Source organism: Apodemus sylvaticus, chromosome 2 (genome assembly GCF_947179515.1).
Source record: "Apodemus sylvaticus chromosome 2, mApoSyl1.1, whole genome shotgun sequence".
NCBI lineage: Eukaryota > Metazoa > Chordata > Mammalia > Rodentia > Muridae > Apodemus > Apodemus sylvaticus.
In genome coordinates, this window is record NC_067473.1 from 174,573,582 (window position 1) to 174,644,369 (window position 70,788).

A 70,788-nucleotide genomic window follows, 5' to 3' on the forward strand; every position below is an offset into this window, starting at 1 on the left:
GCTTGAAATTAATCTCCAGAGACAGAAACTGCTTTTCCCAAAGTCCAGGAAGGAATCAAAGCCAAGCCTTTTCTAGTTTTCCTAGCATGCTCTGTTCTGCCCCCCTCTATCACAGTCTTCCAAATCTTCCAGCGTCTTCCTAGTCATAGGTGATAACTGCTGATTTGACACCATAGAAAGAGGGTGCAGCTTTACCAGTAAGAGCGATTGAATGCATTCATGCACGGAACACCTGAGTCATCCCTGGTTATCCCAACAGGAATAGCTTCAGGAATAAATATGGAGTCTTGGGGAATGATTAAACAGTGATAAGGGAGCATCTAGAAATGGTTAGACGTTTTAGTAGGCACCAGCTTTAGTCAACAGAGACCTCTTCTTTTGCCTGCTTTGGTTTCACACACTTAAAATCCCAGCCCTTGGGCAGCTGAAGCAGGATGGTCTTGAGTTTGAGGCCAGCTGGCTCCATAGGAAGGAGCCCACAAAGGCCTCAAATAGACACACAAACAACCCCAAAGCTCAAACATAAACATACAAGATAATATGGGACATTATCATCAACTAGAAAATAAGCTGCCATCTTGTCAACAGTTACAGAGTCTGTGTTGACTATCAGCATGTGCAGAAGAGTGTGAGGATAAAATGGTAAAAATTAACCCTTTATTAAACATGCTATAATTGGGGGCTTTACTAAAACTTGGGGTACTATCATTTTAAACAAGAAATAAAGACAGTTGAGGAAAAGGTAAGAGAGAAAAATGACTGAGTGATGAACATATTGGAAATGAAAATGATAAAAGTTTGGGTAAGACTTGTAAATGGGCTTAAAAGAAACCAGGAGATGGGCTAAGAGTGAAGCTAACTGGTAGAGCACTCACTTAGCCTGCATTAGCTCCCCAAGTTCAATTCCTAATAGCACCAAAAAGAAATAAAGCCATGGAGTTGAAGGTATCCTTAGGGCAGTGAGTCTCAACCTGTGGGTTGTGACCCCTTTGGCAGTGTCGAACTACTCTTTCACAGGACGTATCAGCTGTCCTGCATATCAAATATTTGCATCATGATTCATAACAGTAGTAAAATTACGTTTCTGACGTAGCAATGAAATAATTTTATGGTTGGGTTCCTCACCACAACATGAGGAACTATATTCAAGGGGGGGGGGGACGGCATCAAGAATCCAAGAGGGCTCATGCCTTTGACCCTAGCACTCAGAGGGCAGAGGCAGGTGGATCCCTGTGAGTTCAAGGCCACCCTGATCAACCGAGTGAATTCCAGGAGACCCACGGCGACTTGGGGAGACCCTGTCTGGAAAAGTAAAATTAAAAGGTTTAGGGAAAAAAAAGTTGAGAAGCAGGCACAGCCTCCTGGGAGGTCGAGAAACCTCAGGAAGGCGTCAGAAAGAATTCTTGAATGTAAATGTCAAAATGTCCAGAAAGCATTCTGGGACGAGCCAGTTTTGTACTCCTGGCCTCGTGAAGCCCTGGGGCGACCCGGTGACCCCCTCAGCTCCTGGTTCCTTTGTCACTCGAAGAGTTACTTTTGCAGTCTCCTTTCCAGCTACTGACCACGCCCAGAGGCCACGGGGTTATCCCACAGCAAGGAACAAGCAAGCCTCTCACTCCTTTCCTCACTTGGAACCTTCCTGCTGTACAGCTGTGGTTTTTCAGCTCTTCAGCACTTAGGCGCTTTTCTTTAGAGCCAAGGGCCTGGAGTGGGAGGGAGGGCTAAGACAATGCAGCATCTGTGTGTTGACAGTAAACGCCTGTGGGCCAGCGACCCACAGTCAAACTCACCTGCATCCTCTGTGTGCTGGACCGCACACCCTACTGGCAGTAACCGTGGTTAGCCCCAGCGTGTCCTGGCGCCAAGTGCCCCTCTTCTGCCGCTCCACAACCTCTTACCTAACTGACTCCCTGGCTCCTTTGCCACATTTGTACCAACACTCACGCAGGATGATCTGGTCCCACCACCCATCCCACCCACACAGGGAACAACACATCAGTGGGTCACGACCTAACAGGACACAGAGCCCTGGAGGGCGGGGCATGTACCACTGAGCTGGGCAGCTGTGCTCCCTCCAAAGGGTTTGGCTTACAGAGATGCCCGCTCTGCTCTGCTCTGGGTTTTATTTACTCCATGGGTTGCTGATTTACACAGGGCACTGCACTCACTCTAAATGAGTGTAGCTTTTAACATGCTCTGTTTCTGATGCGTTCAGAAACTTGGAGACATCCTTTAACTTTTGGGAGAAAAAAGCCCCAACCCAAAAAGATGTTTTTGTTCTTGGCTCTGAGTCGGAGAAGGATATTTGCTTATGAAAGACAGGGCAGGTCTATCCTCTGATGACCCCAAAGGAACAGGAACTGTTGTGTAAGCCATGTGCAGGGTATCGATTCACTGTCTGTGACACACCAGAACATCCTCTCTCTAGGAATACTTGTCCTTCACAGAGATGCCCATGTTTTTGAAGCCCCTGTATCCCGGGCTTGGGGAGAGGGGATAGGAAGTTGGAAACAAGAGGCAAGTGAGATGTTCAGACACCAGTGGTTGTGATCTCCTGCCCCTTGTTAGAACACCAGATGATCCTGTGCGTGTTGCAGAGATTTGAGCTGCTCCTTTTTATTCAGTACAGAATAGACACAGGGCAGCGAGCACAAGTTACAGGGGGCGGTCAGAGCTCCTCCTTCCCAGGGTCTTCTTCCGCTCTGTGATCTCTCTGGGGGAAAATTTTATATATATGGTTAGTGACTCTTGAGAAACCTTAAATCCACCCTAACTTTGAACTACTGATCTCTTTTGTTGCTGTTTTTTGTTTTTTTTTGTTTGTTTGTTTTTTTAAGAAGTCACACTATGCACCTCTGGCTGTACTAAACTTATTATGTACCCCAAGCTGGCTTCACACCGTGGCAGTCAACCTGCCTCAGCCACCATGGTACACGGCATGAGCCACCATACCTCATACATGAACTCTTTATTTGGGATTTAAGTTATTTCCATCGGCCCTTTCATAAAAAGCAGAAAAATCCCAAATTCACTTTGTGCACACAAACCCTTTGTAAATCAGAACCTCTAGCTAATAGTGTCCCATTAACCATGTGTTCAGTGTCACCCTACTCTGACCTCTCCATCCACACCACCCTATGTTCCCACACCCAGCAGAGCTAAAGACCTCTGATTCTGTGAGAAACGGAACACGCGGAGAGGGAGAGAACAACACGGGAGTGTTTACTTGAAGCTCCACACTCACCAGCAGCGCCCCGCTTAGGAATCCTTCGCAGAAGCCCTGGACTTTCTCCACCGTAACTTCTGTGATGGGCAGTGTGTCCCACTTGTCATCCACAGAGTCATAAATGGCCAGGGCTGGCAGCTGAGACTCTTTTAGTTTGAAATAGGCCACTACCTTTCCATTTTCCCTTTTGCTGGTGTCCACCAGAACAAAGAGAATCTGGAAGGGGAGAGAAGTGAAAGAAAAGGGTCCAGTTGAGACCCAGAGGGGGGCAAAGAGACGCTCGTCATTGCTGTCACTTGGCAGATTGAATTTATGGTTAATGTAGCATAATTTTAATTTAAGTTAAAGACTGACATGATGGAGTATTTGGGACATCCTCACAATTCTAGCACTTGGGAGACAGAGGTAGGAGGACCAGAAGTTCAGAGTTATCCTTAATTACAGCAAGTTAGCAAGTTTGAGGCTAGCCTGAGCTATATAAAAATCTATCTATCTATCTATCTATCTATCTATCTATCTATCTATCTATCTATCATCTATCCATCCATCCATCCACACACCCTCCCATCTACCTACCTATCTCTCCAAAAACACACACCCCATTTAATTGAATTTAAATGAATTTGAAGTTTATTTTTCTTGCTTTGGTATTTTATTCCTTTAGTAAAATGTAATTACATGAATTTGGAATTTGGGGTTAGATCAATGATTCTCAACTCAGTGCTGCTACTCCTTAATACAGTTCCTCATACTGTGGTGATGCTATCATGGTGATCCTCCTCCAACCATCAAGTTATTTTTGTTGCTACCTCATAACTGTAATTTGGTTAGTGTTATAAATCACAATGTAAATATCTGTGTTCTCTGATGGCCTTAGGTAGCCCAGAGGCTGAGAAGCAGGGGTTTAGAGAGATAGCTCAGAGGTCAAGAGTTTATACTGCTGTGCAGAGGACCTGAACTTGGCTCTTAGTACACAATACCAGGTAGTTCACAGAACCCTGTGACTCTAGCTTCAGGGGATACAATGCTCTCTGATAGTCTCTGGGCATCCTCACCCACTCCCACAACCTGATTAAAAATAAAAATAACATTGTAAGAAAGAGTTTGGGCTTTGAAGACACTTTGAAGTTTCCCTAAGCAAGGAAGTATAGACAGCCCTGTGATTGAAGCCAGAGAATGAGGTAAAGTGCGATTCTGTCTTCCTGGCTGCTGTGTTCTGGGGCAACTTAGTTTCTTTGAGACTCAGTTTTCTTGTTTGTTAAACATACTTGTGGGGATAGGGATAAAATGAGACAGAGCATTTAGTGGCTGTCTTGTGTAGCGTGTGTTTGGTAAGTGTTATTTTCTAGACCTATTCTAAGAACCCCCACCTCAGTGGCCCACTAGAATCACGGATGTGCTCTTTCTTGCTATATGTACACATGTTGGCTATAACAGCTAGTAACAAAACAAGACCATTGTAGCAATATGTGGCCGTGGAGACCTTTAAAGCATACGGGTTGTGTATGTCTGGAATTCTCCATTTACTACTTTGAGCCTGTACTTGACTGTGGGCAACTGAAATGTAGAAAATAAAACTAGGGATGATCTGGGGAGCAGGGAGAGGACTGTCTGTCTGGGGAGCAGAGAGAGGACTGTCTGTCTGGGGAGCAGGGAGAGAAAGGACTCTTTAAGCCAAATCTACCCCAGATAGAAATCTTTGTAGTCTTCTGAAGAGAGGATTGTCTGTATTCAGGAACACACAGTGTTCCCCATATTAGGGGACCAGTCCTCCCCAAGATAGCTTATGTGATAATCAAATGGATCTCATTAGAAAGGCTTCTGATTGATTCTACAGTGCAGGATGGGATGTTTCAGAGATCTCAAACAGAAGTGCACTCAGGAGGGAGGGAGGGAGGAAGGAAGGGGGATAACTATGGATGCATGGTGCACATGAGATAGGCACCGGGTTCTTGGTAGATGCTCATCATATTTACACTTTTTGTCTCCCTACAGATCAGTGTGAAACAACCACATAGCCATAGCTGGAAAATGGGTTACATGGGTTTACAACACAAAGTATCTTTAATTTCATTTTTTTTCACTTCTTACATCCCACTGCATACCTGGAAACCACACTACTTCCATCTTCCCAGCCCTCATCTTCCTCGTGGTGGCCACCAATCCCAGCTCACCTGTCCCTGGAAGAGCTTGGCTGTCGTCTGATACCTGCGCATGGTCTCTTCAAATTCTGGGGAAGCCTTGTTTATCATCAGGAGAAGATGGGTCTGAACCATGGTGTTAAATAAGCCAGCTGCAATCTGGAAGAGTAAAATTTGGTCTAGAAGAGGAATACGAAGAGGGAGAAGGAGAAGGAGGAAGGGAAAGAGGGAAGGAGGGAAGGAAAGAGAAGCAGAGATATGGAGGATTGCCCGCACAATGCACGGAATAGCACAAAAGCAAATAGTCTCTACGATGCCTCTTAAAAGCTTCACCGCCTTGAATGTGTCCAAAACATACTGCACACATGTATGGAGTTATCAAATAATAAATAAAAATATTTGTAACAAGTAAAATCATTGGAGATTGGAGAGATGGTTCATGGGTTAAGAATACATTTAATTTTTTAATCCTTCTTATAGAAGATGTTGGTTTGGTTCCTAGCATCCATTAGGTGACTGATAATTGCCTGTAACTCCAGTTCTAGATAATCTAATACCCTCTTCTGGAAGCCTCTGATTCATGCAAACATGTGGTACACATACATTTACTCAAGCACATATGCATATGCAATAAATTATATATATATATATATATATATATAAAGTACAATGATGAGCAGGGAGGTGGTGGCACTCGGAAGGCAGAGGCAGGGAGATCTCTGTGACTTTGAGCTGGCCTGGTCTACAGAGTTAGTTCTAGGACAGCTAAGGGCTACACAAAGAAACCCTGTCTTAAAAAATAAAATTATAAAATAAATAAAGAGCACAATCATCTGGGGGCTGGAAAGAAGCTTGGGCATTAAGATTCTGCACAGGACCAAAGTTTAGCTTTCCCCAGCATGCCAGGTGGCTCACAGCTGCCTTTAACACCAGCTTCGGGGCATTTGACACCTTCTTCTGTCTTCTGAAGGCACCTGTATACACGTGGTGCACATACCCCCAAACACATAACTTGCACATAACCACAAAATAATGAAAATGAATCTTAAAACTAAGTACAGCCAGTTGGTTTTCAGGCAATTGTGTAGACCACCCCTCACTCCATACACATAAAAATAAACATAACTAAATAAGTAGCTAAGAGGACGTTGTGGAGATGCTGGAAGTCCAAGGTTAAGCCATAATGTGTATCATTCTTTGTTACACCCTTTTCTCTGGGGTAGTCAGTCCAGTATGAGACTGTCACCCGGCCCTAAGGACAGATTTACATGGCTACAACGGAAACATGTTTGCTGACCATATGAGCAACTAGATCCTTGCAATCGGGCCATTCAGCATTGGTGGAGCCTGCAGGTGACTTCAGCCTGGTCAATGTCTGCATACCGTCCAGAGACCCTGAGGCAAAAACACCCAGCCTCCCCATGCCCAACAGCTGACCCCTAGAATAGGTGTGAGAATTTTCTAGTGCAGCTGGTCAGAGAAGGACCATGGGCAGGCAAGCGTGGTCAGAGGAAGTGTTTCCTAAGGACTTTTTCTTGGGCTTTAACAGCAGGTTAGGTTTTCACTGGGGTCACTGTGTGGAAAATAATTGATTCTTGTTGTGATAATACTTGTAATTATAGTAACTGATTCATGGTACTTGAATTTGGAGTAGGATCCACTCTTCCATAGCAGAAAGAATTCTTGGAAAAAGTGAAGAGATGAGAGCTAAGGAGTCAAAAGGCATGGGATGGGAGTGCAGAAGTAACTGGTTTAATCTCAACAGACACTGCAAAGCCACACCCCGAGTGAGTACATTAACTGTGCATGCAGGAGAGGGGCACGGCTGTGACTTTCTGCACAGTTTTTCTAGCACAAATCTTTGCACCAGCACAGACAAGAAACAGCAGTTGCTGAGTGGGCAGCTCACCAAATGAGAAAGGAGCAGTACTTCCGGCTATGTGAGAGCCCCAATACAAATTAACCACGCGGCTCTAGAGAGAATCTTTCCTGACTTTCTCTTAAGGTGATTTTCTTTCTCTACTAATGTGAAATTTAAGAAGGACACATCACTGTTGTGTCAGATGACTGCTGGGCCAGTCCTAAGAGTTCAGGAAGATGTGTCCTCACACTCTTTGGCTGGCATCCAGGATGCTATGACACCAGGGTCATGTGCCCAGGGAACATCAGAGCATCTTTTCCGAGACCACATACAGTCCAGTGGACACAACGAAGACAATAGTGATACTCTAGAGAAAGAAGTCTATGTGGTTACTCTTGTGCTCAACTTGATCGGCTTGAGAACCACCTAGGAGATAGCTTCCGGTCATGTCTGTGAGGGTGTTTCTAGAAGAGCTTCGAGAGAGTCGATCAGCTATGAAGGTGGGTAGAGCACACCGATGTGTTTCAGGCTTAGACAAAAGACAAAGAAAAGCAACAGCAAAGTGATCTGAGGACATAATCCACACATTAAATGATGTCCAAAAAGAATGGAGGAGTGGGCCCTGGTTCTGGAAAGACTCAGTGCAAGAGTATGGGGGAATTCCAGAACAGGGAAGTGGGAAGGGGTAGATGGAAGAATAGGGGGACGGAAGAGGGCTTATGGGACTTGCGGGGAGTGGGGACCCAGAAAAGGGGAAATCATTTGCAATGTAAATAAAAAAATATAAATAAATAAAAATAAAAATGAAAAAAAAAAGTGATCTGAGGACCGTATCGTCTCTTTGCTTCTTGGTCATGGATGCACTGTGACCGGCTTCACATTCTTGACTCCACACTACGATGGACTGTATTTCTCAAGCCGTGAGCCAAAAGAAACTACTCCTTCCTTAAGCTGTCTCTATCACAGCAATAAGGAAAACAAAGAAGAAAGAAGCCTTCTTGATCCCAGCCTGAGAAAGGTGGTTTTGGGACTATCTCAGAGCCAACGACCTTCAGCGAGCACACCTCTGCAGCAAGACTCCTGATTCTGAAGGGTTTCATCCAGATACATTGTATTTCGTATTTTGGTTTTGTTTTTTCTTGTGAGTTGTGTTACAGGCCATTTAGCCTTTCTGTGTCTGTTTCTCTCTTTGTCCAATAGGGAGAGAGGAACTCACCCATCTTAAATGGTTAGTAAAGATATTAGCATAAGCAAGGTGTTCAGTGAGAGGCAGTTACTAGGAGTGGAGAGAACTTCTCTGTTCTGGGGACAAGGACCCTTCATGACACCAGAGCATAAACGACTGACTGCAGGGATCCGTGCTTACCATAGGGCTGTACTCTGTCACCCAGTGGAGGTTGTTCGTGTGAATGAAACGGCTCAATTTGGCAGCATCTAGATTTTCAATTTCTTCAGCATCCAAATGTAGTTGTTCATTATCAACCTGGATTAAAAGAAAAATCAAAAACAAAACACATCAAGGGACAGAGTGGCCCCTCACATGCATCCTTTATAAAGATGAGACAGACACTGAACACAGCCCCAGAGACAGGGAGTAAGTTTCCCACCCTCAGGGACTCTTTTCTCTATTTGTGTTTTAAGGGCTATTTTTATGTAATATAATCACTGATATATTAAATTTTCCATCGGTGCAGCTGTTCTGAATTCCATTTTCTTAACTTCTGGCCTACTCTGCATTTAGTTACTTCCCACAATTCCTCCTTCAGTTGGGAAGTTGCTCAACCTTGATTTATCCCTTTAAGGACTGCCAGCATGCATTATGTAACACGCAGCTTTTAGCACACCAGAATCTAGTGTTATTGGGCAGTTGTATCTCCCTGTTGAGCACTAGAACATACACACGAAGATAAAAACTAAAACAAAACAAATACATAAAACCTTAAAAGACTATCTTAAGCAAATTAAATTTACAAAATAATAAATACTAAGCTATAGAAAATATATGTCTAAACTAGAATTTTTGTGGGAGGACTCCACCCAGATCCCTAGATACTGTTAAAATGTGAAGCACAAGCTAGCAACATAGGTGAGTGGCAGAGCACTGCTTGTCTGGTGTATGAGCGTTCCTAGGTTCAGCGCCTAGCAGCAGACACACAGAAATGGCACTAGAGACGTGTGGATAGGTTGGGAGCATGCTTATCTGGTGTGCAGGAAGCTGTAGGTTTGATCTCTGGCATTATGTGAAATAGACATGCTGGCTACTGTAATCCCAGTGCTCTGGAAGCAGAGGCAGGAGGGTCAGAAACAGAAGTGGAGATGCCTCTGCTACACAGTGAGTCTGAGGCGAGTGGCGGCATTTGGTCCGTCTGCAGGCGTGCTGAAATCCCACACGCTCTCGGTAGGAGCATTGAAGAGAACAGAAGACTGATAGGAAAAGGCCGCTGTAGTGATTCATGCCTTTAATCCCAGAATTTAGACAGACCAGGCAGGAGGATTTCCAGAAGTTCAAGGCCAGTCTGGGCTACATGGGAAGTTCTAGGTCTTTCTGGATGACTGAATAAGATCTTGTTTCAAACAAAACAAAACAAAAAAAGGGGGGTTTAGAGAGTGGTTAGAGATCTTCTTTCAGAAGATCTGAATTCAGGAGACTCCCAACAGTTTCTAACTCCAGCTCCAAGGGTATCTCAGGCCTCTGAGTTCTACCAGCACCTGTTCCCAGGGAGAGGGGGATATATATCTACACACAGACACAGACACACAGACGTTCATAGAGGCAGGCAGCCAGCCAGCCAAAGACAGGCAGATTCAATGAATCACAGAGAGAGAGAGAGACAGAGAGAGAGACAGAGAGAGACAGAGAGACGTACAGAGAGAGATCTTCTCTGTTGCTTAAGGCCTGGCTGGCCAGCTGGCAGACTACATCACCCCTAGGACTTTGCTATTACAGCCCACTCAAGACATTATTATCATAATCAAGGCCCTCTTAATATTGACTATGTCCAAATGCTTGAGGATTATTTTTCTAGGACGGAGAAACCTGGCATGCGTGCGCAGCCGGCCTGGCAGCACGTGGACCACGACGCCCCGCCCTCCTGCCGCCTTTCCAGGCAGTTCTTCTGGTTTCCCAGAATTGGAGAACTGGAGGCGCCAGGAACTCCAGGTGTTTCTGCACAAGGGAATGCGGAGCAGGGACAGAGTGCTTGCAGCAGGGATAAAGTTCTTCCCTGGGCCGTGACAGCCCTTCAATAAGCCGCACCCCTCCCCTGCAGACTCTCCAATTGCTGGGGTCTTCCAACCAAGCGTGCCTGATTATTTCTCTATTTCCTAAACTAATAAATTCCAGAGTGTTCCTGTGTAGGGTTCCTGGAGGCAGCACAGTGTAAGGAGCCACGGGAATCGTTTGCACAACACACGGCACAGAAAACTATCCTAGAATAAGGTTTGGGGGACCTTTTAAACATCTATTCTGCGGGGTTTGGAAAGAGTTTTACTTAAGATAGAGACACCAAAAGCAAAGAAGGAGCAGCTGGAAGGGCGTTGAGCTCAGGACTGTTGTCAGACACAGCTAGGGCCCAGCGCTTTGCTAGACAGGAAGATTCCTTTGCATTCCTGAGAGCTCTCTGACAATCTACCTTTTCAGAAAATGCATTAAAACTCATCTTAGTTTATTTATATTCTTTCTTTTTAATTTTTATTTCTTTATTTCAGACAGGATTTCATGAAGTGAGGTTGGGTATTGGCTTCCAATGTAGCCAAGATGAATCTGAACTCCTGCCCCCCTTCCTCCTCCTAGGTACTAGAATCACAGGCATGTGCCACCATGCCCTGTGCGTCTTCTTTCATACTGCAGCTATAATATTTTATGACATTTGAATCATAAAGTAACTTGGGTAGGGCTTTGCTTCATGTCTGATCACACACACACACACAGAGGCATGCGCACACATGCACACATACATACACACATGCTGCTTTGCTGCAATGTACTTTTAGATATATACTTTTGTTGGTTTGTGTCTCCTGTAGGAGTAAATCCAGGATGGATTTAAACTTGCTGTGTAGCCAGGATGGCCTTCAACTCCTGGGTCCTCCTGTCAATCTCCAAGGTGTGAGCTTACAGGTATGCACCACCATGTCCAGCTAAACACATACTTCATAAAAGTGTAATCACTTGATGCATATTACTTCTCGCTTACATTGTCATGTCTTCTAACTCGTCTGGTACAGTACGTCTCTTATGCCAGGCACTCAAAAGTCACTGTATGGGGGTCAAGATGACACTATACCTCTCATATCCCACTGGGACAGAGTTGGGCTAACTTTATTTCTTAAAATAGAATTGAATAAGAAAACCCAAATTAGTGCAGACATTCAAATAATAGGGAGGCTCACGGTCCATCGACTCCAGGAATTGGATCCCTGTGAGGATTACATCTCTGTGGGACCTTTTGGAAAAGCAGATGTCTCCATGATGTCACACTCACAGACTGGGCCCCCGACAGACACACTGTCACCTGGGTCACCTGTAACTGCTCACTGTTTCCTGAATTTGCTTATACACTTCCTGGACACCTTTATAGGAGTCGGCCTGCACTAGTTTTGGAGAGTAAGTTCCTTTCCTAGTTTGTTTTCTATTGCTGGGCTTGAGAATGTGGACAAAGCAATCTGAGAAGGAAAGGGTTTATCTGGCTCATAGGTCACAGTCTTTATCATTGAGGTAAGCCTGCAACCTGGAGGCAGGAAGTGAATCGGAGACTATTGAGGATTACTGCTTACTGGCTGGTTCTATCTGGTCTCTGTTTCAAGTTCCTGCCTTGAGTTCCTTCCTCAGCTTCTCTCAGTAATGAACAGTTATATTAAGCCCAAACAATACTCTTTCCCATATGGGTGTTGGTAATGGTCTCTATCATAGCCACAGAAACTCATAAGACAGGAATTGGTACCAGCATAGACTACTGCTGTGACAGATACGATGTTGTTACCAGAAGATTGTGAAGGATTTGGGGAACTTTGGGCTACAAAAGCCATTAATTGTTCAGAGCCCTCTATTCTGTGGGAAGTTTGGAAGCGAAATCAGAGAGCAATGTGGATGTCAGAGGCCTGACTTGTGACGTTTTGAGGCAAGTCTGAGAGTTCTTCATGTGATATTTTAAATCAAGACTACGGACTTCTGGTCAACTGGGGCTGAGGAATCAGCTGTGGTCAAGAAGAGATGCGTATCACTGAGGTGAAATCTTCTGGGAATGCTTTCTCGGGGTTATCACACAGAAGCTGTGGTTAAGAGGGGCCAAGGCTGCATCTCATGCTGGCGGCCAAACCCCATAATGTTTGCGTCTGCCCCGTGTTACTGATTCTGGCAGCATGAAAGGGTCATGGAGATCTGTTGAACCTTGGCAAAGAGTGACAAGATTGAAGTCCCTGAACAGAGTCCAGGAAAGGACTGGTGAGGATCATTCTGCTGCAATGGAGACCCCAGTGATGACCACCAAATACAATGAGCCAATAGGAGTCTCCTGGGCAGCTAGGTGTGCTCTGACAGGGACGTATGTGTCAATGACAGAGCCAGAGCGAATGCTTGCCGAGCCCTCTGGAGCCCAGAGGTCGGAAATCAGCTACCAGCACTGTCAAAGGGCTTTGCTTTGGTTTGATTATGGCTGTGCCCTGGTTCTCACCTCTTGGAATAAGAAAATATTTAACTTTTAAATATTATTTTTTCCCCACCGAAGCCCATAGCTTTGGAGTATTAGAAGGACTTTGGTTATTTTAGAGAGACTTTGAACTTTTAAAGAGGCTTTGGACGTTTTAAAGAGACCATACAGTCTTCAAGTGTTTGGAATTTTAAAGGCTGTGGGACTTTAAAAGTTATTAGTGATTTATGTTGTAATATTAACATTAATGTGAGATTCGGAAGATGAACAACAATCCCAAGAGTAGCACATTTATGTGTCTAGTTGACGAGAAGTCAGTTTTATGGGCTCGTTTTTTTGTCAACTTGACACAAGATAGAGTCGTTTGGACAGATGGCTCCTTAAGGCTGGGGTATAGGCAAGACTGTCAGGCCTTTTCTTGATTAATAATTGACGTGGGAAGGGCTAGACCACCATGGGAATTGCCTTTTTCAGGTGGTGGTCCTGAGTTATATAAGAAAGCAGGCTGAGCAAGCCATGGAGAGCAAGCCAAGAAGCAGCACCCTCCATGGCCTCTGCATCAGGCCCTGCCTCCAGGTTCCTGCCTGAGCCTACCCGACCGGTGCACTGTAACACGAAAGTCGAAGAAGATACAACCCCTTTTCCAAGTTACTTTTGGTCATAGTGCTTCACCACAGCAATAGAAAGCCTTACAAACACGGTTCCACAAACACAGCATCTGCAGGCTCAATAATAACGAATCAGCTTTCATTTACTTAACCCTGATTTCCTCTTATCTTTAAATATGTTCTTACTGTCGTGAACCCAGTGACTCTAAATTCTGAAACTTTGCTACCAAACTCTATAGGGTCTAAATTAAATTCTGATATCTAACCCCTGGGCTCGATTAATTAATACCTGGGGTTTAGGGAAATGGTTTGGGATAAAGGTTTGAAAATGAAAACTACAGAATAAGGAACATTAAATTAATACAGCCTAGTGGAAAAATAGAGATTTTCTTCTGGGGCTAGAGAAATGGTTAGGTGGTTAAGAATGCTTGGGACCCTTGCAGAAGATCCAGATTCAGGGCTCAGGACCCACTTCAGATGGTTCACAGCTGCCTGTAACTCCAGCTCCAGTGGATATCAGCCTTTGCAGCACTCAAAAGGTCATACAGATAGACACACACTTAACTGTAAGTGAATCATTGCAGGAGTTTTAAAGAGATTTTCCTTAAGGGCTTTAGAGAGCCGCTGTAGTGCAGTAGACAGGGGCCGTGGAGTACGGAGTCAGGTGCTACCAGGCAGCTGTGAAGCAAGTCGCACCAATCTACCTGAAGTTTTATATCTCCATCGAAAATTCACAGGCCATGTTCTTTCTTCATATTTTGTGAGAATTATAGTAGTGGCTATCACAGATTAGATACACACAGACACAGTCATACACACAGATAGGGAGATGGACACACACACACACACACACTCCAAACTGCGGAAAAGATAAGCAAACCGAGGAAAAGCCGAAAATGATAAAAAGTGGATCTAAGTTGAAAGAAGTTCCCAGAAAGTTTGCAATGGGCTTGTGTTCACCAGTGCAAAATAAAATGGTCCCTGTTTTCCTTTATTAAAGTTATCCTGAACTCCCGAAGGATAATCCTATTGTCATGGGTAGCCAACCTTTGGAAATATAAACTGAGAAAAGTGTTTATGTAACGACTGGCCCGAAAACTCGGTTCTTTCTCAGTACTGCCAAGGAGGTGGCACAAAACCAGTCTGTTTATTTTCTGGGATGGCACATGAATTTTGTCCACCAAAGTTCCAAGACTTCACTCAAAGTAGGGCTGTCACTAGTGGTTGACATAAAACAGAGATGCTAAGGAAGGGGGCAGAGCTCAAAAGAACCATCCACACGGCTTTATAAAGAATACATTGTAAGCAACGTTCACACTACCAGCAGGACTGCTCAGCTCTTTGGCAGCGGGGTGGGATGTGGTCTTGAACCTGTGGTCTTCTTGCCTTAGACTCCTGACTGCAGGGCTCTCAGGGCTGCATCTCCTAGCTTGGCAAAGCACCTTCCTTTTCCTTCTATTGCTACTTCTCCACTATAGACTCTTTATGTCTCATTTTAAAAAATATGTATGGGTGGATATTTGGCCTGCGGGTCAGTCTGTGACCCACATGTGTCCTTGGTGTCTGAGAAGGCCAGGAGATGGAGTCAGATCGGGAACTGAAGTTCAGAGATGCAATGTGGCTACTGAGAATGAAACCCAGGTCCTCTGCAGGACCATCCAGCAATCTTAGCCTCTGGGCTGCCTCTCCAGCCATGACAGATGCTTAACAATCTTCACATAGTCTATTTTGCTTAGCTAGCAAGGTCTCTTGCTTCATATATCTTTTCCTAATAATCCATTTTATACTTTGTTTCCAAAATAACCTTGCTGTAACTTGATCCTGTTCATGTTAGTCTCCCTAGTCAAAGGCTTTGGGGGCTTCTGGATACTAATTAAGTACAAATCTAAGATACTAGTACTGTGGTTTTAGCACAAATATGGTTCTAACAAATCCTCCTTGTCTTCTACGCCTTTCCCTGTACCCTGTGCCTTGGGATTCAGTTGCCATCAATGATCTTAAGTACATTTAGTTTTTCTCCTTTGGCCATGATCCTCCTTGAGAGAACCCAAGTTTATCCAACAAGTATTTCTCAGTTTAATTGTTCCCTTTGTATTATTTTTCTAAATTCCCACATTATTTTTCTTCCTGCAACACCTTACTATTGTGATATCCAGTATTAGTATATTGATTATAATCTTCACTCCATTTTAAGATCTACAAAAGCAGACAGTATATTCAGTATGTTATCACTAGCTCCTTAGACATAAGAGCTGTCTAAAATCATGTTTGATAAGCTTAAGTCAACTGATAAGCATATGAATATATAAAATTATTGGGCTGGGCGTGTAGGTCAATTGGTAGTTTGCTTGCCTAGAACACATGAAGCCCCAGGTTTGATTCCCCTGCACTGCGTAGGTGGAGTATGTGCCTGTAATGTCAGTATTTGGAAAGTGGAGGATCAGAAGTTTACGGTAATCTTCATCTATGAATCAAGTGGCCATCCTGAGCTACATGAAAACTCACATCATATATGCATAAGTATGTATATGCATATGCATATATATGATCTATATCATAAGACTCCTGATCTCTGTCTCTGTCTGTCTATCTGTCTGTCATACTATCCCTGGTGTGTGTGTGTGTGTGTGTGTGTATGCAACTTCACTGTTTAGCATGACCTTAGAGATAATACAGTTGGACCTTTTATTCTATAGATATAAGAAGCTAATAAACACTAAGCAACTGACCCACCCCATTTTTCTGGCAAGGGACCAAGCAGCACCTTGAGTGCCACATCTTGGCTCTCAGTCCCTGTTCTCGGCGAGTGGCAAGCGGCATCCCCACCTGTTTTGCCAGCCTGAACTGAGTCACTGTCCTGTCGACAAGGTCGCTGAACCTAGCACCAGCATTACTGTCAAAGACAGAGAGTTCGTTCATGTCTCACAAGGGAAAGCTCGCAGAAGGCGGAGCTGCCTGCCCAGCTTACCAATCGAAAGAGGCAGATGCTGCTGCTGGTGACATTGTAATGGGCCAGGACCTCAGAATGGTTGCTGATCCCAAAGGAAACATCTTGGAACTGTTGCACCAAGCTCCGGAACACAGACACGATCGGTATTTCCAAATCCTGAAAACAAAACAAACCCACAGGTCATTTCTGAGAGAAGAGACACAGAGGGAAGAAAAACATGCCCGTGCCAGAAGTTAAAGGTTTGATTAGTCTCGTAAAACAAACGTTATCCTGGCACATGCACGCTACCTACCGTGACATTTTTTGAGTGTCCCAGGCTCTGTGAGAAGATAGGATATTATAAAAATTGTGTGGCCATATCATACAGCCTGAATTTCTACCTGTAGCTGAGGGAAGCCTTGGTGTCCAGAGGTCTGTGAAGTTGGACAAGACAGCCATTCATGCACCCAGAGAGGCAAATGTTTCCGGAACAATTTGTGAAGCAACGGAAATGTAACATTAAGGAGTGGGTACTTAGCGTGGTCCTTGGGGGATATGCAGGAGCTAAGGGACGTGTCCTCTCCTTCATGCTTGTGTGTGAAGGAACTTAACGGCCTGTGTACCTGTTGTATCCCAGACCTGCAGTTAGGAAGCTGGGAGGCCGGTCATTAGTGATGGCTTCTGTCCCCTCCACAGACATTAGCACTGCAGTCTTTGCTGTTAGGCTGGCTGTCCACAGAAGCTCCGGGCTGTACACAAGAGTCCACCTATTTTCCCTGCATCTCAATAAGCTAAAGGCCGTGTGAAAGGAGAAGGGAAGGTTGCTGCTCTTGCATCTGGGATCACAAGACAGAACTGGCGGCTTGCTCTTTTGAAAAAATGAGAGCTTCTATTCACCTAGAAGCTTTGGACATTTGTTGGAGGGCTTTTGAATCGAATTGCTCAAGGACCCGATCGCGCCATCTGGTGGTTCCTTTTGTTACTGCACCCTTCCAGTTCCTTGCTCTTCCCTTTGTGAAGCTCGGACCCCTTGATCAAGGACCTCCACATAAAGCCAGACACTCTGAAGCTAATAGAAAAGAAACTGGGGAAGACCCTTGAGGACATAGGTACAGGGAGAAAGTTTCTGAACAGAACACCAATAGCATATGCTCTAAGATCAAGAAATGACAAATGGGACCTCATAAAATTACAAAGTTTCTGTAAGGCAAAGGACACCATCAAAAGGACAGATTGGCAACCAACAAATTGGGAAAAGATCTTCACCAACCCTACATCAGATAGAGGGCTAATATCCAATATATATAAAGAACTCAAGAAGTTAGACTCCAGAAAACCAAACAACCCTATTAAAAAATGGGGTACAGAGTTAAACAAAGAATTCTCACCTGAAGAATTTCGGGTGGCGGAGAAACATCTTAAAAAATGCTCAACTTCATTGGTCATTAGGGAAATGCAAATCAAAACAACCCTGAGACAACCTTACACCAGTCAGAATGGCTAATTAAAAATTCAGGAGACAGCAGGTGTTGGCGAGGATGTAGAGAAAGAGGAACACTCCTCCACTGCTGGTGGGGTTGCAAAATGGTACAACCACTCTGAAAATCAGTCTGGCGGTTCCTCCGAAAACTGGGCACCTCACTTCCAGAAGATCCTGCTATACCACTCCTGGGCATATACCCAAAAGATTCCCCAGCATGTAATAAGGATACATGTTCTACTATGTTCATAGCAGCCCTATTTATAATTGCCAGAAGTTGGAAAGAACCCAGGTATCCCTCAACAGAAGAGTGGATGCAAAAAATGTGGTATATATACACAATGGAGTACTATTCAGCCATTAGAAACAATGAATTCATGAAATTCTTAGGCAAATGGATGGAGCTGGAGAACATCATACTAAGTGAGGTAACCCAGACTCAAAAGATGAATCATGGTATGCACTCACTAATAAGTGGATATTAACCTAGAAAACTGGAATACCCAAAACATAATCCACACATCAAATGAAGTACAAGAAGAACGGAGGAGTGGCCCCTTGTTCTGGAAAGACTCAGTGAAGCAGTATAGAACAAAATCAGAAACAGGGAAGTGGGAAGGGTTGGGTGGGAAAACAGGGGGAGGGAAGGGGACTGATGGGACTTTCGGGGAGGAGGGGGTCTAGAAAAGGGGAAATCATTTGAAATGTAAGTAAATATATCAATAAATTAAAAAAAAAAAACAAAAAACAAAAAAACCTGACTCCGGCTGGCACCCCTTGGCCGCCATTTCCAGCTGTGGACACAGATGGACAGGTCGACTGTGGGCTGGAATCAAGGAATGCAAGTAGACAAGAAGCCCCGAATAGGGGCTGGCTTAGCTGTGAGGATTGCCAGCTGCTATTACCAGAGAGAGAAGGAAAGGCCAGAATGAGACCCTCTCATGTGAGACTGTCTGCATTAGCCAACAGCCAACGTGGAAGCTGTCAGTACTCCTGTCACCTTCCTCAGTATTCAGAGAGGCAAGAAAGATGAGTGACGGCCTCCTATTTGTCTTAGCACAACCTGTGACAAGTGTTTCCTAGTCATAAAAGATTGGTTTAGCCTGAGTGTATGGCATGGTCCCATTAGCCCACTACTCGGGAGACCGAGGCAGGAGGATTGTCAGTTTGTGAAAAGAAAGTTCTAGGCCGGCCTTAGTTTTGAGACCCTATCTCAAATAATAAATAAATGAATAAATTTTAAAAGTGCCTTTGCTTTCACATCTGCCTATGGACAGGACACTATGGGTACAGACTGAGGGTGTTTGGGACAATGGTCAGATTTGACTGACTTCCTGCTGACAGCTGCTTTCTTTCAAAGTGTCCACAGGTGAGAAGATTAGAGATCCTAAAGCAAGCAAGAGGAAGACCTCATGCAGAGCACAGACTGCTCTAAAACAATCGGATGATAGCCCTGATAACCCGAAAGCAGGGTCTGAACCTCACCAGCCCGGCAGGCCCCTGCTTGACTACCATAAGGCCGTGCGTGCCCGACAATGGGGTTTACGGGTGGGGTGTGTCACCAACCTGGAAGAAGCCTATGACGGCCACTTCAGCAGCAGCGATGAATTCCTTGGTGGCGGGGATGTCTGTGAGCCATCTGGGTTCCCGGTCAGTGCTGAGACCATCTGCAGTAAAGGGGGATGGGGGTGTGTGCGCAACACCACCTTAACTCAGAAACTTCCGGAAACCTCTATGTTTGGAATGAAAATACAGCTCGTGGTATTTTCACATTTTCCTGTCTTCTCCTCAGGACAAGGATCATTATGGCCACACCACTGCCCACCCCCCACCAACTCCCCCCCCCTTCTTCCTTTCTTTTACCCGAGGCTTCTTCAACATCTGCTGGAACCTCTGGAAACAGCCCACACACGAGGACAAATGAGAGGATTAGGCATCTAGACCTGCTGATTTTCATTGTTCTTCTCCTGTGCGGACCATAGACGACGTCGGGTGTTGGGTGTGGGGGTGCCGATCCAGGATAGGTGGACGAACTGAAGTGGTTGTACCTTACTAGAGCTCTGGGAACCCTGCAGCTGGCTCCAGGGGAACCTTTACCTTCTGTGATAAATGGCTCAAAGTGGCAGGGCTCTGGAACATATCCAGAAAAAGTTGGGTCCATTCATTTAAATAATAAAAAAATATGTAGGCACGCCATGCCGCTTATTGATTTAAGCAGGCTGTCACTGTGGCTGTGGGCTGACCCAGTGTCTCTCAGCTTACACTCTTGATGGGAGAGGAGGACACAAAAATCCGTGATTTAAACATTTAACAGAGCGGGGTAAAACATGGAAAAATTCATAGGCGGCTGTGAGAGAGAAGGAGAACTCTTAGGGCCAGGTAGGGTTTGATGGAGGATTGGCTGCCTCTAAGTGATTCCAGACAGAGGGCTGGATGAATAGGCTCCAGGCATCGAAATGTTGAAAGGACATGTATTACTTTTCTCTGATTAGAGAAAAATATTATAAGTGACAAGAGAAAGCTAAAAAGGCAAGGTTTATTTTGGTTCCCACTTTGAGGGTGGAGAAGGCACCAGGCAGGAGAGCAAGACAGCCGGTCACACTACATCCACAGCCAGGAACCCGGGAAGGGTGACAGACGTGTCCAGCTTGCTCTCTCCATTGTAATCAGTCGGGGTCCCAGCATGGAATGATGCTGTGCATAGGTAAGGTGAGTCTTCTCACCGTCGTGAACCTAGGCTAGAAACCCCCTCACAAGCACGCCTAGGGACTTTTCTCCCAGGTGGTTCTAGAGTTTGTCAAGTTGCCAATCACTGTTAACCATTCACAAGGGATTTCGTGGGAAGAGCCAAAATCTAGATGTGAAAATAGAATGTGAAAAAACTTGAGTCGCTGGGAATTGTGGGAAGGAAGAGAACGATAGATGGGGAGGCCATCTTGTGATAAGCCTTTATGTGACGTAATAAAAAAGTGAAGCTTCAACTTCTCTCAGTAGATGTTGGGAGTGCAGGCAGCAGGAGACAGTTTGATTTGACCCACAAATCAAGTTTAGGAAGAGATTTCTACAGGTAGTGGGGCATACATCTCAATCTTAGATGGAGCCATTTTAAGAAAATATTCTACAATAAACGAAACTTAGAATGTTCATTCTCTGTATTATTAACATGCGCTGACCATTATATTGTGACAACCTGTTGACAAGGACATAAATATCTCCTGTACCATGGTTCTTACCCATACTCCCAAACATAAGACAACACAAAATGTGGGACTTCCGGTACCATATTTGTGTGAAGGAAAAAGGAAGGCAAATGAGGTTCTCAGTCACACACACGATTTTATTCTTTTCCTTTGGTGTTGTTTACAGTGTCTCCCACAAAAGAAGAGCTCCCATTGGCAGAGAAGACAACGGGATTCATCAAACCAGAAAAAAACCAGTGGCAAGAATAAACTGAACAGAAGGCCAAGGAACCATCAGCGGTAGCTTGCCCATTTCTTGGCCTTCAGGACTAAAACAAGGAGAAGAGAGAAGGCCAGGGTTTTAAGTCTTATTTGCAGGGAACACTCTGAGAGATGGGGTAAGATAAAACATATCAGTGATGAGGGGTGTGTGTGTGTGTGTGTGTGTGTGTATGTGTGTGTGTGTGTGTGTAGAGAGAGAGAGAGAAAGGACCCAGCTAGGAACAGGGAGGGAGGAGGGAGGTGGTGATGATCAGCATGGTCGGGAGAATTCTTCTGGTGCGGAAGGTGGCGGGAGGGATGGACAGACACACTCATTCTGTCCAATCCTTCTTAATGGCCAGGTTCCATTCCCAGGTGAGGTGGTCCTGCTTGTCGTCGTCGGTGAAGAAGGACTTGTTGTGGTAAGTGCCTCGGGCCAGCATGCCCTTGGGAGCCTCCTCTACCGGGGTGAGGAACTCATACTCCTCCGGTCGAGGCCCGTAGCTGCCAACCATGAACGTAGCTTTATCCACTGGGAAGAAAGAAAGGTCCGTTAGTGTGAGAGTCTGGAGTCAGAAACGCACACTAAAAACAGGAGAGCCGGGAGTGCACGCAGCTCACAGGGGTGGAGGCTGAAGGAACAGTGCCCAGGCCTGGCTGAACGCCGGTTCTACCTGGGACATTTTTGTCCTTCCCTTTCCTATTTTTCTTTTTAACTAATCCAGGTGTGCACAATCCCATTTGTAGCATCAGGGAAGCTAAGGTACGAATGAGCTTAAGACCAGGTTGGGCTGCACACCCAGGAGACCTTGTCTCAGCGACCAAACAATCCCTCCAGACAGATCTATATTCAAGCATTCTTAAAACCCCACTAATTCCTTTGAAAAATGTGATTTACCTCACCACTCCCCATACTGGGGGGCAGAGGTTCAGTACAAGTATCAGGGTTGATTCTGATTATTAAGTCAGAGTATTAGGCAACTTAAGTCCATGGACTGGAAGTCTCTTTACAGAGATGTAGCAGATTGCACCATTAAAAACTGACAGGCGACAGTCAGGTAGGCAAACAAGTAGAGACCTGCATTCTGGCCCCAGTCTGGAAATTGTTCACGCCTGGCAGCATGGAGGGCGTTCTTTCTTTCTCTATATAACAGATTTCAGAGACCTCTTACCTATAGTCATTCTACAAGCATCTTAGTTGGAGAGGGTTCCTATAACATGTGGGGATGAGGATATGTAGAATTTAGGAATTCTAACATTAGAGGGGAGGGGAGATCAGCAAATTGATTAAAAGCTTAAAAATGGAGAATTGGTACAAGTGGTCAACCAACTGTACTTATGAGGGAGGGGACCGCCGGGGTGTGAATTCAGAACAGCTGGGGTTTAAATGGCGGCGGGTAGCGGGGCGGTCGGGTACAGCTGCCCTTCTAACTGTTGCACACTTTAGAGGGACAGCTGCATGCATGCCAGGGGCTGCTCGCGACATGAGTCAGCACCACCGCGGGGCTTGCAGGAAGTAGGAAATTGAGCTGGGTTTTCACCAGAGCAGGCCAACCAGTGTTTCTCAGGCCCACAACCTTCTCTGGAATTGAATAAACTGGTTCCTACGTCCTGCAGTCACATCAAATAATAATTACCCTCGGCCCTTTGGTCGCTTTGGGGACTGGGCTCTGTTAAATTGTTCCCACATCTGGCACAGAGAGGAAGAAGGGCCAGGAAGGAATGTGGAACTGTTTGGGTTACTTTTCTACCCAAGCTATGTCCAGAATGACAGCGGAAAGAATATGTGGTTGGTTTTATACTTCAATTACACTGCTTTTTATCAGCTCTAGAGAGAAATGTTCCTCACTTGTTTGTTAAGAGACAGGAACACTGACTCTCTGCCTCTCCTCCATATTGCACCCCTGATGCTAACCCCAACACTGTCTCTCTACCCCTCCTTCCTATGATACCCTAAAACTCACCCCAACACATTACCTCTCTGCTCTTCCAGTCCTCATAGAAGTCCTGATACAAGGACACCCCTAGGACACAAGCCCAGGGCACTGTCTTTCTTGTTTTCCTTTTGTGATTTCACACTGTGAACTGCTTTCAGTTTTGAATAATTGGTTGTATGTGTGTGTATGCACGCACATGTGTAGGTGGTGTATGTGTGTGTATGCATGTGTGTAGGCCAGAAACTGACCTCAGGTGTTCTTCCCAGCTAATATCCATTTCAGTGTTTGTTCGTCTGTTTGTTTTACTTTCTGAGACAGGATCTTTTTACTGGTCTGGAACTTACCACTTAGTCTATGTTGGCCATCTAGGGATGCTCTGGGATCCTCCTGTCTCTGCATTTCCAGGCTGGAATGCATACCACCATGCTGGCTTGCTTCTGTCTGTTCTAGGGCCTTGAACTTGGGCATTCATTCATTCACGCAAGCACTTTACCAACAGGGCTATTTCCTCCTCCACTTCTTCACTTTTGATGAATATTTTTGTGACTTTGGCTTCAATTCATCTTGATTCATCTCTCCATATTTGTAACAAATTTAAATCCAGACTCCGAATGTTGAAGGCCAGTAGTTTGCCTTATCTGAACTTGGCATTCTGAATAATGGTCTCTATGTCTTGGTCTGATGTGCCTGTCTCCCTTTCTCTAGAGTGGACATGCCATCTACGTATACCTATACATGCCTATGCCTGTAGCCACACTTATAAGTTTACAAGGAAAGAGAAGTAGTTGCAGACAATCCCTTACCTTTCATGCCAGTCCGGTATGTGTGCTGAACATACTTCAGGCCGGACACAATATCCTTATTCACCTGTAGAGGAGAAGCCCACAGCAATTCAGATTAGAGACTCTGTCCGGTTTTTCTGTTCTTTTTGCTTGTTTGTTTTTATATTTCCTGCCTGTCCCATCTAGCTAAACTGAAATTGGAGAGACCCAGTCACGAGACGTGATGCTGCCAATGCAGGTCTCATCCTTGACTGCTGTAATATTTCTCCATCTAATTGCTTTTGAGGAGGGTGTTAATATAAACAGTATCTCAGTATTCTTCCCCATGTTTCTCCTTCCTTGGTGGCTTGGGCAATAGTCTCTAGCCCTGTTGCTTGATGTTGCTAGCGAAAACATGGCCTCTGTCTCAGAGAAGGTTATAAAAATACCAATGGAAAATTTTATGTCAGTCTGTGAACACCATATCCTCAGAAACGATCCACCTAGCCTATGAAAAACAAACAAGAGAGAGCAAAGTGGCAATGGAAAGTCAGGCCTGGGAGAGGCTGCGTCACTGAGGCTGCAGCCTAGTGGGAAGGTTATGGGTCACCCAAACACCCTTTCCCATTCATAATGGATGGCGCCCACTGGTACCCAGCACACACTTCCAGACTCTCTCACCACGGACATTTTCTGAGCTATTTCGACTTTCCATAGATGCTCAATGAAAATCCACCAGGACAGAATGGAATTGCAGACAGCCTGGCGTTTTGTTTTCCATGACTCATTATACCTGGGCCTGAAGTGAGCTGTCTGTTAGGTTCCCACTGCGGTCACGTCTATGCAAACAAGTCAAGGAGGACACTGCCTCATTCGCTGCAGGCCTCGGGAGACGTTCAACACCAGAAGAACAAACGCATCTCCATAATTTCCTCCATGAATCATTACAGCTCTCTGTACCCAGAGCGGGCACAATAGTTAAGACCAAACTGCCAGGGCTGTCTTCATTCTCCTGATGGTGAAACCGCCCAAGACTGAAGGCTGTCACCTTAGAGTCTAAACCAGCTAGGTTCACACGGGTGATAAAGCAACAGCCCAAAGCAGCTGGAACGAAAACAACTTTGCGCGGAGAGACGGTAATGACATGAAGCCCCCCACTTCCTTAATCACCCCCACTCGTACATCTAGCCCAAGGGAACGGGAGAAATGAATGCATCTTTATCCAAGCCTTCAGCCTGACCCTTGGGCCCAGTGGGACTACATAGCAGGAAAGACAATCCGGCAGTAGCAAGAATTTTAAAAAGAGGCATCTGCTGTGTGACTGCTGCTCCACTTAATAGAAACATATTTAGGGCAGGAAAAAAAAGATGAATATCTATCTATCTATATCTATATATCTAATAATCTATATATCTATATATCTATACCTGTATTCATATCTATATCTATATCTATATCTATATCTATATCTATATCTATATCTATATCCATATCTATCTATCTATCTATCTATCTATCTATCTATCTATCTATCTATATCCATATCCATATCCATATCCATATCTATATCTATATCTATCTATCTATATATATATATCGCTACTGGATCTCCCTACCCCCAACCCCCAAAGCAAGAAGTTTGGATGACAGGAATGAACCTGAGGGCTATGGAGGTCAGAGATGCTTCGTGCACTTAAGAGGCAGAGTACAGGGGCGGGGACCCACAGAATCACCCTCGTCCGGGGTTCTAGGCTCTTGTCAATTTTAGAGTAAGAAGAAGAACACTGAGAGAAACAGTGCTGGGGGATCGTAGGTAACTGCTATTATAAACGCAGTGTCCTTGAACATTTGTCAAGAAATGTCAGTAAAGCTTTAAATAGCTCTTTCATTACTCTTCACTGTGATCGGGTGCCTTCTGACTGTAACTCCAAGCGGGGACAAGCTAGAGACTGGTTCAGCTTTGCTTGGGTACAGGGAGGTGGTCTTAACCTTGGTGGAGCCCGAGGCGAACTAGAGAGGATTTCACTCAGGGGCTCCTTTGCACCTTGATGAGTGTTGTGATCATAAAAAGAGAAAGCGGAGTAAGAATATGTTCTGTGGGTGTGTGGGGGAAGGGGTCCCTCAGCGGGCCCAGGCCAAGGCATTCTTTCCCCTTGAGGGACCAGACACATGGTACATTATAGAATAGAGTTTATTCAGGGCATGGGAAGGGGAGTTGAGAGGGTAGTAGAGGCAGAAAGGCAGAGAGAAGGAGAGAGTAGAGAAGTAGAGGCCAGCCATGGCCACTTGGAGAGACGGGGGAAGGGAATGGGGAGAGAGGAGAGCCCAAGAGGGCAAGAGAGAGAGACAAGAGAGTAAGAGAGAGAGAGGAGGGGCAGGCAGCCCCTTTTATAGTGGGCCAGCCCTACTTGGCTGTTGCCAGGTAATTGTGGGGAGGAGCATATCTGGCTGTTGCCAGGTAACTGTGGGGTGGAGCTTAGACTGAATCCTAACAATGTGTAGCCCAGGCCTCTCCAGAGTCACTTATATTCATAGACCTCTGGGCTCATCTTCATATTCAGTCAAAAGGTAGGATTTCATTTGTAAACACGCATTTTCTGAACTGGCAGCACCGCAGTGTAAATGATTAAACTCTAGATGGCTGTCAACTTGTTCTGCACATTTTAGATGTGAGACCTTCCCAGGTGCTCTAGTAATAAACAGCATGGCAGGAAGCAAATCCATCCACAGCTCAAGTGATGGCTGTATAGGTGTCAACGAACATTTCCAGGATGAAGAGGCTTTAGGTATTTTAGTATGTGGCAGGGGGTGGCTCACGAGACACCTTGAATCATATCCCACACCCAGGAGAAAGATGGGCCCAGTGTGGGCCAGAAAGAGCACATGGGGTCTTCCCTGGTGGAGCCCTGGGGAACATGACTGAGTAGAAATGACAGACAGCCAAGCCAAACAAACCCTGAGATGCAAAACAGTGCGTGTCTCACTTATTTGCTTTCAAAAAAAGTCAAGGTTGTTTTTTTCCAGAATCCGTAATTACTCACAGATGTCTATTCATGAGCAGTGAGCTTATATCTTGTTTAGTTTTGCTATTATCTGGCCCATAGCTGCCATTCCTAGCTACTTTGTTAGGACCACGGTTCCTGCCTCTGAATGATCACTGAGCAGTTGGGATACCCTGTTTTCTTTTTAGTTTGTCCATTTCTTGCCATAGACCCATGAAGACCTGCCATTTACAAAGTCTTGTGGAACAGTAGAAGGAAGGGGCACACGATTTTAGCCTGCCTCTGGGTGCTTAGGCTGTGGAAGGAGGAATCAGCACAAGACCCAGCAGTGTGTGCCTCACGGACATTAGCAGAGGGAGTCCTGAGAAAGGGTGATGGTGTCCCCCCTAAGGACTAGTGGCAAGGAAGGGTGGATCTCCACAGGAAGAGGTCAGAAACAGCTTACTCAAGATTCAAGGTGGAGAAGGACACCACCAACCACCACCAAAACAAAAGTGATGTCAACAGAACACCAGCACAATACTGCAAGAAATGGGTTGTAGGAAAGTTAAGAGCACATGTGGGAGGTACTTACTTTGAAGTTAATCTTGACCCTGTATTCAATACCTTCCTTTAGCACAAATACATCCTTTTTGAGGGCCTCGAGATCACCTGTAGAAAAGGAGTTACAAAGTTACTCTCCCCAGCAACCACCACATAAGGAATGAAAGTGAAGGCTCCACACCTTCCACTGGGCACATCTGGATTACATGATTCATCAGGGTTCTATTCAGAAAGCATGTGAGATTAGTGTACACACACACACATACACACACACACACACACTAGCTGAAATCTTACAGCTTAGTTAGTTTTAAAAACCACAGTAACATAGTAAAGGGTTTTCCTATAAGTTTGATGTCAATGCCCAAAATATACTTTCCTTCCCATAATTAGTTGTGAAGATAAATCTCCATTTCCCCCCACAACTTCCAATCAATACTCAGGAAGATAAGTATATTTTATTGTTGTCAATAACAAAAAAGTCTCAATCAGCCAACCAGCCTAGAGGAAAGTGAGCTAATATACTGTCTATTGGAAACTTCACAAATATACATAGCTAGATAGAGACATGAGGGTTTCTTTCAAAGAAATATAAAAATATAGGTATGTAAGAGCATCAGCCTTTGGCTTTCAAAGAATTTATAGGCTTCAAGAAAATGTCCCTTCATTTGATATTAACAATTGATATTAACAATTAATAATATATAGTATTTTCTAGCTTTAAAATTTTATATAATTTTTATAATTTTAAATGTTTGTAATTATTTAAATAAGCACTCACTTTGGACTTACTGGACTTGCCTTTACAACATTTTTAAAAGGAAGATGATTCCAATTGTAACAGCTTTAGGGTTCATAACCCTGAGATCTGCCACTAAGTCTCAGGCCTGATTAAGGAATCTGTGATGCCTTCTTCAGTCTTTCCTTCATAGACTCCTGTATAGCTAGCTCAGTTGTGTATGTGTGCATATACATATATGTGCCTGTGCACATATGTACATATGTGTGTATGTGCATGTATATATGTACACTTTGGGTAAGTGTTTGGCTTCATAAACTATTATGACTTTAGCTCAGCACTTTCTCTAGGACGGGAAACCAAATCCACTATTGTTTTCTGTTCTGAGAAAGGAGGACAGAGGCCAAGCTCTCCTGCCTGGTCCTCCTTCCCGTCTGGACTTGTCCTCAGCAGCGCCAGGCCTACTCTGGCAAACTGTCAGTCACCTGGCCACGTGACACAGCAGCGCAGGAGGAGGCCTGAGTCTGGTGAGAGAGGGAGCGCCTGCCCGCCCGCCCGCCAGGGGTAATGCTTCAGCGTGGGGCCATGAGCGTGTGCCTGCCGGGTGTCTGCTCTACTGATTTCAGTTGAACAGGAAGCCTGTCTTCTCAGGCCCCGCTCTCCTCCCCGGACAGAAATATCCATATAAGGTAAAGCGCACACGCCCTGAGAGAGGAAGCTCTGCGGCTAAACACACCGCTGCAGACCGTGCTTTCCTCTCCGGCTTCTGCAAAGCTTTGACTGGCGACAGAGGTCCCTTCCAGATCTGCCTTGGATGCCCCTGACTTGGATTCATGACCCTTTCCCAACCCCCAATGGGCGATTATTTTCCCATGAAGCCCACCTTCCCAATTTCTGCTCATCTCCCCAAGACCTGCTAATGAAAACAGTTGGCTGTTGGTCACGAAAGGTGAAATAAACACCGATGATTATTTTTGGGTTTTGTCGGAGAAATTGCTTAGGAACGGAGTTTTAAGGTTTGGGTGGGCCGAGCAGGGGATGTCTGTTCAGGAGGTGTTGGGCTTTCCTCCCCTTCCACTGAGGCCATGGCTGGCATAAGATCAGCGCTTTCACTGGTGTTTAAACCGTACAAATATTGTAAGTCTAGCAATACACGGCATCTGTCTCAGCATTTCCGCCCACACTGTCTCCTACAAGAATAGCTGTTTCTTCTGTGACCACGTGGAAACACAGATCTGAGGTAAATGCCTCACAGTATCAAGTGAGTAACCTGAATGAAGAGACCGCTCGCTCGGTCAGTAAAACGCTTACCACGCGAGCAGGAGGATTTCCTGAACCCACATTTAAAATATTCTGAAATAAATAAATTACTCCCCCCCCCCCCCGGGAATAAATAAAGCTGTGCACGCTGGCTCTGGAGCTCACCAGCCAGGCAGACTCGCCCTAGTGAGAGACCTGAGGTGCACTTTCATGGCTGATGCTTGCTGTGGGAGGACCACGAACGGTTCCCCTGGGCTAGTGGTCTTGGTGCTTTAAGAAAACATGCTGAACACACTTTGGGGAGCAAGCCAAGCCAGTCAGCAGATACCCGAGGTTAACTTGCGTCCACATATGTACTCTTCACATGAACATGAATACAGAATCAGAACAGTGCACGAATACACACATACCCACCAAAGGTATATAACTCTCAATCGTTCCACTACACTGAGTCAGGAGCTGGGTTTTTCATTAAATACGAGCAAGCAGTGGACACTGGGAATGCAATGGTTTGTGGACTGGTCCCAGCGCATGCATCTCCAAGGGCCACCTGACTAGTTTTCTCCAGTGGGAATTGGGGGATCAAATTTTCCCTGTGACATCTTAGACCCCTCTGAACAGTAGAGATGAGTTCACTCACCAGTAAGGTCCATGGTGATGGGTCCTGGTGCACTGTCACAAACAAGGCTAAGCCGGGTAACAGTCACATTGGGAACTGTTGGGTCTGCAGAGTTCAAAGAAACCGTAAGCACACAGAAGGGCATTGTATGGTGTGTGTGTGTGTGTGTGTGTGTGTGTGTGTGTGTGCAAGTGCATTGCATGGGAGTGTGCATGTGTCTTTGCATGCGTGCATCTGTGTGTATGAGAGAGAATGTGTGTAGTGCATGTGTTTGAGAGAGAGAGAGAGAGAGACAGAGACAGAGACAGAGAGACAGAGACAGAGAGTCTGAGACAGAGGAATAGTTAAGAAACATCCAAGAGAGAGAGAATGAGAGAGGGAGAGGGGGAGGGGGAGGGGAGGGGGGGTGGGAGGGAGGGGAAGGGGAGGGGAAGGGAAAGGGGAGAGGGAGGGGGAGGGGAGGGGGAAAGGAGAGGGAGGGGGAGGGGGAGGGGAGGGGAGAGGGAGGAGGAGGGGGAGAGGAGGGGGAGAAACAGTTGGGACTGGTGGAGACTGGAATCGAGTGTAGCTGTGGTCTGAAATTCTACCTGCTCCACGTGGGTGATTTTTGTCTGCCTCACCTCTGACTCTCACACAGTCTCCAAAGAAAACTTAATTATACAGTCCATGACCTTAGGCAGCATGTACAGAGGGTGCCTCACCCACCTATCCTGGAAGCCCTCTGCTCCTGACTATGGGTGACAGCAGTGCATGTCCCCATGGAGGCCTCGCCCTGTCCCCCCACCGCCCCACCCCACCCCACCCCCACCCCCACTCCCGTACACACCTGCTACCACGGGGACATCTCCCAGCAGTGTTTTCTTGTACTTGGTTAGACTCTCGTCATCCTTGTCCATCTCCTGCAGCTCCTTCAGGGACTTCTGAGGGGGCGGCTTGTAATTGAGCTTGCTGTCCAGATCATCCTCTCCGTCCTCCAGCTGTGGCCGTGCCTCCTCCTCTGTCATCTTGACTCTTCTGTATTTCAGAGAGAGAAGGATGGTCCATTAGCCATTAGGGTTGCGATTGATGCCACCTTGTTGGAGACCTGTATTCATCGGTGATTTTCAAATTATTCCTCAACACGTCATGAAATATATAGTATTTGCAGTCATTTCTCTGACTTGTCTTAGTTTTTGTTTATAGAATATATGACTGCACTGTCTCTGTCTTCAGACACACCAGTAGAGGGCAACGGATTCCATTATAGATGTTTGTGAGCCACCATGTGGCTTCTGGGAATTGAACTCAGGACCTCTGGAAGTACGGTTGGTGCTCTTAACCTCTAAGCCATCTCTCCATCCCTTTGTTTATAGAATAAAACTATAAGACTAAGCAACTTTCTTGTGAGTGACATACTACAGTGAAGAAACGTAACACAATCTCAGCGACCGACCATTCTAGCTTTGCTCCGGTGCTATTCCCAGTGTGCGCAGTCTGAGTTTTGCTGACTTATGGATATAGGTTGATTATCTGTATCCAAATTGCTGGTTTCTTCTCATTGACATATTCTTTCCCTGAATATTTACCAGACCTTAAAGGGGAACCCAAGGGAAAGCAGCCTTCTAAAGCCTGCCTGGTGTCCTAAGTGTCTCCATGCTGTTAATCATAGCTTTAGAGCAGATACTGTTTGGGTTCTCTGGTTTCTCCCACCCGTGACACCCCTGCAGTGCTGCAATTTATGATTTTTATTGGTGACCGAGTGGAATCCTTCACTCTGTATCTCTTGTTCTTTTGACATGCCACCAAATAGCAAAGGGCTCAAATTCCTCTAGGTGAGACAGAAAGTACAAATTTGTCATCAGGGGCCTTCAGCCAGCTTCCCGTTTTCTTTTGTATTTCCCTGTATTTCTAGTGATCTCATGCTCTCTCCACACTGCAGGTTAATTATGAGTGTGGCCTAATACAAAATTGTCAGCTTACGAGATCATGAGATTTTTCTTTGAATTTTTTTTTAACTCAATGGCACAACATTTATATGTGACAACATAGTGGAACTTTGTCAAAAGGTTGGACGCACCAACAAAATCTCACCTGGGCAGATCATGATACATTCCTTCTCTAATCAGTGTCTGCATTTACTTGACTTGCGTAAACAAAACTGAGAAGGAAATGGAGTAATATCTTTTTTGTGTGTATGAGTGTTGGTGAGCATCTGTCAATACTGCTTTTCAGAGTCCAAACAAGGTTGAGAGGTAAAATAGTCCACCTTCTCACTGGGAAAATTGAGACCCGAGGGCTAAGAGGCTGGTTCCTCATGGCACAGCTGTGAATGTCTTAGTGTGTGGCTGAAGGCGGTGGGGCATGTTGCCTGGGTGATGCCCAAGCAAGGATGTCACAGCCTCCATTTCTCATAAGTCACACACCTAAGGCATTCTCCATCACGTCATCTTATCCATAGAGACATTGGGAAAGTCTGTGAGTTCTCTGGGGATGAGGAAATTGATGGACCAGTCTGATTGCAGTTCTGTGGCTCAATGTTAGTAATGCAACAAGAAGGAAAATAGCTTAGAAATGAAGGCAAACAAAAGCAAATTTGCAGAACGAGAGAAAGGGAAATGGTAGAGCGTGGAGAGGGGGTGAAGGAAAGGTTGAAACGGAGGAAGGGAGAGAGAGAAACAAGGGTCCTCCTCATTTGTCTTCCAGCAAAACGTCAGGCCGAACACCAAAGCCCCAAGTAGCTCTGAAAACCACATTGCAATGCCCAGGTCCACTTCCTACACAGAAAGGAAGTAGATAGGCCAGTTACCATGGCAACCCTTGTCTCACTTAAACCACTGGCATCGCTCAAAGATGAGACTCCAGAGATGAGCAGCCAAGACTCCAGAGATCACCAGGGAAAGCATCGTGACTAACTCAGCTCATATCCCAAACAGCATGCAGAGAAAGAATAGAATGAACCGGAAGTAGAAATTAGGAAGGCTGCAGCTGCTGGATGTTGCAATTTGAGGACAACCTCTAAGGGACCAATGTAAGTTATCAGTTAGATAAGACGAATCAGATGACACCCATTCTCATCTGGTGGCCACGACAGCCTAACGGACAACCAGAGTGGAGAGTCCGTGGCCAACCGGACAGAGCACGAGGGGATTTGTATGGACAAGCGCAGCTTGGTTCACAGGAAAGAACCTTCTGGAATACAGTTCTAACAGGTCCCCGTTGAACGCTGCACTCATGGATGATGTCACTACACCCAGTCATTAGTTCACGATCTCACTGCCTTGCAAAAGTTGTAGATTCCAATTCTTGAAAAGAGCAGAAGAAAGAGGGAGGAAAAGAGGAACGGGGTGGGGGGGAGAGAGAAAGAGGGAGGAGAGGCTGACACAGGACTTGCAAACTTGTTACTGTGTGGACATTGCCAAATCGATTCTTCCATCTGGGTTTTAATCTTATTCTGAAATCCAATTATTTATGATTTGAATTTATTATTTGAATTTTCATAATTAATTGCAAACATATAAATATTTCATAAAACTGAGACAATTTTCTTAAAGACATTGAAGAATAGAAGGCAATGTATGGTGTCTGGAATTGGGGCCGGAGAAGCAGGAATTTCCGAGCCACATTACAATAATTTGACAACAATTGTAGCATAAGAAAAAGATAGGAGACCGAATGATCCAAAGTCGCTCACTGTGGAAAGGTGGCTATTACGATAAATAAACACAAAATAACTGAACGGGTGATTCTCTATCAAAGCTGCACAAGTCACAGCTTGTTGGTGAGTTCTTACCGTTTACAAACCCTTTCTGTCAGAGCACACTGACATTTAAGTTGCTGGTCAGAGCCAGGGAGGAAATAGAAGCTGGTAATTTCTATAAGGTCCAGCTGGTCCTATTGGTGACTCTTCATGTTTTGGAGATGATAGGACTCTTTTAAAAATCTGCTAAGCAGAGGCTGGAAAGATGATTCAGTGGCTAAGAGCACCAGCTGCTCTCCCAAGAGACTCAGTTTTGATTCCCACACCCATGCAGTAGCTCATAACCACCTGTAACTCTAGGTCAGGAGATCCAGCCCCTTCTTCTTGCTTCTGTGGTACACACACGAGCTTACATGCAAAACAGTCATACGCATACATGTAAAAATTAAAAAAACCAACTCTTTGAAAATATAGCAATCATCCTGGTTTTCAGACCAAAGAGGAAAATAATAAGGTTGATTCATTATTCCTTTAGTCCATAGGTCCCCAGATCCTTCATAATCTTATCATTGTCTAAGGCTACGGCTAAGGTTAAGCATGACCTTGAACCTGTAACTTCCTGGTGAATGCCGGCCAGTTGATTGCTGTTGAGGAAGCCCCCTTCCTCCTGAGGCCTTGCTGGTTGGTTGAGATTGAACCCAAAAACCAAGACTGTAATTATCCACCCAAAATGTTGGATACACAGAACCAGAGGTTATCAGATGACATCTGGGCCTTATGAGTGCAGCCACTAGGCTAGTGGTTAGATCTATTGATTTGCAGGTGATCATCTCCTTACTAAACAGCCCCCCTCACATGTGGAGGTTGGGTCTGGCTCTCTGGCAGTGAACTCTGGGGCACATGTTTCAGGGACGAGGATCCTCCTTTTCTTTACCTTGAGAGATGGTCTTTAGATGAGTCCCTGTCCCCAGCATCTCTCTGTACCTCACAGCCTGCAGTTGTGTGACAGCTGAGTCACACTGTTCCGTTACACCTCAGAGAAGAGGATAAGTGTTTAATTATTTAGATTTCATATCATTTTCTGAAAGGTGCCACATTTTACATGGCTGGCCATTCCTCTAGACTCTGCCCAACAGTTACCTAGCAACAGCTGTGGTCTTCATTTGACAGGTGCGAGCCAGGAGCCAAATGTATGAATACTGTTCTTCCTCTCTCTCTCTCTCTCTCTCTCTCTCTCTCTCTCTCTCTCTCTCTCTCTCTCTCTCCCCTCCATTTCCTATCTCCTATTCTTTCTCTTCCTCACTTGTTCCCAGCTGGTGTCTTCCTCCCTCTCTTTTCTCTCATTCTGTCCTCTACCCCACCCCTACCCCATCTCTACCCCTTTTCTAGGTCTTCTCTTCCCTGATAAACTTCTTTTGGTACTAGACCTGTCTTATGGTGGTGATTCGTTTGGAAGCACCTCGGCAGGGCCTACGGAGGTGCTCCCTCCCGCCTTATTATATGGCCATTTTATAAAACACAGCATACATAACCTACCTTTTTCTCCCTAAAACGTAAATCACCTTTCTTTTACCTAAACCTTTTTGTATCACAAAGACTATCATAAAACAGTTACTGAACTGTTCTGAGTCCAAACTTAGCAGTTACACAGTTGGTGCATCCCATGAGTTACTGCGAGGAGTCACCAGAGACTATGCGGGAGACAATGTAAGCTTCATGTTACAGGAACAGAAGAAGGCAGGAGAAGTAGGAAATGACTTAACTTCTGGTCAGCGTACACGTCTGGCTGTTAATATAGCTTCTACAAGTTGATGACCATAAAAATATGAGATCCTACGTTTGTAGGAAATAAATCCCATCCCAGGTGAATTTAGCAAAGTGACCTTCGTGTTTGATAAAGCCTGAACTTCGAGGAAGGTGAACCAGGGGCCCAAAGCCTGGCTCCAAAACCAACTTCTCATAGGACCTGAGCAAGCCCTTAACATCTGCCCGAGATGCAGGGAAAATGAGCCTTCCCCACAGCATCAAAAGGCTGAGCTGGAGGCTGTACTGGCCAGTAGGTGATTAATATTAATTCATTTCCTTGTCTTCCTCCCTGGCCCTGCCATTATGTGTTTTGTGGGAGATAAAGTCCTGAGGAGGAAGTGCTTCCCCTGGGTATAAACTGACCTTCCAGTACAGACCCTCCTCTTCAGTATGCCTTTCTCTGACATGTAAGGGCAGGACCTGATGTTTAGGAACTTGTGAGGATTATTTATAAATGAAATCCAATGTAAAAATGGGACAGTAACTACTGCCCTTCTTTTGACAGCAAATACCTCACATTAAAAATTCCATTTTCGATTTTATTTCTCTCTCTCTCTCTCTCTCTCTCTCTCTCTCTCTCTCTCTCTCTCTTTTTTTTTTTTTTTTTTTTTGGTTTTTCGAGACAGAGTTTCTCTGTATAGCTCTGGCTGTCCTGGAACTCACTCTGGAGACCAGGCTGGCCTCGAACTCAGAAATCTGCCTGCCTCTGCCTCCCAGAGTGCTGGGATTACAGGCGTGCACCACCACCGCCCGGCTCGATTTTATTTCTTGACCTTTTGCCTGACAGGAGGTTCGCTCCGAATGAGAAGATGAGTCAGTGGCCCAGAGTGCCGTTAGTGGACAACCTTGCCTCTGGCTCTGGGGGAAAATGCAGGAAGATCTGACTACACTGGAAGGCTGGGTGGGCTGGGGTCTCACCTTGCACCTCTGAGTCACTAAGGGAAAGAAATGGAGAGGTGTGTGTGTGTGTGTGCAGTGGGGGTGGGAAGAGCAGAGGCAGGGGATTTCCCACAGTAGGACCCAGAGCCCAGAGAGGAGTTCTTGCTGAGAACTGCGAATATCACATGTCGCAGCCCGATGTGCTGGCTTTGCTGCTGCCTGGTTTCAGGAGACCCCAGATTATCAACCAGGACATCCACAGGGCCCCTTCTCTTGCTTCTGAAGGAACCGCTTCAGTATTTCTAGTCACGTGGCGGATTTGGTCCTTTCTGGGGTATCCCAAGGCCATTTCCTACCAAGGCAGCTCCATGGGCATCCAAAACTGGAGGAGATGCTCCAAGCTAGTGACTGAGAGGAACTCGTCTTGTATGATGCAATGAAGGGGACATAGTTCTAGAAAGATCTCTCTCTCTCTCTCTCTCTCTCTCTCTCTCTCACACACACACACACACACACACACACACACACACACTTTTTTTAAAAGACAAGCTCTCACTCTGTATCCCTGGCTGACCTGGAACTCACAGAGATGCCCTGCCTCTCAAATGCTGGGATTAATGTCAGGCCCCACCACTCCCTCCCTCTGAGAACCAGAGCTTCACCTTTCTCTCCCTGAGAGAAACAGCCCATTACTTCCGGCCTGTGCATTCCACACGCTCTTCCAGCCTGTTCTTTGGTGCAGAAAGAGATAAGAATAAGATTCACTAAGCTCCCCCCACCCCCGTGTGACACTCTTCTTTCCCAAACACTACTTTAAATAATCTTCAAAGACAGCTGCTCTCTGGGAGCCATGACTAGGCACAAAAAAAAATAAATAAATAAATAAAAAAATAAAATAAAATAAAATAAAAAAAAAAACCAACCAGTCACAGTCACTGAAGGTCCTCTAAATTAATTTGATACGTCAGAGATTTCATGGACACTTGAACTTATATTATCAGACCCCTGAGGAAGGCCCTGTGTAGTTTTAGCCAGCTTCGGTTGAGGAAACCAGAGTATTATCAATAAAGGCCAGCCTGGTAAGATCTTATTGTTTGATCTTTCAGGAGCAGGCAAGATCTGGGGCCTGCAAGACTCCACCTAGGACTCGGGCCACCATCCACCAGTGTAGTCCACCCCAGAGCGGCGAAGCTGCTGTCCAAACAAAGGCACCCCACATGTGTGATTAGAGAAATCTTCTTCCGTGGACAATGTCTAAGGCGATCAGCTCTTTTACTGTAACAGTATATGAACTGCTGAAGGCTTCCTTAATATTCTTTTCCATTCTCTCAATATGAAAATCTTGAGTTTCTCAATACCAGGCTTGGCACACAGAGGGCTCTGGGCCAACACTGGCTGTCTTTCCTCTCTGCTTAATTTTCAGCCCACAGGGCTTCTTCTCCCTTTCCTGTTAGCTCAAGTTTGTCACGTATCATATTCCCGTAAATCCCCCTCAGAATAACTCTGCCGTGTTCTGAGCTTCCAGTGGAAACCAAAGTGTGCGGCTGCTCAATGCACGTCTCCCTGGGACAGACCCACAGTCTCCAAAATGGTGAAGGGCCAAATTCCACAGGCAAGAAGATGCCCACGAGATTGTTCCTCACTGGCGCAGTGTGGGCAGTGTGGAAAGAAAGTTGATCATGTTCTATCAGAAACCTGAAGAACTCACAATAGAATCAGCTTGTTTTGTCACTGGATTTGAAAAGGGCAGGGATACACTCTTAGAAATATCACTGAGAGACATGGCACCTGCTGGTGACAAATTCTCAGCCAGCAGGTCACCGCTGATACCTTCTCATGTGGGGAATCCAGGGTGCCAAGCCTGACTTGAGAAGGCTCTTAGTGTCTTTGTGAAGGTGTGGCCTGGGGGCCTTCCTGTAAGGGTCATCTGACTCCCCCACTCAGTGAAAAACTGCTCAGGGGTTCTCAGACCTATGCTGCAAGTTACCCCGATGGGGCTTTTAGCACTTGCTCCCTGGAAAGTTCGACCGAGGGAGGACAGCATGCCAAGTCATGTCTAAAGCCTGCTGGCAAGGCCAAAGTTCAGACCACGACAGCTGAAAGGCCCACCGAGCACTGAGTTTATAGCTGGGCCCAAGCAGGCTCTCCTAGTGACTCTCCCACAGTCTTCTCCACATCTTCCCGGTCTGCGCCAGTTCCCCTTGATGGGGAGGGCTGCTTAGTTTTTTGGGCAGTCACAGTGAATATCTTCCTGCCCATCCCACTGCAGGAATTTAATTCCCCCATTTTTGCTAATGGCTTAGCATTTGACAGCTCTGCGCCATATTCTCACTCTTTTCAAACAGTCTCTTTAAAGTGTGCTTCAAAACAGGAAACCGCACATCTCCACCCCAGCACAGCAGCCATCCACCACACAGTCCATATCAGCTCAGAGGTAGGGTTTTCCTTTTCCTGAGTTTAGCCAAATTCCAGCTCCTGCCTAGCAAGGAAACCACCCGCAGCCCCACCCCGCCCCGCCCCCATTCCAGGTATCCCCAGATCCCTTCTCTAGAACCTTCTGGTGGCGGGGTCCTCTCTCCTACCTCCTTCAGCTTGTCTCCCCTTCTCAGGGCTGGCTTCCTCTTTTCTGCTCCAGCAATCTCGTTAGCACTTTCTTATCATGAAGTTTAAAGAACCGCCCTTCTTAAAAACAGCAACAGCTCCCCCGGCAAGGGCAGTAGGGTGGCTCTGAGATTTCCTGCTTGACTCTGCGCCCACCTGCAGCCTCCCCCACCTCAGGCATTTCAACTTACCTTCCAGGCGGCCCTGAGTGTCTGTAGGTTACCTCGGTCGGTCTCTCAACTCTGACTTCTGAGTACTGGCAGTTAGAACAGGAAGGAAGTTAGTGAGAGAGAGAGAAACGCGAGAGAGGAAAAAAATGTTTTAAACCTACTTGACGAGGAAACCCTGGGCTGTCTCGATTCCTGCTCTGCCTATCTCCCGATCAGCCGTCTGAGCAGCATTCTTGACAAATAATGACACATGTGGAGCGAATCAGCCCATGTGACATAGATGCATGAGTGTGCATGCTGGGGGAGGGTCCCTGTAGCCAAGTGTACTTTGAATGGTCGTGTGTGTGTGTGTGTGTGTGTGTGTGTGTGTAAAAGTCATAATCTTGGGGAGAGACATAGGACCCCTAAACATAAGTAATACATTTGTATAGGATTTATTGTGTGCTACAAAGTTCTGCTCCTATAAGGTCCCTGTTAGCTTTCTTGCTGACAGGAAGTGAGGAGTAGAAATTATGAATGTTAAATGGACATACTAGGCGCTAAATTTAAATAATTGGTCTTCAGACAGGGTTTTTTTCTTTTAGAGCTTCATCTATTGGTTCTAATGTGAAGATGTTGCTGTGTCCTGTACCACAAGCCTTCACACGAAATAAACAAAAGTAAAACAAAAACAAGAACAAACACCGTTGGTTATATCTAGGAATGCAGATTGTAAAAGAAAATTCAGCTTCATTAATTCACCGCTTCTAACGCAGAAATCTGTGGCAATCACATGGATGCTAAAATTGACTTTGCAGCTATTTTGGGGACTGGCTTGTGAATAAATTTAAATGAGAACAAGTTGCCAACCCCTTGTGCAATCCCGCTGAAGACACAGTTGGCTGTGGTGTATACATTTCACTTACTCTAACGTGAGACCGCTCCTATGGCTGCGGTCAGCAAGGCATGCTCATTTATACTAACGTTTCAATAATCAGTATTTGCACCAATACGCTCACTTAGTGACTGCCACCTCCACAGAGGCACTGGGGGAACATCACGCTTCTTCTCTCTCCATCCAAATATGCTGCATGCTCTTCCTTTATTTTGAAAGTCACAGTCAGCGACACTACTGTTGGGTCTGGTGCTGTGATGTATTCACACACTAAATACTGGCCACCAAGATCTGGTGGCCCCTCACAAGCAGATTCTCAGCGGACCAAGTGTACATCTCCTTCCCCAATTTAAAACTATTGGTGAGATGAAAGTGGTTAGAGCCAATTACTGGGGGAGAATGGAGGTAAGTGGGTTTTCAGTCACTAGGCTGAGGGTCACAGGCGGGGACCACGAGGAAAGGAGAGAGAAGGAAGGAGGAGGGAGAGAGGAGGAGGGAGGGGAAGGAGAGGAAGAAAACAGGAGGTTTCCATTAGATGTCCTAGACTGGGAGCATGTGGCCAAGTGAAATGTCCCCTGAGGATAGACTAATGGAGCAGAACTAACCCAGGGGAGACTCACACATCAACTACTTGAGGGTCACAGCTGGGAAAGTACACAGTTCAGTGTGTAGAAAAATAGAGTAGGGCTGCCCTCCCCCCCAATAATTGTGCTAAGCCGATTAAATAAATCCATAGGACTTTGCCTTGATTACTTGGGGGACTGATTGGGTCATATTAATAACTAATAGAGTTTAATAATATCAATGGACAGACTACACTATGTCCTTAGGGTAGGTAGAACTGGAGCAACCAAGAGGTGGGCGGTCACAGGGTCAGACACAGGCTTCTGACCTAGGGAAAGCGTAAGACGGAAATGAGGGGGCACTGTGGGCCGTGCGCTGGATGATTTTATGTCATTTTGACACAAGCTATAGTCAGCTGAGCGGAAGGAACCTCACTTGAGAAAAATACCTCCATTTGATAAGGAGGGCCCTGCCCATTGTGGGTGGGGCCACCCCTGGACTGGTGGTTCAGGGTTCTATAAGAAAGCAGGCTGAGCAAGCCATGAGGATCCACCAGTAAGCACCACCCTCCATAGCATCTGTACCAGCTCCTGCCTGCAGGTTCCCCCCAAACCCCATGTTTGAATTTCTGCTGTGGCTTCTTCCTTTAATGGAGTATGATATGTCAGCCAAATAGCCCTTTCTTTCTTGTGTAGGTGTTCCTACCTGGTTGTCAACTTAACTACATCTGGAATGAACTAGTCCAGAAATGGAGGGCACACCTCTGATCCAGATCTTGAGGCTGGAAGACACCGGCTTCTGACCTGGATCATGACATGGAGATCTTGAGGCATAGTGGCCATGAAAGGCCCAGGCAAGGTAGTACATGCCTTTAATCCCAGGAGACTGAGGCAAGTGGATCATGGAGTTCAGGACCAGCCTGGGACAGAGCAAGTTCCGAATCCAGGCATGGCATACACACCTTTAATATGGGCCACAGCTTCTGTTGGAGGCCTAGGTAAGGACATTGGAAGAAGAAAGACTCGTTCTTCTTCCCCTGCTTGCACTCACTTACCAGCACATCTGCTGGAAACTACTTCATGAGGATTCCAGCTTAGACAGAAGGCCAGCTGAGACAACAACCTCGTGGGACTGAGCAATTACTAGATTTTTGGACTTCTCATTCACAGCTGCCCATTGTTGGGTTAATTGGACTACAGACTGTAAGTTATTATAATAAATTCCCTTACTATATAGAGACATCCCATAAGTTTTGTGACTCTAGAGAATCCTGACCATTATGCTTCCCATTTTTTTTTTTTTTTTTGGTCACGGTGTTTCATCACAGCAATCGCAATCCTAACTAAGACAGGGTCCAAGTTTCAAAACCAGCATGCAGGAGGCTGAGGCAGGAGGATCTCAGATCCGAGGTCATCCAGGGCTACATAGCTATACAGTAAAGCCCTCTCATCAGTGCCAAACAGACAAATAAGTAAACAGAAAACAGTACATAATTACACCTAACAAAAATAAAACCCCAAAACAGAGCTATTGTATAAATTGCAAGATAATATGTAGGTAGAAGATAACCCTTTAAGTATAGTGGATAGTTGTGCTATAAATAAAAAGACCCTCTAATTGGAGTTAAGGTCCTCAACACGAGGAGACCACACTGCTGCTGGAAACATAGCTGCCGACCCAGTGCTGAGAAGTCGTGTTTATTGGTGGAGAATCTACAACCACCACTTACTAAAAAAGCGTAATCCCTGACAACCATCCATAAATGTCTGTCCATAGTGTGCCCACAGATAAATGTAGTCCTCATCCCTCATCAGGAAAACTTCTCTTTGCAACAGACACAGATCACTACAGAAAACCACAACCCATCAAAATGCAGAGCTGTGGAGCCCAGTCCCCGATGAACACATCTACGAAACACTCCCACATCTAAGGCTCGGAGAACATTGCAGAAGAGGGTGTGGAAGGGTGATGAAAGCCAGGAGGGCTGGGATCTGATGTGAGATTGTGTCTCCTAGCAACCCCAGAACCTGCACCCAGAGAGCCTCACAAACATGACTGCCTGAGCATGAGCCTAACAAGAACACGGTCAAGGGCACGCCGAAGAGGACTGGGGAAAGCCCACAAGGCCTCAACCCCACACGAAGAACCACAAGCAACCAAGGAGAGCTGGGAATGGGAGAGATGGTCTTCCCTGGAGAGGTGCACACCAATGGTTTGTGCAGTGTCAAAACAGTTCTGACAGAACAATGCAGGTAACATGCAGACCGAGCTGTCCATATTTAAGAATATATGTATGCATAACTCCAGCTTTCTGCCCAGATCACATGAGTGAGCCATTCTGGAAATGAATCTCTTGAACAGATGAATATAGTCCTGGCTGACACCTTGTTACAATCTAAGACCCTGAACAGAAACCACCCAGCTGTGAAACAAACTGACCCTGAGACATCCTCAGAAGAGACAACATCATTACTTCTGTTTTGCCCATTCAAGTTGGGGCTTGTTCATCACATGGCAACAGCTAACCAATACACTCGCCTCTCGTTCCTAGAATATACTCATCCCTACCCTTGTCTGCTGGTCAATCCTCCTCCACGAGCTCCTGCTTCTCTCTTCTCTTTACCAAAAGTTGTTTCTAGTGTAGGAAGCGCTTCTCTCTGCAGGATGTAGGACTCTTTTCCTAGATTCTTGTACATAATTTGTTTCCTGTCTTTATTAGATTTCTATTCAAATATTAAGCCATCAAAGAGGCCCTCTCAAACTACACGACTAAAGACTAGAGGGATGACCCAGCATGAAAGGTACTTGTTGTCAAACCTGACAATCCGAGTTCCATCCAGAGGGCAGAGGAAGAGAACTGACACACACCAATCACACACACACACACACACACACACACACACACCATAGCACACATGCTTCCCCCCCCCAATAAGTAAAAATTGTGCCGTGAGATTATTCAGATTTATTTTTATATATAACATGAAATAGCTAAACGTTTTTTGTACGTATTCCCCTCGGTTTACTATTATTTCTCCTCAAGAGTGAGAGCTCTCCTGCAACAATGATTTCATTTCATGGGCTAGAACACGGTTCACACTATCAATAAACAGGGCAGAATGAGCGTAGGAGAATAACACACTGTGGGCAGGGTCCCTGAAAGCAGAAGTTGAAGGGAACGAGCCAGGGGCAGAGGAAGAGGGCCTGGAGAGGGCAGGGTGGGTCAGAGAAGTGAAGGAGAAGCAAGGCCAGCAGGCATGCCAATGGACCCAGACCACCCACGTTCAGGCTTTGCACAAACATTGACTCGGTTGCTTCTCTGTTGATGTTTCTTCGTCTCCTTGTTAAGTCCTTTAGGACTCTTTCAGAGCATCTGCGTGCTGTGCTTGTAAGATAATGATATGTTCACAGCAAGTTGTAAAGAAACACACAACCTCTTTGGCTGTGTCTGCAGTCATGGGGAGTTGAGAGAAAGGCAGAGATGGGGAGAGGGACGGAGGGAGGGGAGGGGAGGGGAGAGGGAGGGGAGGGGAGGGGAGGTCAGCCATGAGCACTAGAGAGAGGAATGGGGAGGAGGGGGAGGAGGATAAGGGAGCAGGAGGAGAAGAGGAGAGAGTGAGGAGAGGACAAGCAGCCGCTTTTATAGTGAGTCAGGCACACCTGGCTGTTGCTAGGTAACTGTGGGGCGGAGCCTAGACAAAATGTCAACAGTGTGTATGAAGGTGTGTGTGTGTGTGTGTGTGTATGTGTGTGTGTTTCTGAGCCTCTTTCAGGGCTGTTCATTCAGCGTTGCATGGTGCAAACATCACAGTTTGTTTACCTGTCTGAACACTGCATAGGTTCTAGTTTGGGGCAAGTAAGAATAATGCCACCACCTGCCTGGTGGCGGTGGCCACGCCTGTAATCCCAGCACTTGGGAGGCAGAGGCAGGCGGATTTCTGAGTTCGAGGTCAGCCTGGTCTCCAGAGTGAGTTCTAGGACAGCCAGGGCTATACAGAGAAACCCTGTCTCGAAAAACCCAAATTCAACGCCCCCTCCAAAAAAAATGCCTCCAGAACATTTGGGTACAAGTTACTAGGTCACTTCCCTAGACTAATTCCTAGGAACGTAATTGCTAGATTTTATAGTACATTCATGCTTAACATTAGAAAACTTATAAAACGTCTGCCAATACCAAAACCAGTGATTGGAATCTTTCCTGTTCTACTTGCAATCGGCAGGCAGCCCAGTTTCTTTACATCCTGGCCAGCATTTACCATCTCCATATTTTTTAGGGATGCTCATTGCTCCTATCTTACAGTTCTTCCACACATCTGTAGTGTGAAACTCCAGTGACCATCCTGCGTGTTTGTCATTTAAGAATCGCCTGCTGTGAAGTGTCAGTGCTTCTTTGTTCATTTTCTAATTCAATTGTTTGCAGTTTTAATGGGACGTTTGGCTGACATGTATTCTTTGTACGTGATGCTGGGTTTCCTAAGGACATTTTCATGAAATACGTAGTAATGTGCCGTGAGCCTTGAGTGTGCTCCGCCCCCACCAGCCAGTCTTCCTCTCTTTCTTCCTCTTCCCCTTCTGGTTAGTTGTCTTTGTTCTTCTACTTTTCCTCCCTTTCTGTGTCGCACTTAATTAGGATCTAAAATGAGAGACAATACACAATGCCTGGTTTTTTGAGACCAGCTTTAATTTGCTTAATGTAGTAATTCCCATTCCTGTCCACTTTGCTGCAAATGACAAAGCTGACTCTTCTTTGTGGCCCCAACAGTCCTCCTGTAAATTTTCCTCATCTTCCTCATCCACTCCTCCATGGAGGACACTTAGATTTTTCCCATGGCACAGTGAACTAACCCTCTGTGAACACTGATGTGCAAGTTTCTCTGTGTTGTATGAACCCGTAAGACTTCAGCTCATATCCAGGAGAGTTCCCACCCGTCATGGTTTTAGTGCATTGAGGAGCTTCTATGCTGACTTCCATAATGGCTGCTCTATTTTACATTTTTACTATCAATGTATAAGGGCTTTTTCCTCTTCTCTAGATCCTTACTAGCATTTGGTATTGTTTGCTTGGAAGAGATTAAAAATAACAGAGTAGTTTTAATTTGCATTCCTATGGTAGCTACTGACATGGAATGTTTAAAAATGTTTTTATAGTATTTGCCTATTTAAAAGGACATGTCATGCAATGTAGTCAGATTGGGCTTGAATTTCTCTTTTTTCAGCCTGCTATGTACCATGAAGGCAGGCTTTACTTGTTATTGTTTTATTTATTTACATCCCAAATGTTGCCCCCCAGATCCCCCCTCACAGAGTTCTTACCCCCATGGCCCTCTCTTTGCCTCTGAGAGGGGGTCCCCTCCATCCCACCCCTAGGTCTCGCCCCTCTTTGGGACATGAAGTCTCTTCAAGATTGGGCACATCCTCTCCCACTGAAGCCAGACAAGGCAGTCCTTTGCGACATATGTGCTGTGACCCTTGGACCAGCCCATGTATATTCTTTGGTTGGTGGCTTAGTCTCTGGGAGCTCCCATGAGGCCAGGTTAGTTGACAGTGATGGTTTTACTATGGGGTTGCCATCCCCTTCAGCTCCTTCAATCCTTCCCCTAACTCTTCCATAAGGGTCCCCAACCTCAGTCTAATGGTTGGTTGTAAGTATCTGCATCTGTCTCCGTCAGCTGCTGGTAGAGCCTCCAGAGGACAGCCATGCTAGGCTCCCGTCTGCAAGTACAACATAGCGTCTGTAATACAGTGTTGGGGTTTGGTGCCCACCCATGGGGTGGATCCCAAGTCGGGCCAGCCATTGGTGAGCCACTCATTCAGTCTCTGCTCCATTTTTGTCCCTGTGTTTCTTTTAGACAGAAGCACTTTGGGGTAGAAAAATTTGAAGGTGACTTGGTGTCGCCATCCCTCCACTGGGGGCATTGCCCAACTACTGGAGGTGATCTCTTCAGATTCCATATCCCCACTGTTGGACATTTCGGCTAAGGTCACCCACATTGAATCCTGGGAACCTCCCCCATCCTAGGTCTCTGGGACTTTCTAGAGGTCCCCCCCCCCAATCACCCTCAACTGCACATTTTCATTCATTCTCCTCACCCTCTAGGCTTCTCTTCTGTCTCTCCCCATACCTGACCCTTAACCCTCTTTCCCCTCCCTTCTCCCACCAAGTCCCTTCCTTTGTCTGACTCCTGTGATTATTTTGTTCCCCCTTCTAAGTGGGATTAATTGCTTAGTTATTTGATACTGAATTTTCAAGAGGTGGTTGGCTATTGTTGTTGTGTAGGACAAAGGCTCTCTTTACTTAGGCTCACACAGATCTTCATCTTGTCTCACAGATGCTACGTTGTCCAACACCTTAAACGCCAGCTGCCTTGTTGCTATCCCCCAAGTGCAGGAGTTAAAACTGTGTGTCATCATATATGACTACCAGGTATTTATCTTTTCTAGGAACCTGTCCCCTGTTGAGTATGTGATTGTCATAATTCTCTCTCGTTGCCACTTGTCTTTAAATCATCGAGATGAAAAGGGAGTTAGAGAACTGAAAACTGCTTTGACATCAGCCACGGAGATGCAGAGTATGGAATTTGCCCAGCTGGTTCCCTATTTTGCTTTAGGAATTACTGTTAATTGATTGGATGAATCTCAGAAGGGACTTTGAACTTTGGACTTTTATCATTGTTGATACTGCTAGACTGTGGGGACTTTTGAAGTTGGACTAAATGTATTTTCCATTATGCTATGTTTAGGTATGGCCCCCACAGATTCATATGTTTGAACAAGCCTATGGGGGCTGGGGGATGGAATGTTATGGTTTATATATGCTCAGCCCAGTGAGTGGCACTATTAGAAGATGTAACCCTGTTGGAGTAGATGTGTCACTGTGGGCGTTGGCTTTAAGACTCTCATCTTAGCTGCCTGTAAGTTAGTCTTCAATTAGCAGCCTTAGATGAAGATGTAGACTCTCAGCTTCTCCTGTACCGTTCTTTCCTTGATGCTACCATGTTCTCTCATTGATGATAATGGACTGAACCTCTGAATCTGTAAGCCATCCCCAATTAAATGCTGTCTCATATATATATATATATATATATATACACACATATATATACACATATATATGATATATATATCATATATATTTCATATGTATAAATATATGTCACATATATATATGAAATGATTTTGAAAGCTTCATAGTTTTACATTTATGTTTGTAATACGTTTTGAGCAGATTCTTGTACAGGATACAAGGGGTAGATGTGAAACTTTGAGCACAGAAAGTGTGTGAACCGTAGACTAAAATATTTTTTAATAGTACTTTTGTTTTATGTGTCTCTGAAAGTATGGGGTCCATCCTCCAGCATGATGTCTTAGAGGGGATTCAAGTGAAGAGGCCAGCTCAGTACCTTTGGAAAATTCCCCCAGGCACCCCTCCCCTCCTGGAAGAGAGGTCATGGGCACCCTCCCCTCTGGAAGGGAGAGGCTCTTTATGTTCCTCAGAAAGACCACAGAGGGGGACGGACTGTTGCCTCCCTCACCTCTTACCCCTCCCTACAGATGACAGAAGCTCTCGCTACCTCATCATTCACTAAGGACCAATCAGTTTAAAAGTCACACTGTTCTACCAAACATATTCTACCTAGTAGTTGATGATTCTGCCCCTGGAAACTGTATAAAAACTTGACGAACAGGCCTCACGGGTTGCCACTTCTCCTTCCAGTGCAGGATGACCCCAGCATGCTGGAACAATAAATTCTAGTTGCTTTTGCACCGATCACTGGTTCCAGTCGAGTTGTTCACTCGGGCGCCCCGGCTCTTCAGAGTCTTACACATGTGGTTCTGTAAGCATGGCGTCGATCCTCCACACAATGTCTTAGAAGGGATGTCCTCCCCTACCCCATTGCTTTGTTTATGCGCTTTGGTCAAAAACTAATTCTGTCCATTGTGTGAGAGGGTTTGAATGTCTGGATTCTTTCTCTAGTGTAGCCATCCAGCAGCCATGGAGAACTAGGGACACCTGGAAGGGTGTTTGGGGATGAAATAGGATGGAAAGATGGGAGAAATATGGAGCCAAGACAAAGGTTCTGACCAAGGCCATGAGCTGTGGACAGTGCCGGTCTTGTGCTGGGCCAGTTCAGGCAACCTCGGCTGCTCTCATCCCCAGAAGATCATGTTTCACAGTCCATTTCCCTACGATCAGTCTCTTGAAAACCTTCATGATAGTCCATTAAAGGGACTGAAATGAATTGACACTGGTGGTATACATTTCCTGTGTAGGAGAGACGTATTCAATTCTCTCTCTCTCTCTCTCTCTCTCTCTCTCTCTCTCTCTCTCTCTCTCTCTCTCTCTCTCTCTCTCTTTCTCTCTCTCTCCCCAGAACTGTCGGTAGACAGGAGTCCCTGTATTCACTGCTGTTTACTAGAAAGAGAAATTCCTCCCATTAAGGCCTAAAGTAGTGTTTGCCTAACACACTCCTAGGTGTCTGGAAGGCGGTTTGATGCCATTTCTATTCCGTAGCATAGTAGTAAATTCCCGGTAGGGCACTACAGCTGAGAGCTTTTAAAATTGGGTTTAGAGTACCAAGTAGGGAAGTAGTGGCACACGCCTTTAATCCCAGCACTTGGGAGGCAGAGGCAGGTGGATTTCTGAGTTCGAGGCCAGCCTGGTCTGCAGAGTGAGTTCCAGGACAGCCAGGGCTATACAGAAAAACTCTGTCTCAAAACAAACAAACAAACAAAACAAAACAAAACAAAGCAAACAAAACAAAAAACCCAAAAGGTACCAAGCATGGGTTCGTTTATGCAGAGTGGGCCTGGAAAACAGTTAATCCCTTCCATAACAGCTGTGCCACTATTAAATCAGTGGGGAAACCTCTTGTCTGGTTTATGTTATGTTATGTTATGTTATGTTATGTTATGTTATGTTATGTTATGTTATGTTATGTTATGTTATGTTATGTTATGGAGTTCTGGGTTATGTGAGAGGATCGATTGTAGTGGTGGCTGTGGGTGTGGGGGGATGGGGTGTGTGTTCACCCTCTCACGGACTGAATGCCAGGCCCATTTTGCACAGCCTCTATCTTTTCACGGAAGGCATCCTTAGCAAGTCAATTTCTGCATACCAAAGCCTCTTAGCTGACCTAGAGATCATCTTGAAAGAATCATCACCTTAAGCAATTGTCAGCCATCGGAGACTTCTTGGTTGGTCTGGCACATCTGTAAGTTATGCAAAGGCTTCGAGAATCCCTCAAAAGAACAAACCCATGAAATCTCAGATGACAGCTGTGGATGAAAGGCTTCTTCTAAGCCTAGGGCAATGACTTAAAATTCATGCCAGATACAGTGGTTCTGCTACAATTCTGCTACACCTTGTCTCTTGGTTTGATATTGGAAGCTGGAGGTTTCACAGCTGGGTAAGACTGCAGTGCCCTTTACCCCCTCCCCGCTCCCAGCAGCCTGCACATCACCTTCAATTACGAAAGATAACCACCAGGGAAGACTTTGCCAGCTCAGTTCTCATTTGATTTCTCTATATCTTACAATCAAGGCACATGGTGTCTTCAGCTGTAGGGTCTTACCACACAGTTCTGGTTGGTCACCAAGGGAAATGGCAAAAGCCCCTCTTGTTTTGGGATCCTTGGAGCCTCCTGATAAACAGTGCATAAGGATTCATATGACTTTTTCCACACACCCTTTGTTTTTTGTAATCAGTCCCAAAGTGTTTACTTCATCAATGGATAGATCATAATGGTTTTCTTCTTTAGTGTGTTAATAGGATGAATTACATTGATTGATTTCAATCAATACACTTGTTCATCATGTTATGTTTTATAAAAAAGATAGAGAAGGCCAGGGGAAGGTGTGGGGGAAGAGTGTACCTCTGTGTGCCCATGTCAGGCACACCTGGCGGTTGTCAGGTAATTATGGGGCAGAGCCTAGACTAGATGCCAGCACACCCTGAGTACTATTCTTTATATGTTCTGCTATATTTGATGTGTTAAGCATTTTTGTCTCTAGATCCATGAAAGATACTGGTTTGTACATTTCAGGGTTTTGTGCCATCTATTCTGATTTTGATGCTTTGGGAAACCAGACCTCATGGAAGGACTTCTGATGTGCTCTCCACCCTGTCCTTTCTAGAAGAGGATATTGTTGGTACTCTGTCTGGACTCCACCCCCACAGTTACCTGGCAACAGCCAGGTAGGCCCACTATAAAAGGAGATGCTAGGCCCCTCCTCCCTCTCTTACTCTCTTGTCTCTCTCTCTTGCCTCTTGCCCCCTTGCTCCCCCCTTCCCATTGCCTCCTCTCTCTCTCTCTCTCTCTCTCTCTCTCCATGGTCATGGCCGGCCTCTACTTCTCTATTCTTTCCCTCTCTCTGCCTTTCTCTGACTCTACTACTCCCCTAACTCCCTTCCCCAAGCTCTGCATAAACTCTGTTCTATGCTATACCATTGTGTGGCTGGTCCCTCAGGGGGAGGGATGCCTTGGCATGGGCCAGCTGAGGCACCCCTTCTCCCACACTTCCCTCACACCTCTTTATCTTTTTATGATCACAACAGATATTATACTTAAAGCAGCAAGTTTCCCATTTTCAAGGTGCAAATTTCTATTCTGGTTAATCAGAATGTGGGACACTATGGAAAGAGGGACCCAGGCTGTAGGATTAGGGGACTCCAAACAGAAGGAAACATGGTTTGAACCCATGTACTCATGGATATTTTCAGAAATGCCAAAGAGAGCTTAGAGATTAACCCTGAAGTTAAGCAGCTTATGGTCCAGCTAATCTTTTAATTCCTTGCTACCTGCCCTGTAATGACTTCCCCACACTGAATCAACAATCCTTCTTCTGTCAGGAAGGATCAAAAGTTAAAAAGATTATAAATGTATGGCCCATAGATTAAAACTCTGGCTTACTACGTTTAACTTTAAACGAACAAAATTATGATTCTTTCTCTGTGGTGCACTTTTCTTGGTACGTACATCAGTTATATATCAGGAACCGAGTTCTCTATGCCTCAAAATATCCCTTTTTATTTTCCTTCTGCAGTACTGACTACCTTGTTCAACTTCTTGTTTATTTTCTAGGGCTGTAGTTCTGACTTGCTAGAATGTTACCAGTGAAACCAGAGAATATAGATATTTTAATGCAATGCAAATCATATACCATTGTAACCATCAATAGTCTCTCCCCCCACACACACTTCTTTTCTTCCTTTTCCTGTTTTGGTTAATGAGATTCCTGCCAGTTTTACTTCTTGATACAAAATCATAGATGGATGATTGTTGCCCATCCAAAATCCTGAATCCGATACTGATTGGTCACCTTGCTTACAGTCCTGGCCTCAGTGCCTGGTTCATAGATCATATATTGCATCACCTGAAGACTTCTAAAATTACACTAGCTAGTGACCAGTGATGTGATCAGTAGAATAATTCCATCCAACAAGGATAGCACTTATGGTTGCCAGTGCACCAGCTTAAAGTGGGGTTCTTTGGAAAGTTGCTTGTATAGTGTTTTGCTGGGGCAAACACATGAAGGAACGTTTCATTAATGTGGACACAGATGAAAGACTAAGGCAGATTTCCTTTCTAAACAGGTCCATTTTCCCCATATCCTTTCTTTCCCACTACCTCTGGTGGTTGGTGGGCTATAAGGGAGGTTAACGCATTTAGGAACCATCATTAAAAATAAGATTTAAAAATTAAAAATTTTAAAAATTAAAGTTTTTACACCAGCCTTCTCCAACAAGCTGAGACTTAGTTTCTTGTTAAGGAAACAGAAGGAGAAGCACCTTGCACAGAAACCAATGGGCACATTCATTATGCTCCTTAGACAATCTCAGTGTCCTAGCAATGGTTTTTTCCTCCTTCCAGCCCTGCTGAAGGAGGCTGAGCTCTTTACCTCCCACAATTCCCTTTGCATATACTCCTTTGCTGCTGCTCCTTTCTTTCCTGGTGTTCCCAAATCCCTTCTGTTTGCATCTCCTTTTTATTTTGATTAGTGACTTCAGTCATTTTAGTAAACTGTTAAGGTCTGGAAAATGGATGCTGTCCAGCCAGCCATTTTGGGCTGTTACTGATGTTGCTAGGAAACATTCTCATGCCAGAGTTGATTGGATACTTTGTTGTGTTCTGTGCTTTGGTGTTCATGGAAACCAATCACTGGAAGTCAGTTAGAACTGCTTTGCACAGTTAGCCACAATAAGCTTCGACCTGAACCAACTACCCAGTAGTACTTCCTGAACCTGTGTATGATAAGCTGTCCCTGGGATGGACAGCTTATCATAAAAGAGACACCTACACCAATATAAGAAACCATTTGGAATAAGACTTCTATTCTGAGTCAGGGGTCTAATAAAGTTTTAACTTCCCAAGACCTCCCTGGGAATTAACATTCTACTTAAAATAAAGAGACATTATTAACATGGGTAACTGACGTCCTGATTGGCAAGTTAAGACATGGGTGCTAGGCAAGACAAGTCCCCCGCTATGTTTGAATACTCCAACCAATGAGAACAGGCTAACTGTACAACAAAGACATGTTCCTAAAGAAGTCTCTTAGCCCTAAGTCTTGATTGGTGGAATAACTTGGCACAAATGTTTGTGGATTTCTGTAGAATTCTGGCTAGGGGTTCAGCTCCTGAGCCTGCACTGCGCCCCTGATCCACTAGTCTCGGGTTTGTGCATTCAATAAACCAGCCCTGTTTGACCAAGATCATTGTCTGAGTGATTTGTGTGATGGTTCTCAGACCCCAACATACACATTTTTAATTGATTACACACATGCTTAATTGTCCTTTGCCTCAGTGTCTTTATATTCTGTTAGTTCAGAAGGCTATATTCATTCCATATAGAATTTAAGGTTGCTAGACTTCTCTTTAAAACTTGAACCATCTGTGTTTCCAATGAGAATTCCACTGTTATTTGAGGTGTTTACTCCCTAATGGAATAGTATTTTGTTTCTCCTATTGTTTTAGTTTTGGAAGACAGCCTCCTGATGCTCCTGGGATCTGGTTATGATCTACTTTGGCATAGGTTTGTGTGTGTGTGTGTGTGTGTGTGTGTGTGTGTGTTTAATCCTTTGGGATTTGTAAGGCTCTCGATTCCAGTGTGTATGTCTCCCTTTACCCAGTTTGTGAAATTGTCACCCAGGCCTTCATGCCATTTTCCGTTGCATTCTTTGTCCTCTTTCCTTCACAGATGCTGACGGTGCTGTGTCCTTTAGTCTCTGGACTCTGAGTTCTTGTTAAGCTGTCTTGATGAACTTACCTGCTTTGTTCGCACTGACTGTCTCTACAGCCCTGTTTTAACCTCCTTGGGTCTGTGTTCTGTGGCTCAGCTTACCCAGCAAACACATTTTGTGTTGTTGTTGTTGTTTTCTTTTAAAATATGCATCAGATTTTTAAATTTCTTTCTTTAGATGCTTTGCTATTGCTTACTGGAGGTTAAAAAGATAAAATCAAAATTGCAGGTAAGCATCACTGACACCCTTTAGGTAACAGAGAGAAGAGGGTCCATTAGGATTGGCTAGACGGGTAAGGAGCTGAGGCAGCCAGCAGTGTGGGTCCTCCTCGCCATCTTCCTGAAGTTTCATTGCCTCCATGTTTGGTGGTAGTAGAGCTTTTATCTAAATATTTTCCATTATGCTGGACTGCACCTGGCCTGCTCATTTGTCTAGAGAGATGTGCTCACTGCTTTTGGAATGTTTTGTTTGCCACACTTTCACAAACATGGGTCAGGATCCACAAAAGAAAAAGAAAATGCAGGAACTTTACAGCCTTATTGTTCCTGGGGTCCCAAGGCTTACCGCTGGTCTGCCAGCTGTTTTATTAATGTATTTATTTAATTTTATATTTCTTATTTTATTTATATGAGTACACAGACACACTTGAAGAATGCACCAGATCCCATTATAGATGGTTGTGAGCCACCCTGTGCTTGCTGAGAATTGAACTCAGGACCTCTGGGAGAACAGTCAACTGCTCTTAACTGCTGAGCCATCTCTCTAGCTCCTGTTTTTACTTTTTAATGTAAACCTTCTTCAGTGTTTATCAAGAAGAAAAATTCATGCACTAAAATTAAACCAGACCCAAAGTCCACACATCTCAATGGACTTCTATGTGGTTAGAACAGCCATTTAGAAGCTCTAGAACTTCCCATTGGATTTTACTCTTTCACTATTAAATACACTTACCCACCACTAAAAAGTTAACACCAGTTAAAGCTCGAACAAAGTATCGGCGCTGTGCATCCTTTCTCATGGCCGTGGGCTGTCCTAAGAGGGTTGGGTGGACAGCCTGCCACTGCCAACCATTTCTTTTACAGACGAAAATGGCGACTCTGAAAGGTGACAGTCTTCACACAGAGCAGCAAGTGCTGCATCTGACCTGAGCACAGGCCTGGGACAGCACTTCTCAAATGTTAGCACGCTAACAGGTCAGTGTAGACCGTGGCATAATGCAGGTGGATTCAGAAAGTCTGCAGTCGGCAGTGAAGCCCACCCTGCTGTGTTTTATAAAAAGACACAGAGAGAGAAGGAATATGTTTGGTGGATGTGTAGACTTGTGTGGGGGAAGGGGGTGCCTCCGCGGGCCCATGATGAGGTGTCCCTTCCCCCTTCGAGACCAGCCACATGATGGTATCGTATAAAATAAAGTTTATTTATGGCATCGGGAGGGAAGTTGAGAGAGCAGAGACAGAAAGGCAGAGAGAACGAGTACAGGAGTAGAGGCCAGACAGGAGCACGGAGGGAGAGGGGGATGGGAATGAGGAGAGAGGGGGAGCAGGAGCAAGGCGACAGGGCAAGAGCAAGAGAGGAGGGAGGGGGTGAGCAGGTCTTTTATCCTGAGTCAGTCACACCTGACTGTTGCCAGGTAACTGTGGGGCGGAGCCTAGACAAAATGCCAACCTAGCCTATCAGGAGTCTGGGAAGTACTGTATGAGTATGTGCGCTTTATTGCGTGCGTGTGTGCGTGCGTGCGTGCGTGCGTGTGTGTGTGTGTGTGTGTGTGTGTGTGTTTTGTTAGCGCATGTGTGTTTGTGTGAGCATGCGCACTTATGGACATAGACCACAGAGGAGGATATCAAGTACCTTGCTCTTTCGCTGTCTGCTTTATTTCCTTGAGTCAGAGTCCCTCCCTGAGCCTCGAGCTGGTTAGTGGTTATTAAACCTGAGCAGGCATCCTGTCTGCCCCCAGCAGGACTGTGGATACGGACACACACTGGACCACGCCCAGTTTTTTTCCCTGACTTTGGATATTTGCACTCAGGCCCCCATTCACGGATGGCGAGCAGATAATTTTTACCTACTTCCTCATCTCTCCAGGGTGCTGCTCTTTGAGTACCAGCATTCTGGAGTACCTGCTCACCTCACAGCTCCCCACACCGTATTTGCAAATTCACTTCAGGAAGTGAACAAAAAAATCAAGTAATCATCTAAACTTCATGTTCCTGGACATGTCATAGAGTCACTGAGGAGAGAGGAGGAAACCCAGCCCAGGATTAAACCTTCTGCTTGCTCAACATAAGAGCTGTTGCTTTCAGAATGGCACTAATGTTGGTAAAGAGCACAGGAGAGCATGCAAACAACTCCTAAGCTGCTTAGCTCCTCTTCTGATCTGCTTGGGGCTGTGGGTTAAGAATCTTTCCTTGCCTTGGGGGGGACAAACGGCTTTCTATCTTTATCACCGTGAGGAGTGCGGTTCTCTCGCAAGTAGAAATCTGAGGAAGGCACACTCTAGTTCTAAGGCCAAGGGTAGAAATGAACAGAAAATATGCATTCCCTTCCTTATCTGCGATGCTAGGACATAGTCAAGAGACCATTGAATATTCAGGGTGTTACAAGTATCCACCTTGCTCCGGACTCCACTACCAACCTTATAAGCAATTTTGAATGTGCCCCTGACTTTCTCTATGACAGAATTATCAAAGAGGATGAATGACTTGTGAGCTAAGGTCCACATAGGATTTATGTACAGCAACACACAAATTAATACCAGTTGTTAAATGCTATGTGAGGGCTGAGCCAAGGGTGGTAGTTAAGTAGGTGATAGCCTGTACAACTCATGAAAATGTATGATCTAGTGATTGGTTTTCTATGTCACCTGTTCTAAGGTCCTGGCAATCTCTTGGCCTCATTCTCTGTCAAATGTCACCAAGGTACAATGACTAATCTTTATGTCTTTCATGTCTATGAGGGAGTATAGACAATGCCATATAACCAGAGATACTGTGTACTCTTCCATTTCACTGTTTCTGTGTTCAGAATCTTTACAATTGAAGAGGACATGAGAGTTAGCTTTCTCTACTTATGTACAGTCTTATAAGAATCATGTCGTGTGTGTGTGTCTGTGTTTGTGTGTGTGTGTGTGTGTGTAGCAAAAATAATATTGAATCAAAGCCTGAGCATCTGCCCTGTGCTATCAACATTTTGTGGGTCTGTGAATTTAAGTCTCCTCACTGCAAGACAATGCCCCTGTCATTTGGTAAGAGCGTCCTTATCAGACAACTCCTAAGTCTGTGTCAGTCACACCCCACCTCCCCCCACCTTCCTTGCATCTGGATTGGTGCCCTAAGCCTATGACGCTGGGCTTAAGAGGCAGGAGGAATATATATTAGGATGCAAAGATCTTTGTGTCAGCTGTCGGAAAGGGGGTTAGACAACTTACAGGAACACATTCAGCTCCGGGAGATTTCAACTCGCGGTAAGTCTGAACGCAATAATAACTAACTAAGTATGTTGGAGGGCTGGTCTGGCCGTAAAACAAGCAAACAAACAAATCATACAAAAAGAGAACACTCTGGACTTGTGGGTCTGACCTGAGTTTAGGGGTTGGACACAGGACAGAGCACACTCAAACCTTTTCATAATGTCATGTGACAAACTGGTGCGTGAATCGCGGTTTTTACCAGTTCACTGCAAACCTTGATTACTGAATTTGTTCACAAGGAACCGAGAAGGACCCTCCCTGCTTGTGGCTTCCTGGCAAACAGTTTTCTGGAAAAGGACAGATCTGAGGTGTGACACAACCACAGCACAAACAGTGCTTTACTCCTGGGTGATCTCAAGGCTGACAGGACAGTGTCAGCATGGGGAGAGCAAGCGTGGGGTTACCACAGGTCAGTGTGGGTGACGCCGCTGTCTCCCTCTGAGGTTAGAATGCTTGCTTGCTCTATTCTGAAGCAAGGTCCATGCTGGATTGTCTTTGAATGGCTTCGTTTTGGCCCCTGTTTGGATCTTTAACTTGATTTTCTCTGTCTCAGAGAAACCCTGGGTAACATCTAGGGGCCTAACCTATCAGGGGAAGAAATGCTAGTACCCCTGTCTGGTTCTTTTCTTCAGTTCACTAACGGTGCATCTGTTTATGTTTCTATACATCTTTGTGGAGGAGGAGGAGGGGATCTGGAGGTCGTGGGTAATGAAGGAGCATCAGAGAGCCTGTGTCAATCCCTCCACAATGGCTTTGGTTTTTTTTTTTTTTTTTTGTTTTTGTTTTTTTTGGGGGGGAGGTGCGTTTCTAGTGAAAGATTGAGCTAGGTAATTCTGCACAGCTGAGCGTCCCTGAGCTGGATACCCAACACACAGTGCCTGACACACCACTTCTCTCTGCAGAAGAGCGTTTCATAATCTCTGAAGCAGGAAGGATGAATATTACATTAAAAAATAAACAAACAGGAAAATAGGTTCTCACACAGGGATGGGTTCCTTGACACTTGGAGGGACCTACGTGGGAACCAAAGCCAAGTCTGATATTCCGTGTGGGCACATTTGACTGCAGGACTGACATGACGCACGCACACATATTCCAGAAGTCACAGCAGGGGAACTCAGCCTTCCGTGATATCTATAGCAAATAGGACTCTCTTCCAAGGAAAGAAAGGGTCATAGTTGTCATATTTGCCAAAGGCTTTGCAGAGACCTAGAGGGTAAATCGTCTTACAGAAACTCCATCAGGATCAGCTGGGCTTCTCATCTCTTCTACATTGCAGCGTTCACATGAAGCTCAGAGAGCAGAAGTCTTTCCCAGAGCAAACACCAAGGGTCGGCATGATGAGTTCCATGGAGGCTTGTGAGGATTCCTTGCTTTTGCTTTTTATTATTTTAGTGTGTGTGTGTGTGTGTGTTGTGTACATGCAAGTGTGTGCATGTGTCCATGGGGGTCTGGAAGCCATGGATACTTGAGGCCAGAGGCGCTGGATATCCACGCAGCTGGTACAGGCAGCCACACTTAAGAGTCCACACTCTTAAGCATCAAGCCGTCTTTCCAGCCCAAGTCCTATTTATATAACACAGTAAACCTTAAAGTGAGTTCTACTGTCCAAGCGTAGAGGGGCGTGGTGCACCTTCAAGATGACATAAACATGCCAAGGGAGTTTGTGCTAAAGGAGGAAGGATGCTGAGGGGTGCGACCGAAAAATTTTTAATTCCCGGCCATGCTCTGAGGAGTCTAAGGGGTTCAGTGAAAGCATCTCGAAGTAGAATTTAGAGACCAAATAAGTTAATAGTTTGGGAATTCGAAGGAGCCACCAATGAGGGTTGACGACAGTTAGTCTCCACTGCAGTGCAGAGCAGGGACCCCCTCAGCACTCCTCTGGGAAAGAGGGGACTGGGGGGGCACATGTTGCAGACCCTCATCTGTTCGCAAGGTTTCTTGTTCTCTCAAGGATCTAGTATAGACTTCCTGTCTTTGAACACTTCGAATCAGCCAAAATACTAACATTAGGATCCTTTAATTTTCTTTGATTCGTTTTTAAGGAATGGGGCCTAGAAAGGACTGTCAAGTTTGTCAAGGACAACTAGTTTTTGTGGGGCAGGAATTTAAAACTACACGTGCAGTTGGTCCTAAAGAATTCACTCTTTCTCCTGCTATTACCTCTAGACAGGAGTTTGACCAATGAAAGTTAACTTAGTTCTTTATATTTTGAACTGTTTCCAATAAAAAAATTTCCAGATAAAATATAAGATGCCCAGGTAATTTTGAATTTCTGAAAAATAAAATTTTAAATATATTTTCACTAATTTTTTTTTTTTTTACTTATTTATTTAGTAATCTTAATTCTAGCAGGTTCTCCAGACTTGGGGAGGGAGGGTTCATGATTTATTGCTATTTTGAAAGACCTGGAGAGTTCAAACATTCTGAGAGCGATTCTCGTGCCCCTCCCCCACCCCACCCCATGGCTTTGGCACTGGTCGTTCAAGCTGAGAGCTATGCTGCCCTTGGCTGCTCACCGCTGCCTCCTGTTTTCCCAACCACACTTTGGAGAGTCGCAAATCTTGCCTGTTGACAGGGGCAGAGCAGGCTCACTGCACAGGAGTTAGGTTCAGTAATTAGAGTAGCAAGCAATGTTCTCCCTAAAGCCACTGAGGGCATTGTGAGGCGTAGCCAGCTACTGTTCCCTTTGCGGTCTGATGGAAAAGTCATGAGGTCAGGCACCATTACTCACAGTCAAGGATGGTCCCTGAATCCCCACACTGATTTATCCACCCACTCAACCAACAGTCCTCACAGCAAGCTGATTTAAAGGCCAATTACTACTGCAGGTAGTGAGACTGTAGCAATGTCTCCTCCACGATGGAAAGGGGGACACGTGAAGGGCATCCCAGTAGGATAAAGGCAGAGAGGAAGGAGGATAAAAGCAGCCCAGCTCCTTCCTGGCACTGTTCTCAGACTGGCTGGAGAGAGAGAGAGAGAGAGAGAGAGAGAGAGAGAGAGAGAGAGAGAGAGAGAGAGAGAGAAGGAAGGAGAAGGAAGAGGAGGAGGAGGAGGAGGAGGAGGAGGAGGAGGAGGAGGAGGAGAAGAAGAAGAAGAAGAAGAAGAAGAAGAAGAAGAAGAAGAAGAAGAAGAAGAAGAAGAAGAAGAAGAAGAAGAAGAAGAATCAAAGACAAAGTGCTTTGATAGTCCAAAGAAAAGACCACCAAGTGGAAACCATGTAGATGACAAAGTCAGAGGGCATCAGAGTGAGGCGGGGACTCGTGGAGTAAATACTCCGAGTTAAAGCAGGACAGGGCATTATCTTGTGGAAGGTTAATCTCATGTAGCGGGGCTCCCAGGCACTGGAACATGTTGCTTTGGAGGAAGGGCTTAAGGCTTTTTGTTGAGGTCTCTGGAACTTTTCTGAAACTTCTTCCGAAGGTACACTTTCTTGAATGTCAAGAAAGAAAAGGAACAATAAAACATTAGGTTAAAACTTAGCGGTTAAAATTTTATTTTACAGCTTGCTTTGTGATCACAGGTGTTTTGCCTGCACCAGTGTCTGTGCGCACGAGTGTCTGTGTGTGCATGTTTGCTGCCGTCGGCAGACAAAAGAGGAGGCTAGAATCCCGGAACTGGGAGTTGCAGGTGCTTGCGAGCCTCCATGAGGATGCTGGGAGCTGAACCCTGGCTCTCTGCAAGAGCAGCACGTGCTCCTAACCTCTGGGCTCGCTCTCTCTAGCCTTGAAGCTTAAATTTTTATGTCTACCTTTGTCGGTTTTTCTCCTATGGTTTATGTTTATAGAGGGAAGTATATCAGTCTATGTAAACTTTCCCCCTGTGGTGTAAGTCTGCAGCCAAACTAGTTTGGGTATGCAGTGTTAGATAGGTTCATGGTTCACATGAGAGAAAATGTTGAAGACATCAGAGAGGTGCTTGGCTGATGGACTCTCTGTGGACGTGGGGCTAGGGAACAAAGGCATTGGTTGGCCAATCCCCAGCAGCCACTGCCCCACTTCTGCTACTTTGTTTCAGGCCACATTGAATGTATCCATTATTGTCCACAGTCTAGAAATGCTTCTGTCCAGACGGCCCTGTTACCACAATCACAACTAACTGAAAAATCTCTGAGCTAATTGAAGATTAAGCAAATAATATAAAGGAAAAGAGTACATTGTGGAAAACATCTTTTGGAGGCGGGCTAGCCTGCAGCGGGATGAGGAATATAAAGTTTCAAATATCTATAAATATTATAATCATAGCATTCAGATAATTTCCTTCCTTTCCTGGGGTTCCTTGAGAGGAAATATGAAATTATAATGAAACGCTATTGGATTATTTTGGGAGAGGCATATACCTGGATCTTAAATTTTGAGACAAGGTTTCCTGTATTTGAATCTGACCTCAAATTGGCTAAATAGCTGAGGATGGTCTTGAACTTCAGATCCTCTGAATCTATCAGCTCCGGACGTGGATTACAGGTATGTGCGATCCAACCAGACCTGAGTGTTCCGTGCTGGGAATTGAACTCGGGTCTTTGTATGTGCTGGGCAAACACTATCAACTGAGTTATGGCCCAACCCTCATAGATCTATTTTTTTTTTTTTTAATTTTCTTTTAGTTGACAAAATCTCTTAGGTGACTGTTTTTCATTGCATTCTATTGAACACTTTCATTGATTTATAGCATATTTTCTATAATTTCTCCGGCATTCTTGTGTCAACACAAATGCCAAGCTTCTGAGTCAGTGTGCTCCAAGGACAACTAACAGTCCTTTTGCCGCCAGGGTCTTCGTTTCCTTCCACTCTCCGGCGAGCCTGAAAGCAAAGCGTGAGCCTTCCGAGGACCGAGATGAGCGACAGCCCTTCCCTGAGTCCTCCAGCACCAAGCCAGGGTCCTACTACCCCACGCAAAGGGCCCCCCAAATTCAAGCAGAGGCAGACTCGACAGTTCAAGAGCAAGCCGCCCAAGAAAGGGGTGAAAGGGTACGTGTGAGATGTAAAGGCAGGGCTATCGATCACACAGACCCAGAGCCGTCAGCCACGCCCCTCCATCTGCCTCTCCAGCTCATCCTTGCAGAATCCTGTCCGTGTTCCTGGAATCCCTTCCATTGTAAGCCCCGGGGAGAATGCCCAGTTTTAAAAGGAAAAAAGAAAACAAACAAACAAACAAACAAAAACCCAACTCATTTTAATTATGTGTGTGAATGGTACGTCTGGGTTGGGGTATATGCATTTGGGCGCAGATACCAGAAGCAGCCAGCAGAGGGCGCTTTGGATCCTGTGGAACTGGAATTACATGCTATAGTGAGCTGCCCAATTCGAAAAATGACAACAGAGGTCAGGTCCTCTGCAAGAGAGCGAGTGCTCTTAACCACTGAGGCAGCACAACCATCCATTCTCTGATCTTTTATGCAGACATAACCCGTGCTTTAATCGGGAATTCTGAATCCTCAGTCATTTCCAGAAAACACTGTTGTTGTTGTTTATTTTTATTTTTGGTATTTTTTTAATCTTCATGTCTTATTTCTTCAGTTCTCCATTTTACTCTGCCATTCTTTGGAGAAATCCTATTTTCAACACGTGCTCCACAAGTTAACTTCTCTTTTACTGACGCTTAAATTACATCATCACTTTCGTGTTTCTATAATGATGCCTTCCGCCATCATAGCTTGTGCTGGTTTATAGTACACTTTCACTGGGGCTAAGATCACTCAGAGGAAATTGGTTTTTCCTTAATTCTCCGTGCCTAATGTGTTGCTAGGAATGCAGTAGATTAATTAGCTAATGCCAATGTCTTACTGCTTAGTCACATCTATATAATTTTAAAAATGAAAATTGAGGGCTCATAGGACAGTTCTGTGGGTAAAGGCACTTGCTAGGCAATCCAGGTATTCAAAGTTTAAATCCCAGAGCTCACCCACATAAAGGAAGAAACCGACCTGACACCACAAAGTTAATTTGACCTCCACATACACAGGCATAGAGACAGACATGCACACATACACCCACACACACATGCAGACACACACACAGATGGACATACACACACAGACAAAATACACACATACATAGACACAAGCAGATGCAGACACAGAGACAGACACACCACAGTACAAATGTTTCTATGAAACTCGGGGTCGGTTGGTACGGTGCTTGCCTGCCTGCCCTGAAGACAGCCCTCTCTGTTCAGCTCCCAGTGCTGTGTAAACTGGGTTTGTGAGCATTTGTCTGTAATCCCAGAACACTGGAGATCAGGACAATAAAAAAATTCAGGTCCGAGGGCACCCTCTCGTCTCTTGTTGTCTCTTGACAGTAAGAGACACACCTCCTATTGAGGACACGCCGAAGCCCCCCCAGAGTGACATCTTGGACCTAGTTCAATGTGGTCAAAATTTCTCAAATAAAAACCCTTAGGACATCTTCTCCATTGAGTGAGGACACTTTCCCTGGAGGCATTTTCAGACCCCTCGCCTCTGCCCTCAGCTAGTACTTATCTGTTCTATTCATCTACTGTTTTACACAGGTTTGGAGATGACATCCCAGGCATGGAGGGGCTAGGAACAGGTGAGTGACGACACCTTTAACTGAGCAAGTCGCCTTTGATGTTTCCGTCTTCAAGCGACAATTTAAAGTTACAGCATCTGTGGCATGTGATCGTTTGAAGACAAGATGACAGATGGCGATTTAATTTAACATTTTAAATCTATGCGTACCTAGGTGCAAAGATGATAAAAGATATAGAATAAGCCTGAGGTAATGGTTTCTGCTGGTTTATTAAGCAAGAGTGCCTGCTGCAGCCGGCTGTAGGCTTGTAAAGTGCAGGATGCTTAGAGTTGAGCCGATCCAACTTCATTTTTCAGAAGAGGAATCTGAGGCAGACTGAATGCCAGTGTGAAGCCACAGCTCGAGGAACTGGAAAAAAAGACAGGGTCTAGAGAGCCCTTCCACTACTCACCAACTTCCTCTTCTTCCCATCCTGTGGCACCAGGAACGGGGGTGCACACCCAGGAGCAGGGGTGCACACAGCATCAGGAACAGGGTGCACACAGCATCAGGAACAGGGTGCACACAGCACCAGGGACGGGGTGCACAAATTGAGTGCATGTGATACAATCTCTTTAGCTAGTTGGACTATTTTTCTTCACTAGATAAGACAATGACTTAAAAATACTAACAGCCTTTTTAAAAAAAAGTTTTAGATTTCTAAAAGAATTTAGCAGAAGGCCCACAGAATTGTCACTATCGCTCCTGTTTTTCACAGTTCCCCGTAATTAACCCAATGCACGAATCTGGCACACCCATCAAGTGTGATGAACCATCATCTGTCAATCATTCTTGCTGTCTTTTTGTTTGTTTGTTTGTTTGTTTGTTTGTTTGTTTTGTTTTGTTCCGAGACAGGGTTTCTCTTTGTAGCCCTGGCTGTCCTGGAACTCACTCTGTAGACCAAGCTGGCCTCGAATTCTGAAATCTGCCTGCCTCTGCCTCCCAAGTGCTGGGATTAAAGGCATGGCCACCACTGCCCAGCCTTTCTTGCCGTATTAACACAAGCCCATAGCACATATAGTTTTAGGCTCATTGGCACTGTATGGTTCTAAGGGTTTTAACACTGGTGTAAGGTTGTGCAACTGTCATTATTGTGACATATAGATTAGTTTCATCACCCTAAACATTCCCCCACCTCCACCTCCTCCTTCCTCCCCCAGCTGCATGTCCCCTTCCCCCCTAACATGAAAGGACTTTTTACTGGGTCTAACATTCATATTTTCTGAAATGTTACTGAGCTAGAATAATACAGCACTAAGCTTTCTTATCCTGGCTTTTCCCATTTAGCAATATTTATTTCAGTATCTCCTTACGGTTCAATTGTATGTTTCTTTTATTTCTTTATTTATTTTCCTTTTATATGCATGCATATTTGCCTACATTTATGTATGTGTGTGCCTGGTGCCCCTGGAAACCAAAAGAGGTAGTCAGGTAATCTGGAACTGGAATTACAGATGGGTGTGAGCTACTATACGGGTGTTAGAAACTGAACCCAGGATCTCTGAAAGAGCAGCCAGTGCTTTTAACCACTGAAAAAAGAGTCTCTCCAGCCTCAATAGCTCACTGAATTCTATTTTAAGGGTATTCTATTGAACATCTTGATTTCTTTCGAGTATTAGCATTCATGAATAAAATGGTTGTGTGTTCCTGTGTGTGTGTGTGTGTGTGTGTGTGTGTGTGTGTGTGAGAGAGAGAGAGAGAGAGAGAGAGAGAGAGGAGAGACAGACAGAGGGAGAGAGAGAGACAGAGGGAGAGGTTGAGGCAGAGGGAGAGGCTGAGGCTGAGGCAGAGGGAGAGGCTGAGGCAGAGGGAGAGGCTGAGGCAGAGGGAGGGAGGGAGAGAGAGAGAGAGAGAGAGAGAGAGAGTGAGTTATGTGCTTGCACCCCCCTGGCTGTGAGGCCGATCCCCAGGCCTCCCCAGGAATGGCGTGTGGAGGAGTGTAACTGTTCAGAGAGTGTCTCCATCTTCTTGCAGGAGAGGTTCCTTCTGGTGAGCGGTTGGCTGAGGTTTTCTTCTGTCTCTTGCAGATATCACGGTGATCTGTCCCTGGGAAGCATTCAGCCACCTGGAACTGCATGAGTTGGCCCAGTTCGGGATTATATGAAGAGTCGGGAGGCTCGGGGGCTCTCAAGAGCAACTGCTGCTCTTGAGGGTCATTGATTTTACCTAACTGGTCTTTCTGAGTCTTGAAACGCAGTATTTGGAAGGAATTTCGTTGACACCTATGGTCCTGGCCCATCTGACCCATGAGTTACTGTACGTGTTCTTTCCTCATGGTAGCTCCAACCGTGAATAAAAAGCCGCCTTGGTTGGGGTTTTCCCAGCTTTACACCTTGTCCTATCTGCTGTTTTGAAGGCATCCATATTTCTCTATATTCTGTTTAAATGTAGGCTGGGCACTCATTCTGTTGGTAGTAGAATTATAGTATAGCATTAATATATTTCATAGACTCTGGTAAGAGGATTCTTATAGATCATCTTGGTCTACCTAGAGAGTTCCAGGCTATCTAGATGTGAGACCATCCCTTAACAAAAAACAAAACAAAACAAAACAAAACAAAATTACAATATAATACATCAGAGGCCAATCTGAGCAAACCTCTCTGAACCAGCTATGGCCCCAGTGGCACATGGGAGACAAGTCCACTCAAGTTGAAGTCACTTAATTGGTGACTTTAATTATGACTACTTCTAGGACTCTGAGTAAGGGGCTACTTCCCAGGGGCACCTTACAGGCAGTTATAGCACTGAAGTAGACACTACCGTCTCCCCTTGAGATGCCAAGGAGGCATGAGGCCTCACTGCCTTGTTCTGATTCCGCCCCCATCTCCATGAAGGGCTATTTTAAGGTCCAGTCTTTTAATGACAGCTGACATCATAGCGTTTCTGATTTTAAGATGGCAATAGTCATATCATGCTCTGAGAACAGTATTCTGTAACAGTTTACGTCACAGACCTCCCCTCTTATCTGTAGAGGAGTCTCGACTTTTATAGTGTAGTTGTGTTAAACACTGTGTGCAAATGTCTAATGGAGCTATGGCTACACAGGAAGTAGGTGTCAAGGCTTACAAAAGAGCCTAGTGTTAAAAGTCAAGCAATAATTCTGCTTTGCAATTGGGAAAATCCTTTACTGAGCAGGTTACCTCAGAGGTTGCCTGCTGCTCTAACTCAGTCTGAAAGACTGAAGAGTTAAACTTATAACCTTGACGGCGTGAGCTTCCTTTCTCAATTTCTAGGACTCCGGTTCCAGAAAGTTCCCCTTCATTCATTCATTAAAATGACTGCCCAGTGGCTCATACTGAGATTCACAGCTGTCAGAATACCCACTGATTGGCTTTCTGTAATCTATAACAAACCACTTTTAAATCATCAGTGAGAAAACTCCCTAGGCTATGAAGTTTAGACTGGGACACAAAAGGTAGTTGGGCCCTCTAAATAAAGTGCAGGTTTGCTTCACCCCAGAAGTTGTGTCAAAAGCCGTGTGCACATAGCTGTCTTTCCACAACGTTTTTAAGGCAGTTGTGCAATGAAAGCGAGGGCCGCCTTTGGCTTTAGGCTTTGCCGCAGAGAATGTGAATTTCTCCATTTCAGTTTTGTAACCTGTGGTAAAAGAATGGAGTAAATTAACTGAAGAGAGAAGGGAGGGAGGAGGATGGGTAGGGAAGGCTCGGATCTCCGTCCTGAGGCCACCGGTGAATTGCTTTACACATATAGGCATGAAGTACCCCTCCCCACCCAGAACCTCCAATTTGCCTGAATTCCATAATTTGATGTTCACAGTGGTTCAGAGTTCATGAATGGCTTTGTAGCCCTCAGCACCAGAGCATGAAAAGGGGAGACTCAGGAGAAGGAGTCAGATCTCAGAGCCTGTCCCCTGCCCCAGGTTCTATGACAATTTGTTTAATGGCTGGGTAATCTTCTAGCCATAAAGCTAGAAATTGACAAGAACAAGCAAAATATAAGCTGGAGAGTGGAAGTGTTTATTGAAGGAGACAGCAGGGGAATGTGAGCTTGCCCTGGAGCAGGGCCCCTCCCCCAGTCTTCCCTCCAGACACCTTGAAGCAGTTGTGGCACCTGACAGTCACCCCTTAGTCCTGCCATGTGGGTGTGGTTGGTCTTCCGGGCAGGGAGGTCCAGTTCTTCAGCCAGACAAGGCCCTGGTTGACACTTTATTTTATGGATGGGATTTTTTTTCCCCTAAAGACGAAACAATGTCAACAAAACATACCGAAGAAAAGAGTCTGTGTTAGCTACCTCTCTTTTAGCCAGGACAGAATACTGGAAACAACTTGGAGGGCTTATGTATCTCAGCCAACATTTTTAGAGTATTCAGTCCATTGTGTGAAACAGCTCACATTATGGTGGCAGATGGAAAGCCTGGAGAGAGTTGGGATACAGGGCTATATAGACCCCAGGGATGCCCCTAGTTCCTCCAACTAGATACCTCGCCACACTTTCACCACCTCGCAATACACTCTCAGATTATAATTTGATCATGGAACTAATCTGTTCAGTATCTCATGTCTTCATCATCAGATTGTTTCAGGAAACACTATCACAGACACATGCCTTTCTAATCCACTAGCTATCCCTTAACTAGCCAAGTTGACAACCAGGGCCAACCATTACACACACATCTCCAGTGGCCAGGGAGGAGAAGGATCAGGACAAGATGCTACAGGAGGGACAGTGGAAGGATCGATGACACAGAGTCTAGAACAGAAACTGGCAGCCACCATCCAATGTCTATCGGGGAAGCAGAGTAGCGGACGCCACACAGAAGGCGAGCCCAGGACGGTGAGCAGGAGCTGAGGGAGCCTGCATCTCGGCTGTATTAGTCGGGATTTCTGTTGCTGTGATACCTTGACCAGAAAGCAAGTTGGGGAGGGAAGTTCATCAGTTTACACTCCCACGTTATAGTTTATCATTGAAGGAAGTCAGGGCAGGAATTCCAACAGGGTGGAGGCCTGGAGGCAGGAGCTGATGCACAGGCCATGGTGTGTGTGTGTGTGTGTGTGTGTGTGTGTGTGTGTCTGCTTATATGTTTGTTTCCCATGGCTTGCTCAGCCTGCTTTCTTTTCCTTTCCTCCTCCTCCTCCTCCTCCTCCTCCTCCTCCTCCTCCTCCTCCTCCTCCTCCTCCTCCTCCTCCTTCTCCTCCTCCTCCTCCTTCTTCCTTTGAGACAGGGCTTCTCTGTGTGACCTTAGCTGTACCAGAACTAGCTCTGTAAACTAGTCTGGCCTCAAATTTACAGAGATTCATCTGCTTTTGCCTCCAATGTGCTGGGATTAAAGTCATGCTTTCTTCTAGAATCCAGGACCACCAGCCCAAGGATGGCACCCTCCTGGGTGGACCCTCCCCCATCAATCTCTAATTTAAAACTGACCTACAGACCTGCTTGTAGCCTGCCTGATCTTATGGAGACATTTTGTCAATTGAGGTTCCCTCCTCTTGAATGACTCTAGCTTGTCAAGTTGGCATAAAACTGTCCAGCGCAGCATTCAGACTCAAGTCCCATTGTTTCTATTCTTAATAAGCTCCTGTTCTACCATTTTCATTGTTGCTAATAATAAGCAGGCAACACTTTACTGTAGAAACAGCACTTAGGAAAGCAATAAAATAGACATTATCAGCGTTGGGACTACAGAGGTGCCCAATTCAAAGAGGGTAATGCAGAGGTTTGAAGAAAGGGGCTGGATTGGGTGATGGAGAGATGGCTCAGAAATGCTTGCTGTTTTTGCAGAGGAACTGAGTACCTACATTTGGAGGCTCACAACTGCCTATGACTCCAGCTCCAGCAGATCTGGTGCCCTCTCTGGTCTCCGAGAACCATCCCTACCCCCACCCCTACTCCACACAAAAAACTTAAAAAAAAAACCTTTGTTTATTTGTTTGTTTGTTTGTTTGTTTTAGGGAATTGAAAGTAAAGGTGAATACAGTCATTTGGGTACAGCAACAGTGTGGTAGCTAGAATTCCAAGACATCCGATTAGCTGTAACAACCAGAGAGGGCACACAGCGACAGGGGATCCAACCCACTCCAGTGGTCCTCTGAAAGACCAGGAGAGGATGCGAGGAAGCTACTGAGCACACTTCCCAGCCTGCTCCTGGGACTGGATGGAGGCTGAGGGTGGTGTTACCCATAGTCTCTACACTGACACCTTTCCTAAACCCAAGAGTACCCCAGACAGGTGGAAAACAGCACTGGAAGAGGGCCTTCATCTCATCCATAGGGGCTTTGGTCCTTTATGAGGTTGACCGCTGCTGCGAGGTCAGGGAGAAGCTTAAGCTGAAAGAGAGAAGGAAGAAGGAAGGAAGAAGGAAGAAGGAAGAAGGAAGGAAGGAGAAGGTTCTCTGGGTAGCAAAAGGCATGAAGTGCGGTTGGCTGGCAGGACCAACACCTAGCCTAAGAGAAACAGGAAGTAACACAGACAAAACCGGAAATAAATGTGTGTGTGTGTGTGTGTGTGTGTATGTGTGTGTGTTTGTGTGTGTGTGTGTGACAGAGGTAGAGGCAGAGGCAGAGGCAGAGGCAGAGACAGAGACAGAGAAGGGAGTGGTTATAAAAGGAGAAAAAAAAACCAGGCTGTCCATGGAGCAAATGGACTGTCATAGGACTGTCCAAATGATACATAAACTAGTAAAATGCTTTTTGCCACCACAAGTTATTCATCTTTCTTAGCTTCATGACGCCGACGATAGATAAAATGTTATTGATTTGGGATCATGGGAACTTTAAAGCCCTGGCCTGGAACTCACTACCTAGCCCAGGTTGACCCTGAACCTGTGCTGGT

The 70,788-nt window shown here is 45.4% G+C and overlaps 3 protein-coding genes across 4 annotated transcripts; 1 reads left to right on the forward strand and 2 right to left on the reverse strand.

The window, feature by feature from the left end:
- Positions 1 to 2,591: 2,591 nt before the first annotated feature.
- Positions 2,592 to 19,976, reverse strand: Erp27 (endoplasmic reticulum protein 27). Its single transcript, XM_052172741.1, has 7 exons — positions 19,757 to 19,976; positions 19,460 to 19,560; positions 16,453 to 16,590; positions 8,595 to 8,711; positions 5,401 to 5,526; positions 3,245 to 3,442; positions 2,592 to 2,713 (listed from the first exon to the last, which is right to left on the reverse strand). The coding sequence occupies exons 1-7, from the start codon at positions 19,848 to 19,850 to the stop codon at positions 2,669 to 2,671; spliced, it is 819 nt and encodes a 272-aa protein (XP_052028701.1). The 5' UTR covers positions 19,851 to 19,976; the 3' UTR covers positions 2,592 to 2,668.
- Positions 19,977 to 21,209: 1,233 nt separating this feature from the next.
- Positions 21,210 to 39,592, reverse strand: Arhgdib (Rho GDP dissociation inhibitor beta). 2 transcript variants are annotated; one of them, XM_052175163.1, is made up of 7 exons: positions 39,488 to 39,592; positions 39,348 to 39,412; positions 31,021 to 31,208; positions 30,216 to 30,299; positions 27,608 to 27,684; positions 24,074 to 24,137; positions 21,210 to 21,865 (listed from the first exon to the last, which is right to left on the reverse strand). In XM_052175163.1, exons 3-7 carry the CDS (start codon positions 31,196 to 31,198, stop codon positions 21,666 to 21,668), a joined length of 603 nt encoding a protein of 200 aa, XP_052031123.1. In that variant the 5' UTR covers positions 31,199 to 31,208; positions 39,348 to 39,412; positions 39,488 to 39,592; the 3' UTR covers positions 21,210 to 21,665. The 2 variants fall into 2 exon arrangements, with proteins under 2 accessions (XP_052031123.1, XP_052031124.1); XM_052175164.1 differs by lacking the exons at positions 39,348 to 39,412; positions 39,488 to 39,592 and adding an exon at positions 39,138 to 39,249.
- A 17,804-nt stretch (positions 39,593 to 57,396) lies between these two features.
- Pde6h (phosphodiesterase 6H) lies at positions 57,397 to 66,294 on the forward strand. The gene is made up of 4 exons (XM_052172742.1): positions 57,397 to 57,463; positions 62,238 to 62,436; positions 63,977 to 64,017; positions 66,024 to 66,294. The coding sequence occupies exons 2-4, from the start codon at positions 62,303 to 62,305 to the stop codon at positions 66,098 to 66,100; spliced, it is 252 nt and encodes an 83-aa protein (XP_052028702.1). The 5' UTR covers positions 57,397 to 57,463; positions 62,238 to 62,302; the 3' UTR covers positions 66,101 to 66,294.
- Positions 66,295 to 70,788: the final 4,494 nt, after the last annotated feature.

Bases quoted from the DNA above. Each gene is read 5' to 3' on its own strand.
- Pde6h (XM_052172742.1), top strand. From the start codon at position 62,303: ATGAGCGACAGCCCTTCCCTGAGTCCTCCAGCACCAAGCCAGGGTCCT. The intron at 62,437-63,976 runs GTACGTGTGAGA...TGTTTTACACAG, and splicing joins CCCAAGAAAGGGGTGAAAGG to GTTTGGAGATGACATCCCAG. The intron at 64,018-66,023 runs GTGAGTGACGAC...TGTCTCTTGCAG, and splicing joins CATGGAGGGGCTAGGAACAG to ATATCACGGTGATCTGTCCC.
- Erp27 (XM_052172741.1), bottom strand. From the start codon at position 19,850: ATGAAAATCAGCAGGTCTAGATGCCTAATCCTCTCATTTGTCCTCGTG. The intron at 8,712-16,452 runs GTAAGCTGGGCA...CTTTTAATCCAG, and splicing joins GCATCTGCCTCTTTCGATTG to GTTGATAATGAACAACTACA. The intron at 3,443-5,400 runs GTGAGCTGGGAT...CTCCCCTTCCAG, and splicing joins CCAAGCTCTTCCAGGGACAG to ATTCTCTTTGTTCTGGTGGA.
- Arhgdib (XM_052175163.1), bottom strand. From the start codon at position 31,198: ATGACAGAGGAGGAGGCACGGCCACAGCTGGAGGACGGAGAGGATGAT. The intron at 30,300-31,020 runs GTGTGTACGGGA...TGAACTCTGCAG, and splicing joins AGATGTCCCCGTGGTAGCAG to ACCCAACAGTTCCCAATGTG. The intron at 27,685-30,215 runs GTGAGTGAACTC...CCTTTTCTACAG, and splicing joins CATCACCATGGACCTTACTG to GTGATCTCGAGGCCCTCAAA.